The 72089-nt window shown below is 38.0% G+C and overlaps 2 protein-coding genes across 6 annotated transcripts; one reads left to right on the top strand and one right to left on the bottom strand.

The window, feature by feature from the left end:
• The first annotated feature begins 30846 nt into the window (after positions 1-30846).
• Positions 30847-35274, top strand: LOC110725951. 5 transcript variants are annotated; one of them, XR_002512269.1, is made up of 6 exons: positions 30847-31274; positions 31442-31537; positions 32326-32425; positions 32513-32636; positions 33541-33917; positions 34306-35274. XR_002512269.1 is itself a non-coding variant. In XM_021905426.1 (4 exons), exons 1-4 carry the CDS (start codon positions 31365-31367, stop codon positions 33614-33616), a joined length of 471 nt encoding a protein of 156 aa, XP_021761118.1. In that variant the 5' UTR covers positions 31281-31364; the 3' UTR covers positions 33617-35274. The 5 variants fall into 5 exon arrangements, 1 of the variants encoding a protein (XP_021761118.1); XR_002512270.1 differs by having other exon boundaries at positions 30852-31274; positions 33541-34378; positions 35053-35274; XR_002512267.1 differs by having other exon boundaries at positions 30853-31274; positions 33541-35274.
• A 4403-nt stretch (positions 35275-39677) lies between these two features.
• On the bottom strand, positions 39678-50582 carry LOC110725998. The gene is made up of 3 exons (XM_021905473.1): positions 50102-50582; positions 41301-41821; positions 39678-39977 (listed from the first exon to the last, which is right to left on the bottom strand). Exons 1-3 carry the CDS (start codon positions 50580-50582, stop codon positions 39678-39680), a joined length of 1302 nt encoding a protein of 433 aa, XP_021761165.1.
• Between the last annotated feature and the right edge of the window lie 21507 nt (positions 50583-72089).

The following is a 72089-nucleotide window of genomic DNA, read 5'->3' as shown; positions in this document are numbered from 1 at the left end:
TTGTAATTTACATGTTATGATAAAGAAATAGCTCATTAGATTTAGAAATCAGGCAAAGTAGAATTCCAATAGGCGATTTTGGGTATAAGTCGTCCAAATACTTAGTAAAACCTTCTTCTGATGCGATTACAGACCTTAGACACCCAAGACTAGTTAATATGGGTCTGCCCTAAGGATAAATTAGGTCATTTGATACAAAATGCAAAAAATGGGAAAGTGAGCACCCGAGGCAACTACAGCACCCGAGGCAACATCCTCGGGTTATGCCAGGCAGCTGCAAGCAGCCACCAGGCAACTGCAACAGCTGTCAGGCAGCCGCAGCAGCAGCCTTGGCAGCTGCACATGCAGCCGCAACAGCCACCTGGCAGCTGCAGCAGCAGCCACCTGGCAGCTGCAGCAGCAGCCAGACTGCTGCACAGGCCACTGCAGCAGCAACCTAGGCAGCTGCACAGGTAGCTGGAGCAGCCACCAGGCAGCTGCACAGGCCGCTGCAGCAACCACCAGGCAGCTGCATAGGCAGCTGCTGCAGCAGCCCAGGCAGCACCCAAGTTAGCTGCAGCAGCCGTTCAAGAAACGGAGCCGCTCTAAAAGCCATGGGAAGCAGCCCGGGGAGTAATTTATTGGCCTTTTCATGGCACCTCATGCTATTTTGTGTAATTTTTGCGTACTTGTTAGTGTATAAGCTAAATAAGTCACTTACGCCGATTTTTGTTAAAAATCGTACTAAAACTTAGTTGGGTGCTCATTTAATGTGATATCATAAATTACATGCTTAAATAATAGGTATTATGGGCATGGTTTGTGAAAAAAAATTCTAAACGGAAAAAAATGTAAAAAATGGGCAAGTAGAAGTGGAATAGGCGATTTTGGGTAAAAGCCGTCATAAAACTGAGTAGAATGCTAATTTCCTATGATTTCAAACATTAGACACCTAAGGCTAGTTATAATTGACATATTATGATAAAGAAATAGTTCATTAGATAAGAAATGTAGAAATCGGGCAAGTTAGAAGTCAAATAGGCGATTTTTGGTAAAAGCCGTCATAAAATTTAGTAGAATGCTAACTTGCAATGATTTCAAACATTAGACACCTAAGACTAGTTTATGATAGAGAAATAGCTCATTAGATAAGAAATGTAGAAATCGGTCAAAGTAGTAGTGAAATAGGCGATTTTGGGTAAAAGTCATCCTAAAACTTAGTAGAATGCTAAATTGCTACGATTTCAAACATTAGACACCTAAGACTAGTTATAATTGACATGTTATGATAAATAAATAGCTCATTAGATAAGAAATGTAGAAATCGGGCAAAGTAGCAGTGAAATAGGCGATTTTGGGTAAAAGTCGTCCTAAAACTTAGTAGAATGCTAAATCGGGCAAGTTAGAATGATGTTTGAAATATTTAACATATATACATTAATATTTTTTAATTATTAGTTTGAATTTTATGTAATATATGAATGATGTTTAATGTTTGGTATTTTTTTCTTTCCAAAGGTTTGTAAGATTCAAAGGGAAGGCCCTTTGACAAAGGAAGAAGTTGATGAAATTCGCGACATGTGGGCTTTTTTTGTGACATTTGATGGCATCTAGGTAAAGTGTATAATATATATGTGTTAGTTAGATAATGAATGAGATTGAGTTTTTTTTTTTATGAACAATTAATATTTAGTTACTATATCTTTTTTATTTTTATTAAATCCATATGTACATTATATTACTTATTTGTAATTAGTACTATATATTATTTATGAGTGTTATATATGTTATTATTATTATGCATTTTATTGTTATTGAATTATTATTATTCCAAAATTTGTAATATTTTTAATTAATTATTATTAATTATTAATATTAATTAATAATAATATTAATAATAATAATAATTTTTCAAATTACAGATTAATGTGCATATCAAAACAGGTCACTAATAATATTATTATTATTATTAATTATTATATATGTATAAATAAAAAAAATTACAAATGGAAAGCGGTTTGGCGCTAAAACCGCTTGCCATTTGCACTGGACATAATGTTATGTCAAGTGCAAATGGAAGTGAAAATGGCAAGCGGTTTTGGCGCCAAACCGCTTGCCATTCCCCCTAAATGGAAGCGGTTCTGAACTGCTTGCCATTTACATGGCAATCGGCAAGCCCCCTAAACCCATGCGGTTTCGAACCGCTTCCCATTAGCGAGTTTGAACCGCTTCCCATAATGTTTTTCTACTAGTGATAGTATCATGCGGCTAGGCGAACCTTAATTTATGATAATTTTGGTATCATGGTTAGACAGCGAGGTTCGGGTTCACGGTACCAAGACGTTCGACGGGAGCACGAGCCCGTAACGACGCCGATCCGTCTACTTTGTACTTCTCTTCCGTCTACCACATTTCTGAGAGGGTGAGATGAGGCATCAAATTTGGGAGGACGCGCTGCCATGGTTCAGGTTGCGATACCTTGGGCGACCTGTACAAGGCGTACATCAGCAACGACGAAGAGGCGAGACTTCTCTAGGAGTCTTGCGGACTAACTGCATTCTTCGAGACCTCAGAGGCCATGATTGCCTCTAGCGAGGGTCACCATGTGGTTCTTGCTTTGGTGGAGTTCTTTTGGGACATCACCAACACTTTTCACTTCCCTTGGGGTGAGATGATGGTCACCCCGACCGACTTAAGTCTCATTATGGGACTGGAGTTTAGTTATGTTGCGCTGCCGTTTGACAACGAGATCAGCGTATTTTCTCCCGAGGTCGAGGAGCTGTTGGGTCCGATCGTTTTTCGGGCTCGGGCTTAGGTGGAGTTGACTCAGTTCAGCGCGAAGGGGATTCGCCGCTCGACTCTAGCAGCGACTTTTGATGATGATGCAACTACCCGAGAGCAGCGGGTGCGCATCTTTGTACTTATCTTGCTGTCAGGGACATTTTCCCCTGACAAGGGTAGTACGGCGCTACTTTACTACCTTCCTGCTGTCGGCGATCTTCATCTGATCGGGACTTACGACTAGGCCAGCTTAGCCTATGCTGACTTCATCTGAGCGTTACGGGACTCGTGTCGACATCAGTGCTTCACGGGAACGTTTCTCTATCTGGCTTTTGGAGGGTCGTAGAGGTATACTTTATCTCCTGTAAAGTTTAGCTCTAAACTTTAGTTAGCACTCGCTGATAATTTTTGCCTTTTGTAGATCTGGTTCTACGAGTACTTTCCCTCAGCTGCGCCGGCGAGACCGTCGCCGCGTAGGTTTCCAGTGAGTGCTTCGTGGGGGAAGCCGCTGTGTTGGGATGTCCACTGCTTATGTCCGAGATTAGATCGTCTCGGAATGGTTCTTTACATATTTGAACATTTTGTAACACCTTTGATAGATTCTTGTCTGATAGGCGTTCTTTGCAGGAGCCTGACGTGTTGTACCGGCCGTGGGTCGACTTGGCTGTCCCTAGGCTAGCTGCGCAGTATATTGCTGAGCGTCGCTATTTCTTGGGGACATATGGAGCGATCGCGTATCTTGGAGAGAGGGTTGCTATTCAGCATTCCTCGGACACTTTTGTCGTTCCTGCTCCTCCACCGCGTCACATGTTTAACGCCGCGAGGTTGGTGAGCATGTTAGAGGGAGCTGGTACCCCTTGGTGATCTTAAACGATCCCTGGGCGGTGCTATGAGGAGGATCTACTGCCGTTGTTAGCTCCAGTTCCTGTACCTGCTAAGGAGGTGGCGGTATGATTTTTAGCTTTTACCTTTCGTTAAGTAGCCCCCAAGTAATGCTTTACTAATTTTGAATTGCTTTATCAGGGTGGACCTACTGAGTTCGTGCCACCTCGTATGTCCATCCACTACCAGGGAACATACGGCCCGATTGAGGAGATGATTCCTCCGGCTCCTAAGGGCGAGTGCTTTGTGGAGTGGTCGATTCCTCGTCACCGGACTTAGGTAAGCTTATTTATTTGCAAATTTTGTCCATATATATTATGCATGTTTATTGACTTTATTTACTTGACAATTCTCGCGCGAGGTGGTCGAGGCTATGGCACGATGCATAGATGCCTTCTGGAGCCAGCTCGTCCGGATGAGGAACGTGGCTACATGTCGTCGCGACGACGCCGTCTAGGAGGTAGCTTCCCTTCTTATGTTTTTGCATTACTGCTTCTATTTTGCATGTTTCTGATTTTGGTTTCTTTTGCAGGGTCATCCCATTCCTTCTCGTACCCGTACGAGACCTGAGGTGCGGAGGGAACCGGTGAGGACTAGCTCGAGACGTTGCCGCACTGGTCCGGGTGGTCGGGGTGGTCGTTCTGAGGCTGCCCGTGCCGAGGCGGTAAAGGGCTCAGGCTCTTCATCTGATGGTGCACATGCTGCGCCGGTAGGCCAGGGAGAGGCTACCTCGGCTCTTAGAGGTGGTGGGATGTACGAGGTCGGCTCGAAATCGCAGCAGCCTCAGCCTCAGGTTGATTTTGGGTGGACGAGTCCTGTACTGAGTTTTCCACCTCCCGAGGAGACCGGAGCTGGAGCTGGAGCTGGAGCTGGTGGAGAGGTTACTCCTCGTACGGCGCAGTTTTATGAGATGATGGGTGTACGTCCCCCGGCGCCGTAGTTTGTTCCTTTGCTTTTTATTATTTTGACTTTGTATAGAACTTTGCCTTTATTTGGACTTATTATTTAGACATGCTTGTATATACATACTACTATGAGTTTATTCATCATTTATCGTTATTCATTTTTTATTTTTATGTGCATGTTTGTGTGTGCAAAGAATTGTGAAAATTAATTTTGCGCAAAAATTCCGTCATTTTTATTATTGATGGAGGGTATTCGACTTTCTCCCCCAAAAGAAAAAATGAAAAAATAAAATTAAAAAAATATTGGAGTTATAAAAACTTGGAAATGAAAATCCGAAAAAAATATAATTAATATAATAGTTATATTAATTAAGAAGAAGAAATAAATGAAAACTTTTTAAAAAAGAAGATATAAAAGAAGCATAAAAAGACCGTAAAGTCATTGGTCAGACTCGAATCAAGTCAAAAACGCGGTTTTGAAAAGCTCGAATTTTAAAATATGTTAGCGCCACCTGGCGCCACGCGTTTTGGTGTAGCGTCAGGCGCTACGCATAGCGTTTGGCGCCAGGCTATGGCGTTGGGCGCCAATGTTTGGCGTCTGGCGCTAATGAGCGCTGACTTTGAATCCTTCCCAGATTAAAACTTCGCCGATTTTGTGTATAAATAGCCCCCTTCTCGGCCGATTTTCTTCATAATTTCAGCAGATTAAATATATTTTTAGCTTTTAGAAAAAATAACAATCATGTCTCTAGTTTCTAAAAGTTTTACCAACTTTACTCATGAATGGTGTCGGTCTCTTACTGCCAAGGAGAGAAGAGTTAGATGTTTTTTACATGGGGGTATTTATGGTGTCAAAGGGGTAGATCTTGATTTAGACTTTATCCATACTACTCTAGAATATTGGGATGTGGATACTCATTGCTTTAGATTAGGGTATGATGAAATTAGCCCTTTGCCGGAAAAATTCGATGCTATTTTAGGCTTCCCCGCATTAGATCTTGTAGTAATCCCTAAAATAAACGAATATTATTATAAGGATTTTGAGCGCTTCTTTAATTTAAAAGACAAAGATCTAACAAAAATAGTAGATGGTAGCATAGTTAATTTTAAAGAATTTGCTCGCCATTATTTTGATAGACCTTATTCTGAATCTTTTCATGTTTATAGAAGAAGGGCTTTTCTTTTTTGCATGCTTCATCAATATTTTCTCACTAGTGGTAAAACTAATGAGGGCCAAGAAATTATATCCACTATTTTAGAGCAGATTGAATCTGGGAGAAATCCAATGCCATTAATATTTGGAGAGACTAGCTTAGTCTTGATGAATTAAAGAAGAATCCAAAAGCACCTTTCCAGGGCTCTCTAATTTTATTTACATGTAGAAAAATAATATTTTTAATTACAGAAATCAAAAATATATTTTTGTATAGTAATAATAATTTATTTGCATTGAAATTTTTTTACAGATGTGGCTAATGGAAAGACTGGAATTAATTAGCCCTCCAGACAATATTGAGAAGTATATTCCAAGCTGCTTCGTGAGAAGGAAGAAACGCTTCTCTAAGATGGGGCGCCACGAATGGAAGAAGGTCTTCGAGTCTTACAATTTTACCATCAAGTGGGTCATCCCTTGGTGGAAAATAGAAAAGATGGTTGGTGTCAACAAGCTGCCTTTCTGCCGTCTTCCAAGCTTGTCCCGAATGACTTTTTATTATCCCTGCAGGCCAGGGTAAAAAGACAGTACGGCCTACTTCAAACAATTCCTTCTGGAGATCTTCGTCGTCCCTATGAGTTCCCTGTCTCTCAGGAAGTAGACAAATTTGATGCTTATTGGAGAGCTAGACCTTTATGGGAAGTGATTACCCAAAAGGTTCCTCCTTATTTGCCCAATGATGTGTGTAAACATAAGGGGGTGAGGTTGCGCGCGAGCCAAGTGACGTAAGTGCACAAGAGTACTTCGCGCTACAACCATCTCTTTTTTATAGGTTCTACGGACCGATGCCTGCTGCTTCATCTGAGAGAAAAGAATCATAGATATGCCGGTCATTAGAAGGAAGAACCTCCATAAAAAGATTCCTCGTGTATCATCTGTAGCAAAACTATGAACGGGAGCTAGCAATCCGGACCGTATTGAAAAGGTTCCTAAGACACAGCTTAGAAAAGTCACAATATTAAGAAGCAAAGTCCAAGAATGAAGAAGGGGTAAAATTACTGAATGAATACGAGCTGTGGCTAATACCCGAGGCATAAAAGAAGCATTTTCTACGGGATCCCGTATAACAAGCGAGCTCTTTACCCTTAAATTCAAACATGTGGGCGCCAAATGCTATCCTGCTCTATTGTTGCGTAGCAAAAGAAGCCTACTCATAACTTCCTGCTATTAAGGAGACGAAAAGCTAAAGTAAAAGAAAACTTTTTTAAATGAAAGAGGCGAAGGAGACGAAAAGCAGCTAGGAACCTAACAAAACATTTTTTTTTCTTATGTTTTTATAATTAAGTCGCATTTTTTTAATTACATTCCACGCGAATCTAATAAAGTAAGTAGTTTCTCCCCAAAACCAAACACGGTGATGAGTACCTTTCACATCGAAACATAATCGAATGAAGTGAAACTCTGGAAAGTTTAGTGTTGCGGATAGTTTTAATTTCTTTTTTTTTCTCTCTCTTTTTGAAAACTTATTTTAAGAAAACAGCCAATCCAGTTTGGTTGGTCCATGATATGGGTCCAATAGTAGTGTAGTTGGATAGGGCTTGACAAGAGCTTTCCAATGATATATTATAAGCCCAATTCCGATGAATATTGAGGAAGTTATGGCCAATTTACAGAACTAGGCCCGATTTGAGCCTTATATACGGCCCAATGATCTAGGGGAGGGTCTAATATGATTTATCATTCCTAATGCAATTAGGAATGGTTTTAGTCTTCTAGATTCTTCTAGAAAGTTCTTTTCATTCCTAATTCAATTAGCATTGATAAATTGACTTTTGTTGACTTTTCAGAGTTTTAATTAAGATCAAAGAACATTTTTTGAGGGAAATACGATTTTATCCTCCTGTACGGCAATTTTTATCTTATTTTAAGAAAACGCGTGAATTTCCAAATCAGCGCCAAACGCCAGCTGTAGCGCCTGGCGCTAGCATTGGCGCCTGGCGCTAATGTTGGCGTCTAGCGCCAATAGCCAGCGTTGGCGCTAATTCAATTTGATGTGCGCCACAACTCTATTTTGATATTTTATCTTTTTGGCTGATTTTCTTTATAAATAACGTCGTAAAAACTCCATTTTCGAACAAGTGTTTCATCAACATTCATCCACAATCATCTACAATCACCGTTTCTTTCTATTTTCACCAACTCTCATCAAGATTTTCTTGATTACTCCATTTCTCTCTCTCTTTTTTAAACTAGCTTCTCTCAAATACAAAATTCCGCATTCATTAGATCTAGATACACCTAGCCATATTCGAAGTTTCCTTCGCCCTAGACGTGAAAGGTTTAATTTATGAGGGTTTGGTCCCAAATCTCTCTTTCAATTGTTTAATTTAATTCTTTTGTTTATTAATTTCCTTGAAGTTACTAACGTGTGTATTTTGTTATTAGAAAGAGGTACGAGGCATCAAAGTAAGTACTTTAATGGTTTTTATTGATGTTATGATATAGAGTTCATGCTTAGGTTGTTATTATGATTCCTAGTACATGTCTAGGGTAACTTTAATATTAAGTATGGTTAAAAGTATGTTGCCTTTTATGTTCTTCCTAATATTTATGATTGTTAGTATCATGTTAGGGTTAAAGCTTTGATTTTTATTGTTTAGTGACATGCTAGGGTTTGTTATTAATCTTGTTAGTATCACGCCTAGGATCTTGCTATTATTATGCTTTAACATTATTATGATGATTTATGATTATAATTGTACTTGTAATCACGCTTATGCAAGATAATTAATAATCTTGTTTAGGGTTAATAAGATTATAATTCAAGTGATCTCCAATAATAGATTTATTCGTGCATTAATATTCAACCAACATAGTTAAACAGGTTTAGGGTTAAACCTATTTATTGCATGTTAGTCAGAAAGCGCACATGAATACGATCTGAATAAAGTAGAGGCTTATTATTAGGGCAGGTTCAATCTCTTTTAGGTTGAATTTGTACCTTCATCCCCGAACCCTATTTTGGTTCAAGACCTTATGGAGTTAACGATCTCTTGGATCGTTAAGGGGTGTAACCTTCACCTCGTGAACGGTTTACAATTTCCTAAAATTTGTTGGCGACTCTTTTGCTCTATCTTCTTTCCCTTTGGGCGCCATCGTACTTTAGTGTATGATCACAGTGGGGTTCAAGCTAGGAGTTTTAACTCTTGAAATATTCCTCACAGTTTTTGGCGACTCCACTGGGGAGGATTTCTATTTTAATTCTTGAATTTGTTTCGGCAATGATTTAGAATGAGTGGATGAGACTCGAAACGTTCTAATTATTTCATGTGCGTAATTTTGATTAACATTATTGTCATATGCATAAAAAAGATCTTATTGGAAAGACCATATGTAATGAGTTAAAAACATAGGATTTTACACGTAGGAAATTTGAGGAATATCTTTCACAACTAGGACCGAAATAACATTGCGCGAAACTGGAAAATTTTATCGAGCACAGAAAGCTGCTGAGGCATGTAGGAATTAGCGTTAGCGACCAGAGCATTGGCGCCGGACATTTAACTGTAGCGCCAGATGATGACAGGCTTGTCGCCAGGCACTACAGCTAAAATCTAACACCAAGCTCTGTTTGCTGGTGCCAAATTCTTCCAATACCGAGCCAGAAATATGCGTTCTAATTTCGACCAGTTTTTTGCATTGTTTGCTCGATCCTACTTCTTGATTGAGTTTCTCTGACTTTTCTGGAACCCATATGTGTTCTACATATGGACATAACCCTCTGGGAATTCATGCTCCATCTACCCGATTGAACGCTCTGAGCAATAAAGGGTACATCCGAGAATGTTGAATTCACCAAACCATGGAAGCGAGTTTTTCTAAAACTCGCGGTGTCCCATCCACACGCGCCTGCCCTTCACGGTTAGGCTTTTGCGCGGTGCATCCGGACAATTAACCATATCCCGAAATTTAGAGAACTAGAGCCATGGTTAGGTTGCGAACTCATTGCATCATATTGTGCCTACTTGACTAATTGTGCATTATTGTTGTGCAAATGTATGTTTTCTTAACCGTTTGTTTGACTTGTGTTGAGATTAAATAAATTAAACTTTGCCTAATACGACTTTAGGCATACCCCTGTTGATTAATAACACAGAAAACAGTCTCAGATTGAAGCTCCAGCATTGGCGCCGAAATCTGAACTGTAGCGCCACTCAGTGGAGTGTGCTGTCAGGCGACAGCTCTGTCGTCTAGCGCTACACTACTCAGTGCGACGCCAGTCCTGTTGTTTTGAAGACAGTTCGGATTATTGATCAAGTCATCATTGTGTGTCTAATTAACCAGTTTGCTAATTAATTCGGTTAAATTTCGCTGTCAATAACACCTTGTCGAGTCATTAATTGAGTCTAGTCACATAGTCTAGCCACATGGTGATGACACGAGTCTTAACATATCACCTACACTCACTAGTCTTAGCACACACTTCGAGTATGTATCACCATGACCATGTCTTAGGTTCAGGCATGAGTCGGTCTTTTCCGTCATTTGAGTTGAGGGTACATTCTATTCCTAATTCTTCATATCCCTCCATCTAAATCTTCTTTCACATTCTATTCCAATTTTTCTTCACTTCCTCCATCCATTTCATGTTGAATAAAGTTTGAGTCAAATAATTAACAATAAATATCCTCAATTTCCTTTTCCACAGTACTAGGTCGAGGAGAGAAGGGCGATTAATCAAGGACAACCTCTTTATTCAGGTCTCGCTTTTTGATAAACCGATTCGTCAAAAGAGGAAGGCTAAAAAGATAATGGCAAGTTAAGAAGAGGTCAATAAACTTAGGAATCAATTGAATGACGTGACTGAGGTGTTAAAGGCTTTAACCCTCAAGATTGACGATCCTGTGAAGTAACAACAAATGACCCTCATGCAAGAAAGTTTGAGCAAGCTATCTAGTGACTATAAATTTCAGGGCTTTAGTTCACAAGGGGTCTCGCTGGACAAGGAACTTCTTCCGCATAAGTTCAACGCCGGTGACATCCCTAAATTCAAGGCAACGGATAACCCTTACTTCCATTTAAGAGCTTTCGAAACTATAATGAACATTAAGGGTATCGATAAGAAGGTTTTCCCCTCTCTGTTCTCTCTTTCTCTTGAAACCGTTTGCCAACAATGGTTCTTCTCCCTTGATAAAGAGAAAACCTCTACCTGGAATCGATAGTAAACGCTTTCATTGATAGGTACAAGTGCAATATTCAAGTTGAAACCGACTATAGACAACTTGAGATGCTAAGACAAAAAGAGAATGAAGGCTTTACTTCTTTCTTTAATAAATGGAGGGAAACTTCTGCTAAGATGATTGAGGTGCCCACTGAAAAAGAATCTGTGAGGATGTTTATCAAGAATCTCCAAGAGAAGTATTCAAAGCATTTAAAATATCCACACAATATGAATACTTTCAAGGCCGTTTATGACATCGGAATTGAAATCGAAGATGACCTCGCAAAGCAAAAAGCTACTAACAATAGTAACCACGGTGGCTGGAAAGGAAAGAAGAACGACAATCCTTCTTCTTCCGAAAACGCCCACTCTAGTAACAATGTTAGTAACTTTGATCTCAGTGAAGTTTTAGCCATGGATAACCAAGGATCTAAGAAGCATCTAAGGAAAGACTTCAACCCCATTGGGATGAGCTACGATACTGCCTTCGATTGACTCCATGCCAAAGGACTCATTACTCCCATTGGACCTATTCAAGATCCTGCACCTGAAAAGAGATTTCCTAGTTGGAATCCAGACGAACACTGCAAGTACCATCAAGGTAGGGGTCATGCTACTAAGAGCTGTTGGAAGCTAAAGGAGGCTATCCAAAATTTGATTGATAATAACAAGCTTCCCATGCCTCCAGTTAACAAGAAGAGCGAGTGATGATAAAGGAAACGACACAAGACAAGAGGCGAGCTTCAACGACAAAATTTCGTGACCTCTTTTTTCTATTTCTTTTTTTATTTACCCTTTCCCTAATAAGTCTAGCATAGGAACCTTTTTATTCTCCTTAGATTTATTTTGTAGGATAATTATATATTTTATTTTAATAAAAATGAGCATTTATTTCCTTATATATGATCATTTCATTATATTGCATTAAAAGAAAATATATAAAAAAAATCCATGTCGAACTAAGCACAAGGTATACCAATGATTTGAGGCACCCCTTGTAGCCACATTATATTACCTTTCACCCTTCAATTATACATCTTTTTTTTGTAAACCACTTTGAGCCTCGTCTAACGATGGACCTTTCTTTTTTCAACCCACATCTACCTAACCTTAGGATGGGATGGTGTGTAACTTATGCAATTCTAAAAAAAAGGCTTGAGTGAATTAAAAAAATAGCAAAAATAAGCAAAAAATAAATAATAAAAGTGTACAAAAGGGCAAGTGTTCTAATGTCTTTGATATGAAAATATCTTTGATAAGAACATGTCTCAAATTGCGTCTCTTATCGAGTGATCGGTACCGTGCCTGAGAAACATGAATGCCAAGTGAGTGATAGACCGCATGATCGGGATTGCCCACACTTGCAAAAATGAAATAAATGCTAAAGAAAAAAAAAGATCTAAAAATGAGTAGAAACTCAAGCATAAAAATACAAAGATTCAAAACCAAGGTTGCACACCTTGGTGGCTTATCAAGGGTTTTGAGCCTTTATCCTCTTCTTCTATAACCTTTAGCCTAACAACGTTACAACCCTTAAAAAGACCTTTTTGAGGTATACACATACTTGTGCGAGGTTCGGCTAGAGCAACGTTCGGCCTGATTCCTAACGGATACGTAGGCAACCTCACATCGAGGTGCGGCCGTAATAAACATGCATTCACCATGGTCATATCAAGGGATCTCCAATGCTCATCCCTATTCACTTAGAGCTAGACTTGGGGGCTTGATCCCTATATCATTAGCTTATCTAGCCTAAGAGTCACCACCATTTGACTCTTTTCAATATATTTTCCCACACACTTAGCCCTTGCGGCCTAACTTTAGTGTCACTTTCACACACCGCACAGATACATGACCAAATATACTTCCCTTAGGAATCCTTTGTTATGGAATCTTAACACAACACTGAATCATGCCTTGTCATATCAAAATAGCTCATCACTCATAATTGTCATTACATCAAAGAATGAAGTGCTTAGCCTCCGTGCCTAAGTTACCCAAATGCTTTCATCATTGAGTCAACAATTGAGATAGCCTAGGATGGATTAATCCTTGCACCTTGAGAGATAGTATCAAACGACATTTGGCTAAACTCATTCAACATGCACCTTCAAAAACTTCGATCCTTTTTTCGCGTCTTTCTTTTTCGGGAGAAAGTTGGTACCCTCCACAAAAATGACGGAAAATTTTTGCTTTTTTGCATTTTTGAGTCGCACGATCACATTACGATGCACACACAAGCCATGTACACATTGAGTCATTTCCATTTGAGTCTAACACATGTGTCAAACAGTTTGAGTCGAGTCAACCTCGAGTCAATCACAGCGAGTCAATTTTATGCCTTGAGTCGTGTCGAGTCAATAAGTCAAGCGACCTTAAACCTTAGGTCAACCCTAAGATAATTAAAGAGATTGGAAAAGTTCTATAGTCAAAAATAAATACAGGTGCAGCAAAACAGGGAAGACCCTACTCCAGCGCCAGACGAAAACATCTAGCGTCTGGTAATAGTTTTAGCGCCTGGCGCTAGATCCCAACGTCTGGCGACAGAGCCAATTCCTGGCGCCAGAGATATTCCAACAGCGATAGAATAGCAATTTCGGGTTCCTTGGTACGCCAGTTAGCCCCTATAAGCAATTTGACATGATTGAGTAGTCGATTTGATTATAATCGCAAATAAGTAATCGACCTGACGAAAGATCGTCTCACTTAGCTTAAAGCGCCTAAACATTGTCTCATCACAAAGGCACCAACATACTGGTTCAGAAGCACCGACGTAATGGTCCACAACGCCGACATACATGTTCACAATTCAAACCACCAACATACTGGTTTACAAGCAGCAGAAGCGCTGACGCACTGGCTAAAGCAAGTTTAAGCGAGCTTTAAAGATCGACAAGCGTTGGTCTTTCGGTAGTTTTCTTTGAAATATTATCACAACAACTGAGGATGACTTCAAGTAAAGTTATTTTTGACAGCGTTCGCTAAGATTGTGGAAGTTGTCACCAAAGATGTGAGAAGATAGCACGAGATGGGCGATCTTCGACGGCATTCGCTAAGATTGTGGAGGTTGTCACTAAGATTTGAGAAAATATTTGAGAAGATAGCACGAGATGGGCGATCTTCGACGGCATTCGCTAAGATTGTGGAGGTTGTCACCCAAGATTTGAGAAGATAGCACGAGATGGGCGGTCTTCGACGGCGTTCACTAGGATTTTGGAGGTTGTCACCAAGATATGAGAAGAGCGGTTCATGATTAGGCGGTCTTAGACGACTTTTTCTATGATTGGAAAGGTTGTCACTATGATTCAAGAAAAGGCTCGATATGTAGCAACATTGATCGACGGCGTTCCCTAGATTATGGAAGATCGTCAAAACAAACAGCAAGATGGCGTTCCATAGATTGTGGAAAGTTGTCAAAAAGCAACTGAAGGTGATTTCAGGCAAAGTTGTCTTCGATAGTATTCCCTTGGACGTGGAGTATTATCATAGCGGAAGAGGATTGTTCCAAGCGAAGCAATCTTCGATAGTATTCCTTTGGACGTGGAGTATTATCATAGCGAAAGAGGATTGTTCCAAGTGAAGCAATCTTCGATAGTATTCCCTTGGACGTGGAATATTATCAAAGCGGAGGAGGATCGTTTCAGGCGAAGCAATCTTCAATATTGGAAGCAGTTACAAGCGTAGCGGTTTTCAAGCGGGATGACATTCTCTTGGCAGGAGGTCATCAAAACAATCGGTTACTTTCAGAGACGTGTGCTCGACGGTGCAAGATACGCGTTTCTTAACTCTTTTATCTATTTAACTAACGCTAGTTTTGCAGGTATCAGCGTTACAAGAGTGATTTAGGATCGCAGAACGTTCCGAATCATTCTCCGTCCCTATCGATACTTTGACTTTTGTTTTTGAAACTTGCGTCTCTCCAAACTCAGTCAATGTGGGGGCTTCTGTAGACACCCATTTGTGTCTCCCCAAAACCAAACCCGGTGATGAGTACCTTTCACGTCGAATCATAATCGAATGTAGTGAAAGTGTGGAAAGTTTAGTGTTGCGGATAGTTTTAATTTCTCTTTTCTTCTCTCTATTTTTGAAAACTTATTTTAAGAAAACAGCCAATCCAGTTTGGTTGGACCATGATATGGATCCAATAGTAGTGTAGTTGGATAGGGCTTGACAAGAGCTTTCCAACGATATATTATAAGCCCAATTCCGATGAATAATGTTGGCTTTTGGCGCCAATAGCCAGCTTTGGCGCTAATTCAATTTTCTGTGCGCCAGAACTTTGTTTGATATTTTATCTTTTAAGCTGATTTTCTTTATAAATAACGTCGTAAAAACTCCGTTTTCGAACCAGTTTTTCATCAACATTCATCCACAATCATCTACAATCACCGTTTCTCTCTATTTTCACCAACTCTCATCAAGATTTTCTTGATTACTCCATTTCTCTCTCTCTTTTCTAAACTAGCTTCTCTCAAATACAAAATTCTGCATTCATTAGATTTAGATACACCTAGCCATATTCGAAGTTTCCTTCGCCCTAGACATGAAAGGTTTAATTTATGAGGGTTTAGTCCCAAATCTCTGTTTCAATTGTTTAATTTAATTCTTTTTTTTATTATTTTCCTTGAAGTTACTAACGTATATATTTTGTTATTAGAAAGAGGTACGAGGCATCAAAGTAAGTACTTTAATGGTTTTATTGATGTTATGATATAGAGTTCATGCTTAGGTTGTTATTATGATTCCTAATATCATGTCTAGGGTAACTTTAATATTAAGTATGGTTAAAAGTATGATGCCTTTTATGTTCTTCCGAATATTTATGATTGTTAGTATCATGTTAGGGTTAAAGCTTTGATTTTTATTGTTTAGTGACATGCTAGGGTTTGTTATTAATCTTGTTAGTATCATGCCTAGGATCTTGTTATTATTATGCTTTAACATTATTATGATGATTTATGATAATTGTTATTATTATTATTATTATGATTATTATAATAGTTATGATTATTATGATTTTAATTGTTATTTTTGTTATGATCATGTTGCTTGATGATATTTATTGTTATTGCTTGATCACGCTTTTATGCATGTTTAAAGGGAATTTGTACTTGTAATCACGCTTATACAAGATAATTAATAATCTTGTTTAGGGTTAATATGATTATAATTCAAGTGATCGTCAATAATAGATTTATTCGTGCATTAATATTCAACCAACATAGTTAAACAGATTTAGGGTTAAACCTATTGATTGCATGTTAGTCAGCAAGCGCGCATGAATACGGTCTGAATAAAGTAGAGGCCTATTATTAGGGCAGGTTCAATCTCTTTTAGGTTGAATTTGTACCTTCGTCCCCGAACCCTCTTTTGGTTCAAGACCTTATGGAGTTAACGATCTCTTGGATCGTTAAGGGGTGTGACCTTCACCTCGTGAACGGTTTACAAGTTCCTAAAACTTGTTGGCGACTCTTTTGCTCTATCTTCTTTCCCTTTGGGCGCCACCGTACTTTAGTGTATGATCACAGTGGGGTTCAAGCTAGGGGTTTTAACGCTTGAAATGTTCCCTACAATGTGAAAAGGTGGCTTATGAAGAAACCTTCAAAGGACATGAAGAAAAATCAGAGTATAACTAATCTGAAGAGTCGTCTAGGTGACAAAGTGATTCCTGTTTAGGAACGCTTGGGTGAAAGAGTTGAGTTCAAAACACTAACAATTCCTAAGAAGAAAATTTCTGCGAAAGATAAAGGAAAAAGGAAAGCTGACACCACAAAGAAGAAGGCTTGGGTAGAAAAGAAGCATGGGGTTCTAGCTAAGGGAGAAACTATTTACTCCAAGATTTAATGTAGGTCCTCTAAAGGATGCCTATTAGCTAAGGTTATGGATGAGGAAGAAGACGCGGATAAGAATTGGAAGTGGGCAAAGAAAGAGAAAAAAGATTAAGAGCATTGCTTAAATTTCAATTATTAGACTTAGTTTTTAAATTCAAAGTTAATTTATTTAAGCTTTATTTAAATTCCATCAATAATGTAATTTATTTTATTAATGAAATTCCAGCTTTTTAATTGAATTATTTACTTTAAATTTAATTTATTAAAGCAATGAAAATAGAAAATTTAATTTTCCAGAAATTTTTTCGAGTACGGAAGTTGAAAATTTTCCGAAAAACACCGAAATATTCCCCGATACTTTTCAGAACGTTAGCGCCGAGATTTTGCGACTGACACTAGCTGCGGTAGTCTGGCGTTAGGCGAGAAGAATTGTCGTCTGGCACTAATGTTAATCAGCTGGCGCTAGAATTTTTTTTGTGACGCCAATGTGTCGTCGATCTTTTGTTGAATTTTTTATTAAGTCTGGGATGCGAGGTTTGAAAAAAAATGAAGTCGCACCCGTAAAGGGTTGCCTACGTATTCTTTCTTAAGGAATCAGGCCAAAAGTAGCTCTCTTGAGTGTTCTACTCAAGTGATTATGGGTAGTATTTTTTAAGTTGGTCAAGATTTGTCATGTTCGAGAACTCATTGCCATCCATGTCAGTTAATTTTGCTGCACCTCCTGACAGGATTGTTTTGACAATGTAGGGTCCAGACCAATAAGGTCTGAATTTTCCCCTTGGATCTAAAACATTTTTCCTTAATGCTTTTAACACCAAATCTCCTACTTTGATGTTTCTTGTCTTTACCTTCTTATTACAATACCTGGCGATACGAGTTTTGTAACATTGAGTGTGATGTAGAGCTTCTAGTCGTTTTTCATCAAGTAGAATTAGCTCCTCATATCTTGCTCTAGTCCATTCGACTTCATCAAGTTTGCTCTCTAATGCGATGCGTAGAGATGGAATCTCTAGCTCGACAGGTTGTACGACATCCATTCCATAAACTAAGGAAAATGGCGTATTATTTATTGATGTGTGAATTGACGTGCGATAACCCAACAATGCAAAGTGGAGTTTGTCAGGCTAATCTTTGTAATTTTCCGTCATTTTCTCGATGATAGTCTTTAAATTTTTATTAGCTGCTTCGACTGCTCCATTTGCTTGAGGTCTATAAGGAGAAGAATGATGATGTTGAATACCATATTTTTGTAGCAATTCTTCACACTCGGCTTGAAAGTGAGATCCATTGTCACTTATCTTTTCATGTGGGACTCCATATCGACAAATAATATTTCTTTCGATAAAGAGTGCTACATGTTTTGTAGTGAGTTTGGCGTATGATTGTGCTTTGACCCGCTTTGTGAAGTAATCAATTGCCACTAAAATGTATTCGTAACCTCCTGTTCCTGGGGGGGTGATTTTGCCGATGAAGTCAATTCCCCATGTGAAGAATGGCCATGGCGAAGTGTAGGTGTAGAGAAAAGATGGAGGAACATGTTGTAAATTAGCGTAGATTTGGCACTTAGGGCATCTTTTTACGTATTGATGGCAATCCCTATTCATGGTAGTCCAATAGTATCCTTCTCGCATTATCTTTTGGACTAACATTTTTCCATTTATGTGAGTTCCAAAAGTTCCTTCGTGGACTATCCTCATAGCTCTTTGAGCATCCCTTTTTCCTACACACAAGAGAGCTCGACCCTTAGGTACCCTTTTGTGTAGCTCGTTGTTTATGAGTACGTATTGGGAAGCCAGGAGTCTTAATGCTCGTTTTTCTCTTTTGTCAGCTTGGGGAGGGTATTCTCTTTTGGTGACATAATTGAGTATATCCGTATACCACGGTTCTTCTTCTTCTTCATGGGTCACTTCATCATCTTTTATAGCTTGAATATAGGCCGGTTTATGCCTTTTTTCTATAGTCAGAGGCATTTGCTCGATTTCCGTAGGAATCCTAACCATTGAGGCTAGTCTTGCCAAGGCATCAGCAAATTGATTTTCTTCTCTAGGTAGATATGTGTATTCTACCTTCTCTAACTTATTAGTAAGGGTTTCCAGATAAATTTGGTAAGGGGCTAAAATTTCGCTCCTTACTTTCCATCTTTTGGAGATTTGATTGATGATCAATGAAGAGTCTCCGAATATCCGTAAATTTTTCACTCCCAATGCCAAAGCTGTTTCAAGGCCTACCACGCATGCTTCGTATTCAGCCGCGTTGTTGGTAACGTCGAAATCAAGCTTTATAGAGATTGGAACATGTTCTTCTTTGGGTGATACCAGTAATACTCCAACGCCACATCCTTTTTGGTTTGAGGCTCCGTCGAAGTATAAGGTCCAAGTATCATCTTCAGTGACCATCAGGTCTTCGTCTGGAAATTCATTATCGTGTATTGGCGTTGAGTCTTCTATTGGAAAGTCTGCTAGAAAATCCGACACCACAGATCCTTTGATAGCTTTTTGTGGCATGAATCTTACATCGAATTGGGCTAAGTTGACTACCCATCTCGATATGCGCCCATTGAGTGTATATTTCTCGAATAAATACTTGAGTGGATCTAATCGGCAAACTACAAAGACTGTATGCACGAGCATGTAATGTCTTAACTTGGTTGTGGCCCACACCAATGCGAGGCACAATTTCTCAAGTGGTGTATAGCGTGCTTCATACTCAAGCATCTTTTTGCTTAGGTAGTAGATCGCATTTTCTTTGCCTTCTACTTATTGCGCCAGCATGGCTCCCATTGTCTATTTGGTAACTGTTAAGTATAATCTGAGAGGTATTCCCGGAAGTGTTGGTGCTAATATGGGGGGATTTGCGAGATAGGCTTTGATCTTTTCAAATGCTTTTTGACACTCATCATCCCATATCACTGGTATATTCTTTTTAAGTGTTTTGAAGATTGGTTCACATATTGTTGTCAATTTTGATATGAACCTGCTTATGTATTGCAACCGGCCAATTTATCCTCGAATTTGCTTCTCGGTTTTGGGAGGTGGCATTGACATGATTGCCTTGATCTTGGTTGGGTCTATCTCTATTCCTCTAGAGCTTATGACATAACCCAAAAGCTTGCCTGAGGTGACTCCAAAAGCACACTTAGATGGATTCAACCTCATGTTGTATTTTCTTAGTCTTTCGAAGAATTTTCTTAAGGCTACTTGATGGCCTGGGCGATATTTTGATTTCACAATCATGTCGTCCACGTATACTTCAACTTCTTTATGCATCATGTCATGGAGCAAGGAAGTCGCTGCTCGTTGGTAAGTAGCACCCGCGTTTTTCAACCCAAATGGCATTACCGTGTAACAGTAAGTACCCCATGGTGTTATGAAGGTTGTTTTCTCCATATCTTCTTCCGCCATGAGAATCTGATTATAGCCCGCGTATCCATCCATGAACGAGAGAAGTGCATGATTTGCTGTGTTATTTACCAGAATATCGATGTGTGGTAAAGGGAAGTCGTCCTTTGGACTTGCCTTATTTAAGTCTCGATAGTCGACACACATTCTAACTCTTTCATCCTTTTTCGGAACTGGGACGACGTTGGCGACCCATTTGGAGTATTTGGATACCTTGATATTTGTTTTTGAACTTCTTCTTTTATTTTAAGAGCTACGTCGGGTTTCATTTGACGTAAATTTTGTTTTACAGGTTTCATTCCTACGATTAATGGTATAATGTTGAGATATTTCTCTATTAATGCCTGGCATATCTTCATATGACCAAGCGAATACATCGATGAATTCTTTAAGAAAGTTAATTAAATCGGTTCTTTCTTGTTCATTAAGTATTAGTCCGATTTTAACTTCTCTTTTATCAGTTGAATAATTTGAGATATCAACCGTCTCAGTTTCTTCAATTATCGGTGTTTTCTTTTCAAGTGTTGCCATTGCTTTAATAAGTTCTTTGTCATTTTATTGTTAGTTAAGCAATGCTCGTCATCTTGGGTTAAAGAAGAACACAAGGAGTAAGGAGAAGAAGCCATATTATTAAATTCTTAGATCATTACATCAAAGAGGGATATGTCCTCAAGGACTTGATCACTAACTATCCTAGGGGAAGAGATAGAAGGAGGAGGTGCTATAACTAAGGACTTAGGTGACTCTATAGAGACTCTGACTCTGACTCAGACGACTCTTCGAACATCGGTCCTTGCCCCGTTGTGATGGAGATCTTCCTTCCACTCGGAGTAGTCACCTTGACAGTCTTGCGCCACCCTTGTAGTGATCCTTCCGCTAGAGTGATTAGCTTCGAGGGATCAAAGCTTTTGCTTTGTAGGACTGTCTGAATGAGCGAGGAGTTATCCCCTTTGTATGTTGGATCATCCTTTTCTCGCTCAAATAGTAATCCCATGACATCAAAGTCAAAGCATGGGGGTGCTTTCTCCTTATGGACAGGAGTTGGGATTTCGTCTATGAAGTAGCAATCTAAGAAAATTTCGAATCCCAGTTGCCTTATGCCATTTATGACAAATGGTTCGGGAAATTCATAGCATGGATATTCTTCTCCTTCTTTTATAAATTGTCCATTAAGGGTAAGAGGATACTGATCCATTGGGATTGCTTTCTTTTGGATGCGAGCGTCCTTACGTGCCTTTGACTTTTCCTGGGCTCGCTTGAGATCTTTCCGAGTCAGTTCGAAACCAAGTCCGAAAGTGTCTAATTTAAGGAGGCCAGGTGATCCCATCGGTTTTGCTATTCCTTTCTTCTTTCCTAGTGTCATGAAGCCAAGGGCGTCCCAATAATAGATTGAACGAAGCTTTAATATCTACTGCTTGGAACGTAGTAGCGTGTTCTATCGCTCCCGCCATTACATTCATAGTAATTTTACCAAGAGCTTGACGACGAGTGTTGTCATAGACTCTTATTCCTTGCGTTGACGGGGTTAGGTCTTCAACCCTTATGCCTAGCATTCTTGCAATTCTAAGTGGACATACATTAATGGTTGATCCATTGTGTACAAGAGTCATAGGGACGTTCATTCTCTTGCAAACCACTGTGAGGTTTAATGCCTTATAATTCATGTCACCTTCTAGAGGTAAATCCTTGTCGGAAAAGGTGATCAAGTTGATAGGACTAGGGAGATCACTCGTTAGGAAATTAGCCAACCCCTCAGGAGTGGTGTCAGAATCTATCCCTATTTTATCCAAGGCATTCATTACGTCCAACCTATATTCTCGAGACGTTGCCAGAAGCTTCCATACGTTCATTTCAACCTTGGTTTTCTTGAACTGTTTGACAATGTCGTTATCTTCTATGATAGGTATGGGAACTTGCTGTGTGGTTGGCATGGGTTGTGTCAAAACAGGAGGTTGCATTCTCCCGGATCTTGTGAGGACATCTATGGATGAATCTTCTTCAACCTAAAAATTATCCATGGCATATGACACCGAAGGTGGAGGTCTTACCATGTCTTTCAAATAAATGTCTTCTTCGTCGCTGTCCCAAACTCCATTAATATTTACATCTTCTTCTTGTGGAACTTCGACTAGCCTCTTATCATCAATCATTTTCTGAATTAAATCCTTAAATTTAAAACAGTTTTCAATAGTGTGACCCCCTGATTGATGATACTGACAATAAAATCTATTTGTCCTTTTTAATGATTCAAATGGTCTCGTTTCGAGAGGTTTGATCTCGCCACTCTCGGAGAGCATTTTGAACATTTGTGCATATGGGATCCCAATTGGATTGTAGAGTGTATTACTCTTCTTGGGTTTATCGATGACTTGTAAAGGAAAGTGTTTCGCATCATAAGTCGTTACCATGGGTGTGAATTCTTTACTAGGTTTGTTTTTCGAGGGTGGAACCTCGTCATACTTTTTATGAAACTCCTTCACAACCTTGAGGGCTTCGCGTAGCAAGTTTGACCCTTCCAACATGGACAGTGTAAGCAATTGTATATCCTCTTTACTTGCAAATTCTGGAAGGTTATCCACGGCATCAAAAAAGATCTCCTCCTCTTCTTCGATAGCATGGATTTCTTCGACAAGTTTGATGAGAGATGAGGGATCAACCTCATTTTCCTCTTCAGAGATGGCCAAGGAGTGAGCGAGAGGCGCATTATCAATACTTGGCTTTTTACTAGCCGGGGGCAATGGTAGTTTGTTATTGTCGATTAAGTCTTGGATAGCTTCCTTAAGCTTCCAACATTTCTCAGTAAGATGGCCCCTACCTTGGTGATACTTGTAATGTGCATAGGGATTCCAATTAGTCGTCCTCTTCTCCACTGGTGGGTCCCCAAACGGTCCAATAAGCGTTATAAGACCTTTTGCATTTAATCGGTAAAATGTCGTGTCATAACTCATGCCAATAGGAGTAAAGTTCCTCCTAAATGGTTTCTTTTGTCCTTGATTATTCATATCAAGGACTTCACTTAAGTTAAAAGTTCTAACTTTGTTTGAGTGGGTGGTTTTGGAACAAGAATGATTGTCGTTCTTCTTGCCTTTCCAGCCACTGTTGGAGTTATTTTTGGCAGCTTTCAACTTAGCCAGGTCGTCTTCAATATTAATTCCAATGTCGTAGACGACCTTGAAGGTATGGGATTATTCTGATATTTGAGATGCTTGGAGTACTTTTCTTGAAGGTTTTTGATAAATAACCTTATGGACTCTTTTTAGCTTGGCACCTCAATCATCTTAGTTGAGGTTTCTCTCCATTTGTTAAAGAAAGAGGTGAAACCTTCATTCTCCTTCTGCTTGAAGATTTCAAGTTCCCTATAGTCAGTCTCAACTTGACTATTGCATTTGTATCTATCAATGAAAGCGTTTACTATGGACTCCCAAGTAGAGGTTTTTTCTTTCTCAAGAGAAAAGAACCATTGTTGGCAAACGGTTTCGAGAGATAATGAGAACAGAGAGGGAAACACTTTCTTGTCGATACCCTTAATACTCATTATTGTTTCGAAGGCTCTTAAATGAAAGTAAGGGTTATCAGTTGCTTTGAACTTTGGGATGTCGTTGGCATTGAACTTCTGTGGAAGAAGATCCTTGTCCACATAAACCCCTTGTGATCTAATCCATTGAAACTTGTAGTCGCTAGATAACTTGCTCAGACTCTCTTGCATGAGGTCCATCTGTTGTTGTTTCACAGGATCATCAATCTTGAGGGTTAGAACCTTTAACGCCTCAGTCACGGTAATCAGTTGGTTCCTGAGCTCATTGACTTCTTCTTGAGTTTCCATTATTGTCCTAGCTTTCCTCTTACGAGCGATGAGTTTGTCAAAAAGTTGGACTTGGATAAAAAGGTTGTCTTTGATTCAACGCCCTTCTTTTCTTGACCACGCGCTGTAAATCAAACCATTTTTTGTTTTAAATATTTGACTCAAATTGACCTTGACTTTACGGGTTTTAAAAGAGAAAAAAGCAAAAATAGGGTGCATATTTTTAGCAAAAATAAGGTGTATATTTTTGGGAATAAAGTATGGGATTTAATCAAGTGGTTTAAATTGGAGGATTAATATCCGACTTACCCCCTAAAATTATGACGGAAAATACGCGCATACAAGACTCTTAGACATGGTCAAAGTGTGCATTAGTGTGTGCTTTATATCGTGAGTGCAAGTGACATGCTTTGACTTTTGTGTAAGACCATGGGACTTAGTGCCTAGACTCGATTAATGACTTGACACGTTATTATTAGCAATAAAAATTAACCGAATTGATTAGCAAACTGTTTAATTAGACACAAAGTGATGACTCGAGCAATAAACCGAACTGTCGTCAAAACGATAGGACTGACTCCTCTCTTTGCAGTGTAGCGCCAGACGACAGGATTGTCGCCAGGCGCTACAGTTCAAATTTTAGCGCCATTGCTGGATCGTCGATCTGAAACTGTTTACAGTATTATTACTCTATAGGGGTATGCCTAAAGTCGTACTAAGTCAACTCTGATTAAATATTAGACTTTATTTACTCAAATTAATTAATTAATTAGGCAAATTTCTTTTAGGTATGAATTAATTTATTTGATCTTAGCACAAGTCAAACAAACGGTTAGGAAAAACACATAGAGTATGCACAACCAATAATGCACAATCAGTCAAGTAGGCACAATATGATGCAATGAGTTTGCAACCTAACCATGGTTCTAGTTCTCTAAAGTTCGGGATATAGGTTAGTCAATAGAGGGTCCATGGTTAATTGTCCGGATGCACCGCACGTAAGCCTAACCGTGAAGGGTTGGCGTAAGTGGATGGGACACCGCGAATTTAGAAAAACTCGCTTCCATGGTTTGGTGAATTCAACATTCTCGGATGTACCCTTTGTTGCTCAGAGCGTTCAATCAGGTAGATGGAGCATGAATTCCCAGAGGGTTATGTCCATATGTTGAACACATATGGGTTTCAGAAAAATGAGAAAAACTCAATCAGGAAGTAGGATCGAGCAAACAGTGCTAGAAACTGGTCGAAATTAGAACGCATATTTCTGGCTCGATATTGGAATAACTTGGCGCCAGCAAACAAAGGTCAGCGCCACTTTTTGGCTTTAGTGCTTGGCGACAGAAGTTGTCGCCTGGCACTAACGTCAAAACGTTGGCTCTAATCTTTATTCGCTGACGCTAGTTCCTACATGCCTCAGCAGCTTTCTGTGCTCGATAAAATTTTCCAGTTTCGCGCAGCATTATTTCGATCCTAGTTGTGAAAGATATTTCTCAAATTTCCTACGTGTAAAATCCTATGTTTTAACTCATTACGGATGGTCTTTCAAATGAGATCTTTTTTATGCATATGACAATAATGTTAATCAAAATTATGCACATGAAATACTTAGAACTTTTCGAGTCTCGTCCACTCATTCTAAATCATTGCCGAAATAAAATTCAGGAATTAAAATAGAAATCGTCCCTAGTGGAGTCGCAAAAAACTGTAGGGAATATTTCAAGCATTATCCCTAGCTCGAACCCCACTGTGATCATACACTAAAGTACGGTGGCGTCCAAAGGGAAAGAAGATAGAGAAAAAGAGTCGCCAACAAGTTTTAGGAACTTGTAAACCGTTCACGAGGTGAAGGTTACACCCCTTAATGATCCAGGAGATCGTTAACTCCAATAGGTATGGAACCATGACTGGTAGTTCAGGGATGAAGGTACAAATCCAACTTAAAAGAGATTGAACCTGCCAATAATAAGCCTCTACTTTATTCTGATCGTATTCATGTGCGCTTTCTTACTAACATGCAATCAATAGGTTTACCCTAAACCTGTTTATCTATGTTGGTTGAATATTAACGCTCAAATAAATCTATTATTGGCAATCACTCGAATTATAATTAAATTAACCCTAAACAAGATTATTAATTATCTTATTAAGCGTGATTGCAAGTACAAATTCCCTTTAAACATGCATAAAAGACGTGATCAAGCAATAACAATAAAATATATCAAACAACATAATAATAATAAATAATAATAATTATAACAATTATAATCATAAATCATAATAATTATAATAAAAAATCATCATCATCATGTTAAAGCATAAAAATAGCAAGATCCTAGGCATGATACTAACAAGATTAATAACAAACCCTATCATGTCACTAAACCATAAAAATCAAAGCTTTGACCCTAACATGATACTAACATGCTATTAGAAAAGACAATAAAAGGCATCATAGAAATTATAATTGATATAAGCGAATCACCCTAAATATCATACTAAAGAAAGCATCCTAACATGATACTAGGAACATCCTAAACATGATACTAGGAATCAATAAAACATCCTAACATGATACTAGGAATCAAAATAACAATCTAAGCATGATTTCTATATCATAAAATTAATAAATCAATTAAATCACTTACTTAGATGTCTCGTATCTCTTTCTAATAACAAAATACACATGTTAGTAACTTCAAGGAAAATAATAAACAAACAATTAAATTAAATAATAATTGAAATAAAGATTTGGGACCAAACCCTCAGAAATTAAAACCTTTCACGTCAAGGGCGAAGGCAACTTCGAATTTGGCTAGGTGTTTCTAGGTCTTGTGAATGCGGAATTTTGTATGAAGGGTGATTTAGAAAGGAGATAGAGATAGAAAAAGCTTCTAGCTTTGAGAGAAAAAAGAATTAGAGAACTAAGGAATTGATGATTGTAGATGATTGAAAACGGAGTTTTTAGGAGGCTATTTATAGAGAACATCAGCCAAAAAGATAGAAAATCGAACCAGAGTTCTAACATGAAAAAACGAAGTTAGCGCCAGACGCTGACATTAGCGCCAGACGCTAACGCTACCGCCAGGCGCTAATGCTGGCGTTAGGCGCTAATCAGGTTTTGACGCGTTTTCTAAAACCATATAGAATTTAACCGTACATGAGGATAAAATCGTATTTTCCTCAAAAAGACTTTTTTATTCTAATTAAAATTCCAAAAAGTCAACAAAAGTCAATTTATCAATGCTAATTGAATTAAGAATTAAAAGAACCTTCTAGATGAATCTAGAAGACTAATACCATTCCTAATTGCATTAGGAATGATAAATCCATATTAGGCCCTCCCCTAGATCATTGGGCCGCATATAAGGCTCAAACCGGGCTCAGTTTAGTAATTTGGCCATAACTTCCTCAATATTCATCGGAATTGGGCTTATAATATATCGTTGGAAAGCTCTTTTCAAGCCCTATCCAACTACACTATTAATGGACCCATATCATGGACCAACCAAAATGGATTGGCTGTTTTCTTAAAGTAGGTTTTTAAAAAACAAAGAGAAGAGAAAAGAAATTAAAACTACTCGCAACACTAGACCTTCCACACTTTTACTTCATTCGATTACGATTCGACGTGAAAGGTACTCATCACCGGGTTTGGTTTTGGGGAGACACAAATGGGTGTCTACAGTCACACCCAAGCAATTAACAAACCGACTCGACGAATTAATTCGGAAGAAATTAATGAGTCGCCCGAGTATTAAATATTTAGACGTCGGAAATTCGAGCTTAGAGCGTCGAAACCAAGCGTCGGAAGTCGAGTCAAAAATAGTAAAAGACGAGACGACAAAATTAATAATAAATCAACAATGACCAAAATACCCCTAGCGTTAGAACCCTGAGTGCTAGGGGATTAGGCAAGCTAGCAGCCCACACCATGTGCAAGGCTTGCTAGCAAGCTACGGCCAGCAGCCCGCACATAATGCGTGGCTTGCTGGCGCGCTGCAGCTAGCAGCCCGCACATGTGCGAGGCGTGCTAGTAGTAGCCTTCGGCAACAGCAGCCCGCACATGTGTGTGTGGGCGTGCTAGCCCAATTGGCTGGCAGCAAGCAGCCCGCATGTACGGGGCTTGGCTGGGCCGGGTAGCTAGGGCCGTGGTTATTGGGGAAGCATGTGAGGGAGGCTTCAAGTGTTAAGGACAAGTGGCACTGGGAGAGGAAGGAGTGGGGAGCAAGTATGGTCCCCTCCTCTCCAAGTGGTCCTCACTTCCCTTTGCATGTATTAATGACACTTGTAGATTTATTATTAGTTTGCTTATTTATTTTATTTTAACACTAAAATAAATTGGGGAATTTCATGCTCCCACATTGATGGGATAGAAATTCCCACTCTCACTCTTCTTTATAAATACCCACCTTGGATTTTTGGGAATAGCGCTTGAGTAGGAGTTCAATAGAGCATTACATTTGCAAAAACTCTTAAACTCATATAATACTTGGGTTTTGGTCAAACCTCGCTAACCTCGAGGTAACGGACCTAAAAGTCGGTAGTTGTTTTTGCGGGTGGATCTCCGTCGGAGGCTCTTGTGTTTTCGGGGCTAAGCTTTCAAGTAAGAGCCCAATTTGTGGGGCAAAGCAAGCGACAAAGGTATATTTCCTATTTTGCCCTTTTGTGTTTATTTTATGAATTAGTGATATTATTTATTGTGAACGTGATCCTTGGCTCGGGTTTTTTCCGCGGTGAGTGGGACTCACCAAACCCCAACACTCAGTTCGGGAAGGACGAGCCATGTGAGGCTAGAATAGCTCACTACCATGTCTAAGGATTGAGAGGTTATTAGGGATAACATGAAGTTCTTAGGCCATGGTGCTAGTAAACACTTGGTTAAGTAAGCCTTGGGCCTAGGGCTACCACGCTCGCGCACGCACCAAAAGGACCTCAAAGTGTTTGGATGAGAAAAACTGCATAACAATATTTCATGTTGATTGAGGGGACTTATTAGGACCCTAGCTCATACATGGCCATAGGGCCAACATTGGATTCAAGGATCGGGCTTGAGAGCCCATTATTGTGCTAGTGTAAGTTGGGTGTTCGCTAGTATTTTCAAGCAAAAACAAAATTAAGCTCTATAGGGGGCGAGCGTTCGCTTAAGAGGTTAGTGGCTGACCAAAGGGTGGCCCTATGGTTAGGAGCCTTGGGCATGGTCTTGAACATAGGATGGTTTATGGAGACTATAACACACTTGGATGACGATGGTGGACACTCTATTGGACAAACTGACTCGGTAGTCCTAACTAGGGTGGATGCGGGATGACCAACAAGGGCATATGGCTTAGTACGGTTCATGTTAGCTCGTTGGTGCATGGTTTGACAAGGGGTTGCTCTTGGTATCATGTTAAGGTGTCTCTATGGTCTACTACTATGGTGGAGACCGTAGTGGCTCCGGTCAGGAGGAACACGTGCAGCCCGGGTCAACGACGATTATGATGCCTTTAATGGAACCATGGACTTGTGTTGCCATGCGGTGGATGCTAAGGAAAGGCCTTGGCTTATTAATTTTTCTAACCAAATCTTCCCTTGGTTGACTATTTATAGTAGGGACTCCTTAACGGTTACTCTTAGACATCCTTTCTATATGTGGTTGCCTTGATTTTAAGGATTGGTTAAGTAGTGGGACTAATTGGCGGTTTGGGTAACCACCTAGGTTGCACCACTCTCCCTAAAATGTCAAGACAGTTATGTAGAGGTGGCACGTTGCTAAGTATGGTTCCTAAAATATAGGACCATGATGTCAGTGGGTTGACTAACGGGTTTCTTAACCAGACCTTTGACTGAAGTTTACCAAAAATGCGGTTAAGCCACTACGGAGGTGGTTTCCATAAAATAGGAGCACCAAAGTATTGGGGTGTGGCAAAAAACGTGGGTAGTTATTAAGAGAGGATAATGCCACATCATACGGAAGTTACACCACTCACTTAGTGGCCCTTGAAAAGAGGAACAATAAGGGAGTGGGCGGTTACATCGGTCAGGCGGTTGTGTGCAACGTAAGCCTTGGTGCATGTCTCCTTAAATCTAGGAGCATGACTTGGTGGCGATTACCAAGCAGTTATGCTGAATGTGGATAACTCCCCTACCACGTGGATAAGGACAGATACATCCAAGTAAACATGTAGGTAGTGGGCGATTATTGGTTCATGGGTGCAGTGGGCAATTATTCTACCTTTGCCTATAAATAGACCAAGGCATTCATTTGCTGGACATCAAATTTGGGAGCTCTAGAAAAAGATTTTAGAGAGAAAAACTCCTTGTGATTTGTAAGCCATGAAAATAATAAAGTGTTTATGTTGTTGGTGCTTTGTCTCTTACTTGTGTGTATATGTTCTTAGTGCTTGAGTGTTATTAAGCTGGTCTAGACTTTGTCTAGGCGCCATCACGGGAACCTCCCGTGACACCAGGCATATTGGCGCCGTCTGTGGGGAAACAAGAAACAAAAAAATCAAATAAAAGAAATTATATTGTCAATGTCCACATAATGCTTGATAAAAAAAAGAAAAAGAAAAAAAAACAAATTATTTGTGTCATACAAGTACTCAAGCATATGATTTCGTTAATTAATAAGCTAACAATTAAAGAACTTCATTATATTAGTTAGTTGCTTCACTCCACTTTCTGTCTGCTACCACAACTTTCGTAAGAAGAGATAGAAAGTCCCTGAAAGTCATGAAAGTCAATATATAAGATATGTATTATTTACTACTAGCAAAAAGTAATCCTCGAAAATTATTGAAGTATATCAAAATTATGTACTTTGTTCATATCTATATATAGACCTTACAAAATATGCAAAAGAAAATACTGTTCTTATGAACAGTTCTTTGTGGTGCTTACAAAGACACCCCTACATTTAATGAATTGCCGAAATTGCCCTTGCTTAGCTTTGTGCATTTGCTTGCCATCTGTATTGGAGAATACAGCTGTTTCTTCAGGCCTTAGCTTCCTTTGACTTCCAGCTAAGGTGGGTTGAAGCTTGGCTGCTCTTTCTCATTTCCTCAACTCATTCACCGACTTCATTCGCTCTCTGCCAGAAACCTAGAGAGAGAAACCTTCGACTCCTTCAGCAATCACCGATCATCCATTCGATGATGATTATGGGGCTTCGGTTCTTCTTTGGGGTAAGATCTTTATCCTTTTTATAAGCATCTAATATCAATTTGACAATCTAGGGTATAACTATAATTTTATACAAGTCCACTAATCCTTTTTTGTGCTATGTTTTTTTTGGTAATTCTTCTTGATTAATAATCTGAATTTCGATTGAGAAACCGAAGGTAATTCTTCTTAATTAATTTTCTAAATTTCGATTAAAAAATCGAACTGTTTCTTGATGAAGAAGTGCTGATGGAATTTCTCGAACTTTGATGGAATTTCTGGTTGTTCTTCTTGGAAGTATAAAGATACTATTTCATATACTTCCTCTGTTTTCTTTTATGTGCAGGATGAACAGCCTTGCCCCCAACATTAATGTTTGGTACGAACTGGAAATTATGAGGTTTTTTTACATAGTCAAAAAAAACCTGACCTTCTTCTCAAGGTTCGCAAACTCTAATCCTTAACTCTACGATTTTATTGCTTTCTTGCTGTGATTGAGTTCGTCTTTGATCTTATGTTAGCATTTATTTGCTTTGATTTAAGATTAAATGTGTCAAATTATCAAGTTAATTTCCTCTAATTCTCTACTATTGCATGTTTGAAATGGGTTTTTTTTTTTTCTTTTTATTTTGCGGGTTGCTAATTCTTCTTTGCGTAATTTGTGTGTTAATTTTTCCCCTTCGTTCTGAGAATTATACATGGAGATTAGTTTTTTTTTTCCTTTTTTCTTTTAGTGAAAAGGATGATATTTGGTGGCTTGGATATTAACTTGAGTCATGAGAATGAATAAGGTTTAGTGGATTAGTTATGTGGACATTGTCATGGAGTATGAAATTTTAGGCTGCTTACATGAGAAGTTTGGGGTAGGTGACCACCTTTTTGGTCTGTGTTAAGTGTATTTCTTTGTTGGTTGTAAGGAGGATGGGGTGGGGTGGTTTGGGGGTGGGGGTGGATGGTGACCGTAAGGAGAAGGGGGGTTCTACACCAGGTCAATTGGCTCACTTATTAGGTTGCAAATGGTAGCTACCTGAATCGGTGGAAATTGACAGTCGAATCGCCTCTTTGTATAGCACTAATGTGCATAAAGTGTTGTCTCTGAGGAAATGATTAGTGTGACAGGTGGTTATGATGTAGCAGCAGCAACAATTAACATAGCATTAATCTCTTTTCTATAGCATTCCAATTATTCTTTCTAATTTTGTTTAATTTGGGTTGTAAATTCAATTTTAGGATTCGGATAATCTCAGAGAAGCTCTCAAGTACTCTGCTCAAATGCTTACGGAGCTCCAAAACTCTAAACTTTCTTCTCCTCATAAGTATATCGAACCGTGTGAGTAATTTCTTGCTTTTATGATTTTTTACAGATGTTTATAATAATAAAAAAAAAATTCTGATTTTTTAATATGTGTTTTGGAAGCTATGAGAGCTTTCAACGAATTAAGGAAGCTGGAATGGTTCTTTAAGGATGAGAGCAGGCATGGCTTTTCAGATTTTGATCTTTACGAACTTGTTCAACATGGTAGCAACGTGCTACGGAGGCTGTAAGTTTTAATCTGCAATCTCAATTTCATAGTTAATCTGAGTTGGTGAGCTTTGTTTTGACGAATGGTTTGGGGAGTTCTCTGATTGGTGAACCTTGGCAACTTCTGGTAATCGTTTGATCCAATTGTGGATGCTATTTCCTTTCCTTAGTATACGTTACACATACTATTAGGCTATATGCTCACTGATCAGGGGTTTTTTGTGGCTGGATAATAAGCCTTAACCTGATGTTTATTTGGTTTTACACTCGTGGTTGGAATTTGGAATTAAGATTTTAGGTGTTCTTGGTTCTTGTGCGTCTTGTTTCTGAATTAGCACCTAAACCGTTGCATTCAACTTATTGATTTGCTTACAAAGCAAAGTTTTTTTTTCAATTATGATAGATTCTTTGTTTTCCTTCCCTTTTTCTATCAAAGGCATGAAGGATATTCACATATTTTGTCAAGCTTCACTCTGAATTTTGGACTTTGACACCTTACTGCATATTGTTCTGAGTAAATTTCTTGCTCAATAACCCAAAATGAATCTCTAATCGGCGCTTTTCTTGTTTTGTTGAGAGCTAAAGGTGAGACCTTTGCAGAAGTAAGCTCCACCCTTTTCATTCTATCATTATTGTAATTAATTAATGGGTGTTAATTTTGAGATTATGTAATCTAAGGTTAATTACGATTTATTCTGAAAGGATGGGATTAGTTCACAAAGACCTAGGTTTTGATTTTATGGAATTAGCAATTTTAGGATTTTTTAAAAACAGGCAGTAAAATGACAACTTAAAATTATGGGTTTTGGGAATTTGGTTGAAATTCCATATTTTCAATTGGCCTTTGACTTTAAAAATAAATGTTGATGTTGCTGATTTTAAATTGATGAATGTATGTATATTCACCTCGTTTTGATCTACAGGTTTCCCAAAATGAGAAAGTACGAGGCATTGCTCGTCTCAAAGAGGAGCCTCCCCCGGCGCTGTGTTTTGCTGTAAGTACTGTGCAGGGAGGGGGCGTGGTGGTTCAGATAGACAGCAGGTTCCGGTATGTGAGAAGTGCAAGAAGGTGGGACACGAGACCACCAAGTGTTGGTCCGATAAAATCTGCAATTTCTGTAAAAAAAAAAGGGGGCATGAAGAGAACCGTTGCTATGATAAATATGGCTGGCCGGAAGGGACTGCTGGCAGTCGGGGGGGGGGGGGGGGCAGCCTTCGGCAGGTCGTGGCGGTCCCGTGAAGGCTAATGCGGTTGCAAGTGGTGGCTCGAACTCAGAGGACACAAGTTCTTTTGCTTCGGGTCCGTTTTTGGGTTTATTTGTTCGATTGTTTTTTGATTTTTAATGGGTTTATTTGTTCTAATTAATTTCGTTTTTTGGGTTGAATTTTAGTGCCTTCTTCGATTGTGTGGTGGTTTTTTTTGGGTTGAATTTGAGTGATTTATGTTTTTTGGGTCGATTTTTTATATTGTTAGTAGCATTATTGTCTGATTTGTAACAGAATTGTTGATCTCCAGGTACAATTCTATCTCCCCTTTCTCTTTCTTGTTCTAATTGATTCTATTTTCATCTAACCTTTAATATGAATGTATGTGTTTTTTTGGTTTTGTTTTGTTTATTTCTCCTCTATTTTCCTTCTTCTTTTTTTTTCTCATCCTGCAGTTTCTCTGTTTTTTTCTTCTAAAATAGGCGGAAGGAGTAAGACGGAGCAAGGTTTGGTGGATTCGAGTTTGAGCTGAAGAAACTCAGATATTATTGCATGGTCAATTTGTTTTTAATTTATTTATTTAATTTCTAGAATGTAATGATTTATTTATGATCTGTGCTGTGATTTGTGTGTTATTGTTGATGGTTGTTTGTGTTTTGTGGAATTGATGGAATTTTAATTTGATTGAGAAAGAAGCTCGGTTAATGTTAGGCGTTTTTTTTTTTTTTTTTTTTTTTTTTTGTCAAATCTGAAGTGTTTTTAGTAAATTGGTAAATAAATTGGTGAGAGTTTTGAGTGGTAATTTTACACATTGATGAAGTGTTTTGTTGTTCAAGAATTTTAGGTAATGCTTAAATTAGGTTTTATTTGTACCATTATTGTTAAATTCGGTTTGAAATTTTGTGTTCTTTTGTAAGAGTGATGTATGATGTGGTGGAGACTCGATCTCCTTAGATTAACTCCCAATCAAATGTGGATCATGTCACCACGTGGCTTAGCTTGTTATTATTTAGGGACAGAGGAAGTAGTTTTATATTACTTGTTATAGTGGTATATGAATTTGTCGGGCAGCAGAATAGAGGTAATACTAAAATACAGCTTATTGGTAGATGGTGTCCTGATTAGCCGATTATTGAGTAATGACTGAAATGTATGGCATGTTTGTTTTATTTTTTTGATTACCGGAATGCAATTTTTGATGAAGTGTATGGTATGCTACATTTTTACAGGTCAGGAAACATTGCTGCAGAGATGTCGAGAGCTGGAAAACATCCAAGATACAAGCAATAGATAGTGCTAATCTAGATCAGATTTGTAAGATGTGTTCTATTTAAGCTCCCTTGCCAGATTATCAAGAATATTGAGTCATTAAAGAACTCATAATTATACATCAAAAAATTTTGTTGATCTTAAATTAGTGTCACAGTTTCTAAATTTAAATGTTTTGCTAACTACTTGGGGGTGTTAAATGTTGAGTAATCTAACCATGGAATACATCTCTATTTTAAATAAATAAGGATAATTTGCAAATTACCACCCAAAAATAGTATCAATTTCTAAATAACCACCCAATTAAAATTTTATTTTAAATTACCACCCATTAAATTAAAAAAAACGCTCAGATTACCACCCATTTTGTTTTTCCGGTGGAATTTCCGTCAGTGGGCCCCACTTTTTTTATTTTTTTCCTTTTTTTTCTTCTATTTTCTGGCTCTCTCACTCTCTCTCCCCGATTTCACTCTTCTTCTTCCTACCTTCTTCCTTTCTTCTTCCCAACCACCACCCCCACCATTGAATATCAACCCTTCCCTTCCCCCATTGATTCCGGCAGCCTGAATCCCTGTTCGGCAACCCCTCCCCCTGACATCCCTTTTCCAGCCAACCTCTCCCTCTTCCCCTTTCTTTCAGCCGTTCCAGCAGCCCTCCCCCCAGCCATGCCTCACCCTATAAAAACCCGAATTCTATATCAAAACCCATCGAGTACAAATCGAAACCCAGAATTCCAAATCAAGTCTTATAGTATGATCGCTTGAATTTTTGATGAAATCATTGAGTTCTTCAGGAAGTTCCCTTCTTGATCTTGCAAAACCCTAATCAAATTGGGGGTAAATTCTAGGGTATTGAAGATCGAAGATTTCCTGCAAATGGAGGGAAATTGAAACAGAGAGAGAAAGAGGGAAGAGGGTCGGGTTTTCGATGGTTTTGGGCAAAATTCGTCCCGACGCCCACAAGATTCGCTACGAAAACCACTCCAAACACCCCGAAACCCAAAAATCGGCGGTGGGGTAAGGGTTTTCGATGGTTTTGAGCAAGGTTTTCTGGTTTTGCGTGATGGTGGGTATGGGTTTCTGGGTTTCTGAGCAAAGTGGGGGAGATTGGGGTGAGGGAGCAATGGTGGGGGTGGTGGTTGGGAAGAAGAAAGGAAGAAGGTAGGAAGAAGAAGAGTGAAATCGGGGAGAGAGAGTGAGAAAGCCAGAAAAAAAAGGAAAAAAATAAAAAAAGTGGGGCCCACTGACGGAAATTCCACCGGAATTGCTAAATGGGTGGTCATCTTAGTGTTTTTTTAAATTAGTGGGTGGTATTTTAAATTTTTTTTTTTGGGTGGTTATGTCGAAATAGGCATATTTTGTGGGTGGTAATTTGCAAATTTTCCAATAAATAATGACCATGAGGGTTTTTAAAATTATTGCTTTTTTCTTTAAAATAAATGGATGATTTTTTTTTCAACTTATGAGAAATAATTAGGGGTTTTTAAAGTTTTGGATGATCTATTGTAATGGTGTGCTCTATATATTTCTCGATTATTAATTCTCTCTCAATTTATGTGTCCGAAAATCATTTTGGTTAAATGTCGAATAAGTTATTCGGTAAAGATTTTGGGAATCATATTCGCCGTCAAGAGTTTACGTTTTAGTCAAAATTGACATAAAATTAACAAAAAAAAACTTTATTTTGCGTGTGAAAAATTGGCTCATACCATAAATTGTTCTATACATTAAGAGTTAGAGGGAAGGTAAGGGTGATAAATTCATAAATATAAGTTTAAAATTGGCTTTAAGAAAGTAGGAAATTTTTCTAAAATTGAGAAAAATATTAATTAGAGAAATCATAAAACTGAATAGAAGTAGGAATCCTAATTAGAGAAATCATAAAGCTGAAAGGAAGCAGATACAGAGTAAGCAAGAATCTAGAAGAAGATTTCAATAATTAGATCTCAACAAACTCCTTTCATAAAAAAAATGTTGTGATTAACCCTACATGGATTCGTGACAATTATGAGGAACTCAATTAATCAAAAACACCTTTTATAATGAAAATTTCAACGTTGTGTTTTTAATTATGTTTATACAACCATAGTAATAGATACCTTTAGAAAAAGAGATGGTGGAATTGAAGCAAAGGAGAGAGGGAGAGAGAGAGAAAGCAAAGGAGATGAGAATAAAAACAATGCGTTGAGGGAGGGAGGGAGGGAGAAGTTGAGAGAGAAAGAGGGGAAATGTGTGAAAGGAAGATGCTTTGAGAGTTGGAAGGTCAAGAGAGAGGAAAGAGAGAGCATTAGAGAAAAAAGGTCAGGGAGAGAGGAGCCGAGAGAAGAGAAAGAGATAGAGAACGAAGAGCTAGAAAGAACTTAAGAGATAGAGGATGAGAGTGAGAGAAGGAGGGTCAGGAAAGAGAAATAGACGGGGATTAGAAGAGAGACAAATATATCGATAAAAATAGTAAGAGATAAAGTGAAACTGATAAAGAGAGAGGGGGGCTAAAAGAATGAGCGGGATAAAGAGAAGTCGGGTGAGATAGAAGGGCTAGGGGGAGAGTAAGGCTAGGGGGGAGGGAGCAAATACAGCCTATTAATTTTCACAACTTTTAGAGGATGGAACAAGGACAAGAAAGATTAGGAAACAAGAGTGAGAGAAAGAGTTTAGGTCAATAAAATAAGGAATGAGTGAGAGAGGAGCAAGTCGACCAATAACTTTCAAATCCATAGAAAAAGAATAATTAAGACAAGGCAAGGGGAAAAGAAAAGGAAAAAGAGAGAATGACAATATAGGGCAACAAAGAAATGAAAAGGTTGGACTTGTTCCTCTATCACTTGCTTCTTACCACCCTTTTCAAATTATCCTCTTTTTCCACTCATTTCCAATTGACTCTACTGTTCGAAACTAATAAGACACTTTGTAGAAAACGAGTGAGTAGTTATACTCTACTTAATACTTTAGAGATACATATTTAATTAACTACCAAATTCTAGATAACTTTACTTATTAAATTTGTTTTTCCATAGATATTTCTCCATAGCAACTTTATCACTACTCCTTGTTACTACTTGCTATTACAAAACCCGAATATAGCCATGAATATCACAAAAACCAAACACAACTTAACCACGAATTTTATTTATCTTGCCGTCGGGGAGGGGGCACAGAAGAGAGAGAGAGAGAGAGAGAGAGAGAGAGAGAGAGAGAGAGAGAGAGACGGTCACTCAATAAGTGCAAATTTGTGCTAAAAGAGGAGAGCGCATCCTAGGAGAGGAGAGGCCTTGCTAGGAGTGGAGAGAACGGCTGGAAGAGAGAGAGGGAAGAGAGAGAGAGAGAGAGAGAGGGTAGGCTAAGAGAGGAGATATGGAAAAGAGAGAGAGAGAGAAAGAGAGAGAGAGAGAGAGTAATTCAATAAGTGCAATTAAGTGCTAAGAGAGGAGAGAGCATCCTAGGAGAGGAGAGACCTTGGTAGGAGTGGAGAGAACGGCTGGAAGAGAGAGAGAGAGAGAGGGCAGACTAAGAGAGAAGAGTTAGAGCATGCTAGGAGAGGAAAGGTTTTGGGAAAGAGAATAAAAGGAGAGGAAAAAGGGTCGGGAGAAGAGAGAGAGAACAAGGGGTAGGAAGAGAAAGAAAGAGAGAAAGGCAAGGGTCGAAAGAGAAACAAGGGTCAGAAGAGAAAGAGAGAGAAATAGATAGAGTGATAGAGAGAGAGAGAGAGAGAGAGAGAGAGAGCGGGGGGGGGGGGGGAGAGAGAGAGAGAAGCCAAGAAAGATAAAAGGGTCAGGGGGATCGATTATAAACTTTAGTACTAGCTAAAGTTTTCAATAGAAAAACAACATTATACACATAGTCACTCGAAATTTTTTTTATCTTAAAGAGTCTCACTAACAACAATACAATTCTTTCATATCTTTTACGTTTAATCCATTTTACATAACCTTAACCTTTAATATTGCATTTTTTTATTACTACTCATTATTATCACAATCATTTTAATACAAAGCTATTCTAAAATTTTTTAAGTAATAAGAAATTGTATTGCGTTTTAAAATATATAATGCCGTTCTAGATTACCAAACTTTTAATAATTGTTTATTCATAGATATATGTCCATAGAAACTTTTTCACTACTTAGCTTATTACTACTTACAAATTCATGTATCCTTTCTATTAAAAAACCCGAACACAACCGCGAATATCACAAAAAAAGAACACAATCACGAATTGTACTTATCTTGCCGTCGGGGGGGCACGCGCAACGCGCGTGCTCCAACGACTAGTAAACTCAAAAAGTTAGACAATTAGTTATAAGCATAAACAAAAAAAATATTAATTTTGACAAAGAGCTTACAGATTCAAGAAGAGACATTGGGTCTCTTTGATTTTGCTTCTTCTTTGCTGGAGAGATCAATAGGACCTTGTACAAGAGAGTTTTGTTTGCCGAAATTCCAATGAGAGAGCACATAATGATGATGAGTATGGCTGCCCAAAGAACTTTTGGGGATATAACAGTATAGACCCCAGTCATAAATGCCAATATAGTGGAATAAAATGCTACCATGAGTAACACCATGCTTCGATCAATCAATATCAAAGATTTACTCGAATCTTGATGAACCATGGACCATACAAGGCAAATCAACACCAGAATGGAAGTACACATGGCCAATGTATTCGATATCAAAAACACCAAAAAAAACAACCTTCTTAGCTAGAAGTGCTTCCCCAGTTTCTTGTTTTAATCCGCCCGGGAGAGTAAAACCTGCAGTGAATGTAATGGTGGCTAATAGGGCCGCAACCACAAACAGTGAATTTCGTACTTCTAACAAATTGGTCTTACGTTGGAAGTACGATGTTTTTATCCAAGGATCAAAACCGATTCTTTGGCACATTTTTTCCTGCAACAATGGTTTGTAATAAAATAAGTGAATACTACATAAATTGTACGTGATTTATTTTTTGTGACAAGATTATTCATGTTGTTAACGCATGTTTGAAAGGTAATTACGACATATCTTTTAAGTTTACAACAATTTTACTTGTATCTGTATGTTATATTATATCTTGACTAAGCTTAATTTATAAATGGATTTTTTGAAAATAACCACCTAATATTGTTGTTATTTTAGTAATTACCACCTATAGGTTTTATTTTTTATTTTTTTGCTATTTTACAACCTACTATTTTTAAAAACATGAAATTTCTCACCAGATTTCCCAAGCCCTCATACATGACATCATCATGCCTTCTTCTTCCTTGATTTTCATGTTCAATGATTTTTTGTTCAGTATAAGTAAAAATCAGATTACGGAAAAGCATTTAGTGGTCTATTTAACATAATCCAAGCTCAAACGAACATAATTAAGTCACTAATTTGTGTCAATTGTATTTTGTTGTTCTTCATTTAGGGTTTATCCCAAATTTAGGGAAATTTTCAAACTGAGATAATTTTTCAAATTAAACATACATTGATTTACTCTATATAAAACTAATATATATGCTCAATTTAGGATTATAAACCATAATTTAGAAAAAAAAAATTAGATTTTAAAATATCTCTAAAATACATATGAACCCTAATTTTCCATATCAACAATTAGTAATAATTTTCATTACAATAATATCATTTCGATACTAATTGAAGACATGATACGTTAAATTGATGCATACTAGTCCCAATTTCATAAAGTAATCACTAAGTAATAAACTATTAATTTCATTTCAAAAACCTAAATGATGAACACATCTTATAGTTAGCCCCAATTCTATAAATTAGGTACGTAAGTTAGTGGTTTGTTTGCATAAAAATCGAAGAACAAGGTTAGAAAAAGGAATGAAATTGAAAAAATCCATCGATGGATCCCACAATGACGTCATGTAGGCAATCAGGTGGGGAATTTTCATTTAAAAAAAAAATTGTGGGTGATAATTACTACAACACCAACAATTGTAGGTGGTAATTGTCAAAAAATTATTTATAATCTTTTCTTTAGGAAATGGATGCCCAAGAACGTGAATATATTTGGTCACTACATCTAGTAAAAAATGTATATCTAAATGATTTTAGCAAAGAGGAACTGTTTATATAGAAAACAATTACTAAACTTCATCCTAAGATGACAAACAATTTAGTCACCTAGTCATCACTTATGACAATATATTTATGGTAAAAAAAACAATTATATTATAAACCTTGAAATTTTTTGGAAAGAAAGCATACCCATGTGTTGTCATCGTTGCATACTTTTGCCAGCAAATCCGTCGCACTTTTTTGGTCTTTGTCTTTGATGTTACAATCTATCTTCTCTATATTGAGTAATGTTTCCGCTAAAAGTTTTTTGTGATTTTGTAGTGCTTTGTGTAAAGGAGTTGCCCCTTTTGAATCTTGAAGATTGATTAGATCTTTCATGTATGGAATCCTGAGAAATTCTTCATACTCTGTTAAGCTTGTGAGTTGTATATGATGCAAAGGAGAATCCTTATATTCAATACAAAGATCTCGAAATGCTCCTGGGTTATGGTTGATGAAAGCACAAAGAGTTGCAACATCACCTTTCTCACAAGCTTTGATCCAAGTCATGGGCGCTCTATTAAACACAGAAGGATCTTTTTTCAGCACAACATTTATAAACCATGAAGAACCAACTTCATATGCTGTATCCCAAGGTGATTGTTCATTGTTATCCTGTTCGGTGATGAGTTCCGATGCTTCATCAACTAGCCATGCACCGAACTCCTCATCTGCAATCATATATATTTTAAAGAACTAATAAGAATCATATGGCGTATCTGCACTTAATAAATTATCATTTCCTTTGAATTCTTTTGATAAACGAAAGCTACTAATTATACCTTTAAATTAGATATACAAAATATAAATATTGTGAAATATATGTGTAAACACAAATTTTAAATATGCAAAATATAGACTCGAAATAAATAAAACAAAATGTTAGTTTTATTAAATTGGTATTTTGGGTACAATCGTAATTTGTTTGGGTTTTTGAGAGGCTTTCTCCTCTCCTTCCTTCAAATTAAATGAAATAGAGAACCTCTATTTATTGAGTGAGACACCCCTAGGATTAGGATTTTATGTGTATTGGATGTTGGGCTTGACAATAAAACCAAATTAAAATGAGCTGATTAATATATTCACCAAAATTAATTCACTTCAATTAAATGTCAAATAACCAATGAGTCAATAATTTGACCTTTGGCTCACATATTGTCCAATATGACACTTAATTAAAATTTTCATGCATAAATATATATATATATATATATATATATATATATATATATATATATATATATATATATATATATATATATATATATATATTTGCTAAATCATGCCTACAATATGAAACTAACTAAATAAGATTGTCTTGTTATTTAGTTCTAATAACATGTTTGTTATTCAACAATTAATAAATACGTAATGGAAATTGTATAATATAAAGACAAAATAAAAATACAAGTCTATAACATCTGAAATTTGTGGCAGAAAAACATTTAGTTAAACAGCACGGTATATATCATATGCATTTATTTGGTAAAATACTAAAATTATATGTCACATTATTACTGGCTAAAAATTATTTTATGGAGAAAGGAAAAAGTAATGTGGATCTATAAACATTTAAGTGAGTGCATAAAAGAGGAACAAATTTTACCTGTTAATCTTGTAGCAAGATGTAATATATTCCGGCCCGTTGAAGAGCAATTTTTTGTGTAGCAAGAAACAAAGTAGAGTGCTCTGGCTTGTAATAATCTAGTAATGTATCAATATTGTTTGGGTCCAATTTAGTCCAATTGGGCCTAGGCATTAAATGATCCAATTAAAAGCCCAAGGTCAAGGTTCAACTCTCCAATTGTGCTAAAGTCAAAGGTCAGCCCTCAAAGCAAGCCAATTGGGCTAAGGCCCAACCTCTCCATGTATGAAGAGGTATAAAAGCCATCAATATTCATACATTCAGGTATTGATTCATAGATTCCCATACATTCTCATATATTCAAGCAAAGCCTCAAGCAACTAATTCTCTTGCATAGTGTTCTCTTTCTACACATTGTACTGACTTTAGCATCGGAGGGGCCTTCCTCGGCAACACCCCCGAGGCTAGTTTACGTGTGTTTACTGTGCAGGAAACCTTCGGCCCAACATAACTTGGACCGAATCCAGTCTTCTCCGTTTCAGCGGACCTTCGGCAAGGTCCCATTGTTTTCACCCGAAACAATTTGGCGCTGTCTGTGGGGAGGACTTTCAAAAATCTTTAAGCCAAATTTCTAACCAAGATCATCTTGCAATTATCTTAGTAGCAATGGCTAAGAACCGCAAGAGCAAAAGCCTCCGTCAAGGAGCGGGCGAAAAGCCTAAAACCCCCACACCATCACCCTCGCCGGACCGGAACTCTCCCAAGGGTGCCAGCTCGGGGGGAGGATCATACAAGGAGGAACCTTTCAGCTCATTCAGCTCCTGCTGAACTTGGGAAGCCTTTGTCTGAGCCTGGGCCACTTCTACTTTTTTGGCCATCAGTTGATCCTCAGCCTCATGGAGATTAGCTCTCTGAGCTTCAGCAGCAGCAGCAGCCTCTGAGAGTTGGACATCCCTGGCCTGGAGCAGCTCTTCAGCAGCCATTCGGCTGGCTTCAAGAGCTTCTAGTCGTTGCTGCACTTCAGCTTGTGCAGCAGCTCCTTCCTGAATACGGCTCTCAACGACAGCCTTGAATTTGGAGACGTCCACTCCCATGTGCTCCTGGAGGAATTTTTCCCCTTCCATCAGTGGGGGAAAAACTTCTTTCTCCATAGCGTCGCAGAAGGTTTTGAGGGCTTCAGCAGCTTTTTTCTCGTACTCCTCACCCTTCTGCTGCTTCTCTTCAGCTGCTGCTTGCTTCAGCTTAGCAAGCTTTAATTCCTCCTCAGCTACCTTCTTGTCGTGCTCGGCAGCATCTACCCTATCTTGTAGGGTATCTATCAGCTCTACAGTGAGAGTCTGATTGTGCACGAACTGAAAACAGGAGCACAAGTGTTAAAAAATAAAAGTAAATAAAAATAGAGCTGAATTTTAGAGGAAATAAAGGCAAGGAAAATCACCTGCATCATCAGCAGTTGGTTAGACCTGGCTGGGTCAGGAACTGATCTGCTGGATTCGCCCATCCCAACAGTGGCCTTCAGCGACCAGATTCTTGCCCTATCTACTTCGGACATGCCAGCGAAATTGCCGAAGTAGGCTGCAGCACCTTCACGGTTCTGACCCCATATGAGGTCCCAGATGTGATCTGGGATTGGAATTCGGGGGGCCGAGAAACCCATTTCTCCAGATTGCAGAGTCTGGAAGGAGGGAAAGGATGACGATGGAGCTTGTTTAGCTTTGGATGGCTCAGCATCATCCTTCTCAGAAGAGTCAATTACTATGACCTCTTCTTCTTCAGGGGTGAGGACGAAAGCCTCAACCTCTCTTGCAATGTCTGCCGTGAAACCCTCAGCACTGGGCATCACGGCATCCTTATTTTTGTGCTCAGCAGCACTCTCCTGAATTTCTTCTTGGACCCCTCCCTTAGATTCGGGAGTTCTCTGATCCACCTCCATCTCAGGAGGTGGCGGAGGGGTCTTTTGAGGTGATTGGGGTGGTGGCCGGGGAACCCTCGGCGATCCATTGCCTTCCTCGGGTTCCCTTATTTCAACGCCGATGGTCATCGGCCTCCGCTGAAAGTCGTGAGGGCCGATGATGGCCATTCTTCGGCGCCTTTTCTGAAGAGGCTGCTCGTCCATGTCTGAGTCTGAAGACTCTTCTTGTATTTGGTCTTCGGGACGAACAGGGGCTTTCCCTTCTCTGTGTCTGTTACTCTCTTCAGACTGTAATAGACAGGGGGGAGGAAGAATGTGAGTAAAAAAAAAAAAAGAAAAAAGAAGAAAGACAAAGTTAAGTCTGAAAGCTCACCGAGGTCTTCAGCAAAGCCTCGTCTTCTTCAGCTGCCCTAGCTGCAGCTTCTTCTTCAGCAGCTCTGGAGGACCCTTCTCCTCCTTCGCAAGCTTCGAGAACCCGTGCAACCTCTTCGGCTGTACGGGCAGCTTCAGCTTCTTCGTCCAGCAGCTGAAACCAGGGGTCTCTCTTCTTCCACCAAGGCTTCTGCCTCTGATACAGAGCAACAACCTCAATTTGGAAGTGGGAAGAGTCTAGATGAACTTCCCTATGCCTCGGTTCAGTGATAGACGGGGCCCGATCAGTTACAACTCGTTCTCGGTTGACACCAAGACGAGCATAGTTAATGCCAACGTTGGTCTCGTCCCGCTCTGAAAAAGAGAAGGGGAAAGGTCAGTTCAGATAGGTTGGCACAGCATAAAAAAGCGAAGCGAGAGAAGAAAAAGAGATAATTAAAAAGCCTCGGCCCCAGCCGAAGAAGCTTACCATCCTTAAACTTTCGGCTGAGGCCAACAACTGCTAGCATGTTCTCTTGGAAAACATAATGCGTATCGGGGAGCCAAGTCTCCGGGATATGCTGCATTCGACCGCTGCCCCCCCGGTTCGGCAGCTTGCCGAAGATATGTTGTTGATCAAGGTTCGGATCCGGTCCGTTATCTGCGGGGGGACCTAGACTTCCCATGTCGGGATCAGGCTCAGCAAGGTACCGGGGAGCGCTGAAGACGCAAGGGTGGCCCGGATCTGTGGGTGCCCTAACCCAAATCCATTGACCTCTCCAGTCCTTGTCTGAAGAGTCGTTCGGCCACATGGTTAGGTACTGGGGCCGGGACTCAATCCGGTACCACCCAGAACCATGGCTTCCGTGCCCACTTTGAATATTTGGCACTAGCCGATGAAGCTTTTTGAAGCAGTGCAAGTTCGGCACATACTTGAAGAACTTGCAGACCCATAAGTATGTCATCACCCTTCGGATGCTGGTGGGAGTTAACTGACATAGGGAGATATTGTAATGGATCAGCAAGTCTCAGACGAATACGTCCAAAGGGAACCTCAGCCCGTACTGAAGCTGTCTTGTGTACACCCCCACATACCCCGGGGGTGGACGATGGATTCTATCGGATGCCGCGGGCATTCGGCACCAATACCCATCAGCTTCAAAAATGCCGTAATGCAACTCAATTTGCTCGGCAAACCGATATTGTTCGGCATTCTCCACCCACCATGAGTAGGGGCGGTTCTTTATCATGGCCGAAGCTACTTCGGCATTCTCCCACTCTGAAAACCCGGGGAGGATATCCCAAAGGACAGCGGGAACTTCATCGTCCCGTCCAGAAGCGCTCGGCCCCTCCGTTCTCTGAGGAGGAGCCGAGGAAATTGGAGTCGCCCTAATCCCTTCAGCAGGGTCAGACTCTGGCCTTTGTCCATTCCAGGTCCCAATCCTGTTCCTAGGATCGGGAATTGGCCTTGCTCTTCTTGGAGCACGGGCTCTACCTCTAACTCCTCTTGCCATTGATTATTTCGAAGAAAAAAGTCGAAAAAAAAAGGGAAGGAGTTCGAATTCGAAGAAAAATAAACTGAAATCAAAGGAATTTACCTTAATCTGAAGCGAAAGTTGCCGATTTACGAGTTCGTAGTGGCAAGTCTCAGTTTCTAAGCTTAATGCTCGGGGAATTTGCGAAGTTTTGATGCGGGTTCTTGGTTTCTCTCGAGAATTCTGGGTTTGTGTTGGTGAATAAGTGAGGAGAGATGACGCGCCTTTGTTTATATCTCCAGGAATGGGATACGGGGAGTCCCCGTTTCAATTTCTCTTAAATACCCCACTAAGTAACCGTTAAACACACGATCTTGCGATTAAACTGCCCATTATCCGTCCAACTTCCACCATCATCCGCCTTAACCGTTGTTATCTCATTAATTACGGTTTAAATTCAAATTTTTGGATTAATTAAATCATTTACTTCCCTCCTTTTCTGAATTAAATCAAACCCGACCCGTCATCCTTCCAAATCGGGTCTGGGGGGCAAGTTGTTTGGGTCCAATTTAGTCCAATTGGGCCTAGGCATTAAATGATCCAATTAAAAGCCCAAGGTCAAGGTTCAACTCTCCAATTGTGCTAAAGTCAAAGGTCAGCCCTCAAAGCAAGCCAATTAGGCTAAGGCCCAACCTCTCCATGTATGAAGAGGTATAAAAGCCATCAATATTCATACATTCAGGTATTGATTCATAGATTCCCATACATTCTCATATATTCAAGCAAAGCCTCAAGCAACTAATTCTCTTGCATAGTGTTCTCTTTCTACACATTGTACTGACTTTAGCATCGGAGGGGCCTTCCTCGGCAACACCCCCGAGGGTAGTTTACGTGTGTTTACTGTGCAGGAAACCTTCGGCCCAACATAACTTGGACCGAATCCAGTCTTCTTCGTTTCAGCGGGCCTTCGGCAAGGTCCCATTGTTTTCACCCGAAACAAATATTACTATCTCTAAGTAGTGACAATATGTACAATGCAAGATCTTCACGATTTTTGTGTAACGACAAGTGCAGAGGTCCTTTATTTTCTTTATTTTTTTCAAACCATGGAAATTGTTGAATCTCAAATAATTCCCAATTAAGAAAATTTTCTTTGTAGGCTTCAACAAGTAGTCGTACAATGTACTTTGTTGCTTTATGAGTTGTAGCAACAAGAAAAGGATTATTTAGCTCATTATAATCCTTAGCATCAATAAGTTTGATGAACAAAACTTTCCACTTAGTCTCTAGTATGAATTTAAATAACCACTCTTGGTCGCTTTTTATCCAACTGTGAATTACGGTGGATCCTTCTCTATTAACTCCTTTGATTAACTCGGGATGCCCATCAATTAATTGTGCGCAAAAGCTTTCTGTGTAAAAGAAAATATTGTAATTACAAAAAATAGTCGTTTATAAATAAACAATTTATGTAACAGAAGCCAATAAGAAAGCATATAAAAACTATTCTGTCCGTTACATTATTACCTTTTAGCAATATTAATCAATAAATACTGTACGTTCTCACATAAATTACTATGTGTCAATGAATATAAAAGTCATTAAAGTAAAGTATTTCATTTGTATTAGAATTTATCACATCAAAATTTCCAATTCAATAAACAAAAGGAAATAAAAAGATGAGTCATACAAATTTGTCCAAAAAAATATTTAATTTGGTTGTGCTTTTAAGTAAATAATTAAAATATAGTCGTGTGGGATCACCCTCTCTCTATCTTCATAGTGTACAATTTTTATTTTTACCCCATTCTATACACAGAGTACAAGTTTTGACCAAATATTTTTAATAATATATACATGCATGTGAATTTGATTATGTAAAATATTGTTGACTTGGTTACAAATATGCATACTTTTACAATATCAACTTTAGTATTTTTTTTCAAATGGACTATATAATATATTGATTGTTAAAGTTGTGCGATTACAAGTGTTCCAATAAAGTGATGCATTTTAAAATGGAGGGAATATAATTTCCTTACAGAATAGATGTATTAGGTTAACAAAATCATTAAATACAAAAATAAATTAATGCATCATGAATAGACATATAAATAATTAAGTATGACTGGTTGAAAGAGAATAGACTTATAATGGGTGATTAAATTAAAAGTTGATTGGATATTACTACTAGTCAATCTACGCCACTTGCTTAATATACAAATTAATACTGGTGATCATCAAGGATGCACGGACACGCCAAAAATCTGAAGAGTCCGAGTCGACACGCGTGTCGGACACGGACACGGATGAGACACGGGGCGACACGTGTCCGACACGCAGAAAACCGTGTCCGATTTTTTTTAACCGTTTTTGATTTTTGGACACGGGCCGTGTCTTGGGCTGACACGGGCCGTTTTGGTATGGACACGCGAAATACCTAAATTCCTATGCTTTGCCTCTCTACCTCTTTCCAAGTTTCCAGTTCTCAAACTCTCAATCCTCTCATCCTCTCAAGTCTCAACTGAACCCCTTGCTGCTCACTTGCTCAGTCGCCGACTTGTAGGTCTCACCGTACCGCCGACTTGCTGTCTCCGTCACCGCCACTCGCCTCCTTGCCGGTTGTCAGGGTTGCTGGCCTGGCCCTTGCTGCTCGTGGCCTTCATCTCTCATTGTTGCGGGGGTTGCTGGAGTTGCTGGCCTGGCCCTTGTTGTTCGCCTGCTCGTCCTCAGCCACCACCTATCACTCCACCGCCCACCTTGTCGCCCGTCGTCCGTGTCAGCCACCAGGTATGGTTCTTCTCTACTTTTTTTTTTTAAAATTCAATTAAAGTTCTGAATATGAATCCTTGGATGTCGAGAAGTGAGAGAATGTCGGTGAGAATGGAGTCTGGGAGAGAACTTAATCGGTCTTCATTTTCTGAGTCTCCGCCATTGTTGTCTTTAATGGAGCTCAATTTCAGCCTTTTCGTGCTTATTTCTTGGTGTTCTGCCATTCAACAATTGAGCTCCATTGTTATCTTTAATGGAGCTCAATTTCTGCCATTCAACAATTGCTGTGATTCTGAAGTGAATTCGAGTAATGCTAATTTGGGGAATTTTTTAGGGTTTTAATCAGTGTAAGTGTGTAAGAACTTCTGATTTTCTGAAATTCAATTGCTTCAATAATTCAATTTGTTGTTCGTCGTCAGCCAGACAACCACCGCCCACCACCGTGTTTTGACAGTTTTGTTGATTACTTGATGAGATGTTTGATTTTGTGTTATGTTTCTAGTTTTGTTTGATTACTTGAAGAGTACTATTAAGACATGTCTGGTTTGATGGTTTCTTGATATGTATCCGACTATGTCCGTACACTTTGTTCATTTACTTGTTTAATTAAAATTGTGTGTTTTGAGGCTAATTATTTAGTGTTTTATTGAATTAGTTGTCAAATTCTCGTTTTTTTAATATATTATATGCCTTGTTATACGCCGTACCCGTGTCCCCTATTTTAGGATTGCCGTTTTCCCGTGTCCGTATCGTGTCCGTGTCCGTGTCCGTATCCGTTTCCGTGCATCCTAGGTGATCATACACATATGCTACAGTAGAGTATAACAAAAAAAATGACAAAGATAAGTAGAGTCACCTGTGCATAATGGCGCAAGTTGCAAAACATTCAGCTTCTGATCATTACTAAGAAGTTGAGTCCAACCTTTTTTATCCACTATCTTCAATATCTCTTTGGCAACTTCATGGCATTCATTCTCGATAGCCAAGAACAAAACATTCTTCTCACATGTAATAACTATATTTTCATCCACTGATAAGATATAATTTGCCATCGCTTCATTCTTATGGATTATAGCCAACGAAAAAGGTGTATCTTGATGGCAGTTTTGCACTAACAAAGGATGTATATTGTTTGAAACGATCAATGAATTGTTTGTGTAAACATCTATGAGCAACTCAATTATTTTCTTTGCATCTTGTTCACAAGGGGTATATTCAGCCAAAGTGTGTAATGGATTATCACCATATATGTTTGTAGAAGATAACAAGTCTCTGAAAACAACATTTACATCTGGGATGATATCCTTACTTTCCAGAAGAATTTTAAATGGCCACATTTTACAATTATACGACCACGAATGGAATGCGGAATTTCCGGATATAGTTTTACGTTTAAGTAACTTTGGCTCTCTCTGAAGTAAATGTCGAAAAGATTTCTTCTGATCCCTCTATAATCACAAAAGGTATTCAAAGATTATCCTTATGTAATATGTACACATGTTACAATTTTTTTTAATAATCCTAACTTTCAATTATTATTATTCTAGAATAATCCGAAATTCGAATGTGTTTTCTTCTAAACGGCTTAAAATAATTAACAAAAGTCAACAATGTTATACAAGGTTCCCTAGCTAACACGTCTCAAGCCGTGATAGGTCCCAAAAATAATGAGTATAAAAAAAACATAAAATGCCCTCCGCTCCCCCATCGAACCACCCTAGCTCGGTCTTCCTTCCCCCTTAACGACCCACCGCCCCCTCCCCTACAGTCGCCCCTCCTCCTTCCCCCGAACTCCCACCACCCTTCCCCGTAACCCCTCCCTCCCTTAAAAGCCCCCACCCCTGAAATTCCCCACCGCCCCTAGTATATGTGGTATGTACATTCAAAAGTTCCTACATTGATCTTTTTCTTTAATGCCTTTATGCGATTTCAATTTCCTTAGTATTTCTAATTACTTTCTAATCTCTTTGTTTTAAATGTTAATCATGTTTAGCTTTTATATTCTGTTTTGTTAGCCTAGTGTTTACTATGTTTAATGAGTAGATCCATCCTTGACCAAGGGGATGGTGATGGTTCAGCTTGGATCTTGAGCATGTTAGGGGTTGAGAATAGGGTTTTTTTTTATTTTTTTTTATTTTTTTATTTTTTTTTATTATTGAGTGGCCAATCAATTTTTGTAATTAGGTGAGTTGAGCTTAATCATGGCAATAATGTAATTTAGTGAGAGTGTGAGACTCATTGGATGATTTATTCTTTTTCATTTGTCTTGTTTCATAGTTGATTTTATGACGGTAGTGTAATCTTTTGTGTATGAGAATGCAATTGTCCCTAGTATGTGGTTGGATTGTGCTTGTAATCATTGATCATGAATTGTTTAGTTCACATTTCTTTCCCATTCCTAAACCCTTGACATTGCTTGAGTGAATAGCTTTAATTGATACATTTCCTTCGTGCTTGTTAGACTTGATTCCCTCTTCGTCATTCATAGTCTTGCCTATTGTTCAGTTTTCCCTCTAGATTTTCTGAGCTAGATAATTGTTGATAGTGATTTGTGGTGCTTAGTAGAGCTGTTCATGGACGGGTCAACCCTCTAAGACCGCCCAACCCTGCCCGCAAATTAAGCGGGCTTGGACAACTATTTTGGAAAAAAATTGAAGATTTGGGAGGGCTAGGCCATGCCCGTTAACATAAATAGGCGGACATGGATAAGACCACTGGCGGACCTACGTTGGAGTAAGGGGTAGCACGTCTACCCCTAAAAAAAAAAATTTAAAACTGCTACATCATTGTTTATGTATAAATTTTTATCATGTATATATTTACAATATACTCCGCGCTGCTCTACGGTTGGGAAACAATTGAAGTGTGATATATCCTTTTTGATGCCTGGCAGGTAGGGGTTCGATACCTTTAGCAACAACTTTAATTTAATGAATTTATTTATTTATTTATTTATTTTTTACTTTTTTATTAGAAAGCATTTTACATAGTCTTCATTTTTTTACTTTTAAAAAAAGAAAACTAGCATTCTAAACTAGAATACTTCGTTCCTCTATTCATAGAAATTCTTCCCATTTCATGCATAGCTTGTTTTTCAATGCTCGTATTTGACAACTAATTTATTTAAAATTATTTTAGTAACAATATTTATGAAAATTTACGTTGAAATGTAAATTAAAAAAATAGCATGTGATAATTTTTTTTCCTTATATCCAATGCTTACCATATAAAACTTTGACCGATAGATAATACAGAGTATTATAATTCATGGAACATAGGGAGTACTTTTTAATTTGATTGTAGTACATTGAAAACTAGATATAAATTATTGGTAAAAATTAAAAAATATAAATGTGAATAAATGTTAAAATTGTTAATTATTACTCCCACCGTCTTGAAAAATTCAGTATAATTAGCACATATGCCGATAAAAATGTTTAAAAATTAGGCATGCACTTAATAATAAATAAAGGGATATATAGATTATGTAAATAACCTTTTGTTGTTATCTTAATTAGTATATATTTAGTGTATATCTTCCCAAGTTTAGCTTAAGCTTAACTTAGAAGTCTTTGTATTGGGTATATAAACTAATCTTTATTTGATGAATGAGAAGTTGCGGCAAACATTTCCCACATTCTTCTATATATATGGTATCAAGACAACGCATTATTTAAAAGTTAACCGGTTTAACCCAATTTATCCGGGTCAATCTCAATAATTTATTAATTATGCTATCTAATTCGTACTTAGATTGCGTCGTTCTATCCCTAGAAAGAAATCCTGGATCCGCCACTGGATAAGACAATATGTACCGGGAGCTAGCCCGCCCGACCCGTCTATTTAAAAAATTAATAGTTTAATAATTTTTTAGTTAGTTGATTACGTAGCATATATTAGAAAATAAATACAAAGAGACTATATTGGACTCCATGCTTTTATTAGCTACAACTAATTATTTCAATTTTGTATTTTATTATTATAATAAATAAGTTCATTCTTTTGTATTTTTCACTAACATATGTCACAAGTTAAATATGTTTTTTCCTAGTATCATTAGTGCTCAAGAAATTTTTAAGATTACTTAATCAAAATAATATTAACATAAGTAAATGATAAAAAAAATTAATTAGTTTTAGATATATGTAAAACAAATCTTTAGGACTGTGAGCCCGCGGGCAAGCCCGACCCATTAGTAGAGCGGGATTGATCAATTTATTAAGCCCACATAAAATGGCTCGGGTTAGGTCAATAAGCCCATTGGACAAAAAATGAAGTATAGGCCCGACCCGTTTCCCGTCCAAGCTCGCAAACGATCACCTCTAGTGCTTAGGTCCTTCTTGTGGTTTGACCCTATCTTATTATTTGACTTGTTTAGTGATTGTTTAGTTTTAGTTTACAAAATAGATTTAGAGTGAATAGTGACAACCTATATATTCCTTTATCAACGACCCGGGTCAAATCTAGATATAGTATAAACTAGGCTAGCTAAGCTTCGGTGAACTAGGTGTAGCTTAGTCAGATAAAATATCATATATTATTGATAGGAATGGTGTCCTTCGAACAAGTGTACTATTCTAGTAGAGGGTTCGAAATTATTAAAAAGCTAATTATTCACCAAGGTCAAGTTATCAAAATGCCTAGCTAGAGGCCGCTTCTGATCAATATAATTAATATTACAGCTTAATCTTGACTGAACCCTATGGGCTGCAACCAATCAAGTGACGATCCGTGAGGACGAATTAATCCGAAAGGAATTAATTAGTCATTAGAGTATTATGAGCATAGATGTTGGATATCGAGCTAGGAACGTCGAGACCGAGCATCACAAGTCAAGTCAGATTAATAAGACGAAGAGACAGTTATAAAAATCAAGCAATCAACAAGTACTAAATACCCCTAGCATCGGAATGCCCCCATCAAATCGAGTGCTACGGGCATGGCTGTTAGCATGGGCGTCGCACCAAGCCGAGGTTGCAAGCAACGCTGGCTGGTGCGGTGCGGAGCATCCAATGCTAGCATGCGCATGCTACCCCGCCAGCAACGCTACCAAGCCAGCAACATGTTAGTCCTTGCTAGCTGCTTCTAACGAGACGTGCATCACCTCGAGCCCAACAGCCCTTAAGTGTGCAAGGCTTGATGGGCTGAGGCAGCAACCCCGCGCCAAGGCCTGTAGGCCAAGCCAAGGGAGCCAGGCGCCAGTGTGGCAGCCTAAGGCTGGTTCCGGCCAGATGGCACACGGGGATATGGGGGTCGTGCATGTGGCGGTTAGTGAGGGAAGCTTAGGGAGAAAGGGATTTTGTCCCCTCCTCTTGTGGTCCTCACCTATTCCTTCTCTTGCTATGCCACTTGTTGATTCTTGATTGCATTGCCTTTTTCTTTTGATGTTTTATTTAAATTTAAATTAAGAAAGGGGTTTTTACCATCTCTCCACATTAATAGAAGATAGGAATGTTCATGGGATTTCTATATAAATACTAAGCTTCATGATTTGAGAAAACCCACTTTTTCAGTTGAGAGCTTGAAAGGATCACCAAAAGCGTGAACATTTTCGCTCGTAATAATCTAAGTTCTTTGTGGTGAAGCCCCACCTAAGATTCGGGGTAGGGGCCGTAAGGGCCGTGCTTGAGGGTGGACTTCGTAGGTGGTTCTCGCACTTGTGAAACTAGCTTTTCAAGTACGAGCTCTATAAGAAGCGAATCCTGGGGTCGGGTTAATTATGTTAATTAATATGCTTATACTTAGTTGCATTTATTTATGTTCGGGTCCTGGGGTCAGGTTTTGTTTCCGCTTGGTGTTGGACATTACGAAACCCAACAGTGGTATCGGAGCCTCGCTTATTAAATTTTTGTAACTGTTTTTTCAAGGTGATTTAAATGGCTTTAAATTTATGATTATGCTAGCTAGTAATTAGATTAGAAGCTCGTTTTATTTATTTTAAGCTCGATTTTAAATCGAATTTTGGCTCCAGAACCTAGATTTCGACCAAAGACTAGTGAATTTTTGGTGGAATCGATATTCTGGAACACTTTTAATCCTTTTAGGTTTGTCAAGAAGCCAAATTCTGCTTGGAAACACCGTTTTCGAGGATTTTTTCGTTTTATTGAAAATTTTTAAATCTTTAAGCCTTGTTTGTTAAATGACATATTAATTGCTCTTTATATGTGTGGTTACTATAATTAACCTACTACATATATAAGCCTATTTTGAGCATTATTATCAAGTTATAATTAGTGCCCAAGTAGTTGGCTATTTTTTCACAAATTGCAAATTAATTGCTTTATGTGTGAAAAAGTTTGTGTTTGAAGCTTTAAAAGTATTAAAGTTCTAATCTTTAATTATTTTAAGTGATGGGAACTTTATATATTATTAGATTCTATATTTTTTTTATTGAATTTTCTTAATTTAATCATTTATCCAAGTTAATTAAAGTCATAAAGTTTCAAACTTGTGAATGAAATGTAATTAGTCTTCATATTTGAAGATGTATTTTTTTTTTTAAAGTATGCACAAGTTGATGTTGGAATTTTTTATTGAATGTTTAAGTTCATATTTTCAACTTATTTTAATTTTGTCAAAACTCATTGTTAATTTATGCATAGTTAAATTAATTATGGGGTTAGCCCCTATCAATATTTTGGGATCAAGTTAAACCAAAATAATTTTAAAGATTGGTTCTTGAAATGAATTCTGGTTATGCACTTGAAATTGAATTAATTTGAGTTAAACTCATTTTATTTTTCATTTATGCCCACACTTAGTTCTAAAATTAATTTAGAATTAATTGTATATGTAACACAAAATCAGGATAAAAATCCCGAGGCAAGAGCATGCAAACCGAAGTACTCACCCACGCAAATCCCTCGGCTAGCTAAGCTGCTTGCGCATCCCTGATGTGGCTGCCAAGGGATGCGGGTTGTTGCCTCGGCTGTGCGTTTCTCAAGCAAAGTATGCGTGGGGCTGCATGCTTGGTGCTTCAATGTGCGCTTGGTGCATGGAGTGCCTCGACGTGTGGCAACAATTAGCACAACCTCGCGCAGCCTTGGGTCTTGTGAGGCCGAGTCTTGCAAGCACCCGAGCACGTTGATGCGGCCAGCATTATGCACTAGTGGTGATGTCAGCCACTCCCACGTGCTAAGTGCCGCAAGGGGTTGTGCAAGGGCAGCAGTCACGCAAGGCAGTCGCGCTTTGGTTCCTAGCACACCAAGCCTTGGGCTTGATGCTAGGCACTTAGGCGTCGTCCTTGTGTTTTGCGTATTTTTTCCAATTTAATTATTTTAATTGTGTTAAATTATTTTAATTAAAAATGGAGGCTAGGCCTCGAGTTATAAGCGGCATTTGCAAAATATTTTATTTGGAAAAATTATGAGATTACCGGCATAATTAAGATGGATGCGGAGTTTAGTGGGAGTTTCATTATTTATTGCGTTTAATCACATAATTGATTAACAACTTTGAGTAGTTTTAATTAGGCGCGATAATCGGATTAACCGCCTTAATTAGTTACTAGTTTATGCGAATATTGCATTGTTACTTGTTTTTCGTTGTAAAATGTATGGGTCATTCACATATAATAAATGGATGAATGAAATGTATATTCTCTAACAGGTTTTATTAAAATGGCAACTAGTGGGCCCGACTAGGATAGAAAATATGAACTGCGATCCGTTATGTATTTTTGTAAATCTACATACGGTATGCAAACCTTTGCGGATTTTTGTACCTTAATATTTAGATTATTTCTAGTCGTAGTTAACTAGTAGTTGCATAAATGATTTTGATGTCTTGAAGACTGCGATCTTTAGAAGATGAAGCCTTAAAGTTGCAATAAAAATCCTTGAAGACTCGAAAATTCAAGGGGTCATGCTAGTTGCCAAGTGCATCTTTTACTTATGTTTTCGATATATATTTATATTTAAATTATATACGAATGATATGTTAGATGCATGTTTAGGATTTCGAATGTTGCGATAATTAATTAAGTTCACTTAAATCAACCAACATATAAACCCTAGGTCTTTAAAATAGTTAGTCAAACTTGCCATTCCAAAAATGACATTTACCGAACTATTGAGAATAGTGATAGGCTATGCCAAAGCGAGGCATCACTACTTCCCTAGGAACGTAAGGTATGCTGGGTATACATGTTGATTTTTGTTTAAACTCAATGATATCAGTAAGGGGTCCTTAGATGTCGTGGAAATGGAGATAAACGTCATAAATCATTAGATGCGATGTATTATCGAAGAAAGAATAGCTTAGAGCTATTAGCAAGGAGTTGCTTACCCTAGAATAATAAGTATTAAGACAAGCCAAAGCATACTAAATCACTCATTGATTCTTTGGATCTTGGAATCGCTTTATTCTCGCCAAATGGGGACAAATTTAATGTGTGGATAAACCACTTAATAAGCTTGAAATTATGCATGAATGCCTTAAAATTAAAAATTATTGTTTCATGAATGGTTTTTCATTTCAAATTATTTCAATTGTAGAAACATGTCTATGAAGAACTCAAATAACTAATTTTTCATTACGCTTAATTCTGAACAAGGAGAAACCAAGTGGGGCTAAACTTTCATAATTGGCAAAGGAACTTTCGTATGGTTCTCATGCATGAGAAAAAGGAATACGCCCTTGATGAGGGAATGTACGAGACTCCCAATGAGGAAGTCACTCAAGTTACCCTAAACCGATGGCAAATTGCCAATCAAGATTTCAAATGTATCATGTTGGCCACAATGTCTCCCGACCTTCAAAGGACTTTCTTTGAGAAGGAGACATAGATCATTTCTGAGCTTCAGAATATGTTCCAAGAGCAGGCCCAAACTGAAAGTTTTGAAACCTACAGGCAGATCCTTGAGAGCAAGCTCAAGAAAGAAGAGCTAGTCAACCCACATGTACTCAAAATGATTGGTTATTTGAGAACATGGAAAGGCTTGATGTGTGGTATTCGACCGAGATGGTAATAGACATCATTCTCCATTTGCTGCACAAAGGCTATGATCAGTTCAAGATGAATTATAATGTGCACAGCATGGAGAAAATCCTCACCGAGCTTCCTGGTATGTTGAAGCAAGCCGAGCAAACGCTCAAGGATGAGGGAAAGCATGACATGCTTATGGTCAAGAAGGGCAAGCCGTTTAAGCGCTCGGGAAAAAATAATAAAGACTTTTAGGGGATGGGTAAGAAGACCTTTCCGCTTAAGTCAAAAGCTAGCTACCAAGGACCACAAGGATAAGAAGGTAGCCTCTTCTAAATCTGAATCTGAATGTTTCTACTGCAAGAAGAAAGGACATTAGAAGAGAGATTGCCTAAAATTTAAGGAAGATAAGAAGAACGAAACCGTTGCTTCTGGATCAGGTATTTTCGTTATAGATTTAAACTTCGCTAGCAAACATCATGGGTATTATATATCGGATGTGGCTAACACCTTTGTTTCAATTCTCGGGGACTAAGGAGAAATAGAAGGCTAGAAAAGGAAGAGGTTGAACTCCGGGTCAGCAATAGAGACAAGGCCACCAGGCCCAGCCAAGGGAGTTAGGTTCCAGCGTGGCAGCCTTGGCGTCCCAGGCTAGCTGCGGCCAATTGGCACGCGAGGATAAGGGGGCCGAGCATGTGGCAGTTTGTGAGGGAAGCTTGGGGAGCAAAGGATTTGGTCCCCACCCCTTGTGGTCCTCGCCTACTCCTTCTCTCTTGCTATGCCACTTGTTGATTCTTGATTGCATTGCCTTTTTCTTTAGATTTTTTTATTTAAATTAAAATAGAAAAAGGGGTTTTTACTAACTCTCCCACATTGATGGGAGAGAGGAATGTTCATTGAATTTCTCTATAAATACCAAGCTTTGGGATTTGATAAAGCCCATTTTTTGAGTTGAGAGCTTGAAAGGATCACCAAAAGTGTGAACACTTTCGCTCGTAATACGCTAAGTTCTTACTGGTCTAGCCCCGGCTAAGCTCCGGGTAGGGACCGTATGGGTCGTGCTTGAGGATGGACTTCGTATGAGGTTTTTGCACTTGCGAAACTAGTTTTTCAAGTATAATCTCTTTAAGAAGCACGCTACAAGGATAAATCGTCTTTCCTTTTCTCTTATTAATTATGTTAATTAATATACTTATGCTTAGTTGCATTTATTTAATTTATGACGTCACGAAACCCAACAATTATAACAAGAATTCTATTTAAATTTTCTCCTAGTGTCCATAAAGTGCTCAAACTGACTCTGTTTGCTAAAAAGTTAATCGAACTTATAATATTTTACTTGTTGATAATATGAAACTTTTTTTCTAAATTGGGTTGATGATTAATGAGATTTTTCTTAAGGTGGTAAACATCAACTAATATGTATTCGTTACACGTGACAACTATTCTTGATATTTTAAAGTGAAATTTTATGCATGGAGATTCATGAACATGATTTTATTTATATACAATAATAATTATAATCTCTGGTTCATACAGGCAGATGTATCGTGCACATAATATATTTAAAAAATGGAAAGAATATATTACAGAAATATAATGAACATATAGATACAGATAAAGTGGAAAGAACATATTGTTTAAATATAATAAACATACATCTTGAGTAAAAGGACCATGTTATTAAAGTTATTAATCAAAAAACATGATGTACCTATTTTGTAATGAGGAATTTATTAGCACTATTTTGTTTCCGTATGCCCGTTAATTATATTACATAATTATCATTAATAGATTGTTTGATGATTTATTTATTTATTTATATTTTTTGGTAGGAAGATGTATTAATCAAAAAACATGATGTACCTATTTTAATAGGAAGATATATGGCCTTTGATTGTAATTCTAAGCTACTTTTACTATCACATACTACCTTCGTTTTTATTTAGTTGACACGTTTTGACTTTAGCACTATTCACATACCTCCCTTTGACCGTATTTTGTACTTTATACGTAATGAAAAATATAGTCATGTGGGATCTTGTTAGATTCGTTACGTTATATACTTTCAACATATCAATTTTTCATAATTTTTGTTTATTGATAATTAAAGATATTAATGATTGAATAAGTGCATTGACAAACGTGACTAAAGAAACGTGTCAACTAAAAAAAAAACGGAGGAAGTATTGTTTAGAAAAAAATTCACAATAATAATCAGAATTATAAGCTTTCTTCCTGTATTAATCCAAAATATGAGTTATTATTCTTATTATAGTATAATCTAAAATATGAGTTTTATTCTTATTATAGTATAATCTAAGCTATTGGAGATATCTTCCCAAAATAATCCTAGTGATTGGTAACCTATTGAATTCGTTAATTTTTTTTTTTTATTTTTTATTTATTTCTTCTTACCCCTCTTTTCCTAATTAACTTAGCCAAGCTCCTCACGTCGTAATACTTTTTTTTTTTTTAAATAATTCTCTCTCTCCTATTTATAATTAAATATATTCCCAAACGCTATACATTATATTATAAAAGGGGGTGCCCCAATTTCTCATAGTGAGAAACAAAATTTGTTTCTTACATGACATTTTCGTAAATAAACCAACAACTTTATTCAAATGTGGAGCCCACAATAATGAAAAAGATGACTTATTCACGAAAACGCCCCCCTTGAAAAATAAACTCAATACGAGAAACAGGGAATTTCCCCATTATAAAACTCACTTTTTAGGCCCTACCAGCCTATCATATGATTTTCCTAAAACATGATGTCCGCCCTATTATTGCAATTATTACGAAACAAAAAGTATATAAGTAGATCATGGGAAAGAACATATTTCCTCTGTATTTTATTACTTGATCTATTCCTCCAAACACAAAGCTATTTCAGAGGAATAATAGCGAATATTGTTTTACAATGGAAGTGAGGTTGGTTGAAGAATTGAAAAATGTGAAAAATCAAAAGTGGGTAAATTGAGAAGAGTGAGAATGTGACAATTATAAAATACTATATGAGAGGGCCACTAGTGAGAAGATAAATAGTAAAATATTGTTACAAGATTCCAAACTAATGAAACAAGTAATAAAACACGAAAAAAAGTGGAGCATGTAATAAAACAAGAAACGATACTCTCTCTGTATTTTTTTAAGTGTTATACTTTGACCGGCACATAGTTTTAGGCAATTTAATTGATTTAAATAAAATAAGAGATAAGTGGGGTAGTTAGAGTATTAAAAAATTGTAAGAAAAATTATAGAGGGATTAATAGTTTATTGAAAAGTAATGAGAGGAAATATATAATAAAAAACTAGCAGTGGGTTTGGGTGGGGATCATGAGAGGAGAGAAATATAATATTTTAATGTAGCTTTTTGCCAAAAAAAGAAAGCGTAACACTTAAAAAAACACGGCTAAAAATAGGAAGTTTAACCCTTTAAAAAAACACGGAGGGAGTAAAAGATAAACAAAAAGAGAATATCAGATATAATAATAGAACATAAGACACATACATACAAAAAGAACATAAATACTAATGGACTAGACAAGAACCTTACCTAAGCCTTCTATTAGATGAATCAAGTGAAATGGAGTGGTGCCATCGTACTCTCTGCAATTAATAGAATGAGAAGACTTCAAGACCTCCAAAGCTAATTTGCTCATTTTTCTATGAACGGCTTCACAAACTAAGGAGTTGCTGGCAATGGTAATGACATTGCAAATCCACTCTACATCCATTTTTAGAATTTCCAGCGCACATTGTTCGTGATTATTAGAGACAGCTACGTGACAAGGAGTATAGCCATCATAAATGTTGTGCGACAGCGGAAGCAAAGGTCGTAAACAAACAAGAAAACAATAAAGAAATTCAATGCAAACAATAAGAACAACACCAAGAATTTACGTGGTTCACTATCGATGTGATAGCTACGTCCACGGGCACCGAGATCGAATGATTTCACTATAAACTGGCAAAGATTACAAAGATTACAATGAAGAACTTAATCACTCAAAGTATTCTCTCTCTTGTGTTTCTCTCTCCGTTACCCTAATAATGATAATAGGAAGTTTATATAGTAGTGATTCCTAATTAAGATATACTTAGGTTACAATATCACAATATGATAAATATTAAATTCGTAATCGCTGAAAAAACCCAGATCGCCCGGTCGGGCGAAGGCCCGCCCGATCGGGCGCGAGAACACGTCTTTTCCAACAACCGAAGTACTCCAAAAAACCCCTTCCGCCCGGCCCGATCGGGCAATGTCCGCCCGATCGGGCGAAGGCTCGCCCGGTCGGGCGAAAGCTCGCCCGGTCGGGCGCGCGAGAGCAGCTTCTTCAACGAATTTGCCAGGCACCTCTTCTTCTTCCGCCCGGTCAGACCGGGTAATGTCCGCCCGATCGGGCGGACAAAGCAACGAAGTACGAGTCACCTAATACTTATCAACAATCTCCACCTTGACGAGAACTCGTAGTCAGCAAACGACCCCATCAAGACATAGTGAAAAACATCTCAAGCCAAACCCGATGCAAGACTCATGCATAAGCCATACATCCCGATAAGTCTTCAACCAAGACCCATCACATACTCGTCTCCAAGTATAACAACTCATAATGCTCCACCTGCATCACAAGCCCCGGGCAAGCTCCACCTTAAGGCCAACACACCTACACCAGGAGCTCCCCAACTTCGCCCCTCAGGGCCTACTACATCACGTAGTAATCAATATTTAACAAGTCTAAGCAATGTTTAAACTTGCTAAACGGAACAGGCTTAGTGAAGAAATCAGCCGGGTTGTCAGCAGTCCCAATCTTCTTCACTTAATCCTCTTGTCAGTACGTAAGAAATGATACCTGACATCAATGTGCTTCGTCCGATCATGGTGTACTTGATCTTTAGCTAAGCAAATCGCACTTAGACTATCACAATACACTGTAGCAAAATCCTGTGCAATACCCAGTTCACCTACTAGGCCTTTGAGCCAAATAGACTCCTTAGCTGCAGAAGTTAAAGCCATATACTCAGCTTCAGTAGTTGACAACGTAACTGATGACTGCAATGTAGACTTCCAACTAACCACAGAACCACCCAAAGTGAACACATAACCAGTCACAGACCTCCTGGTATCCACATCAGCTGCATAATCAGAATCACTGTACCCAGTGACCAAGCATTCCTTATCATTCCCGTACACAAGACCAATATCAGCTGTCCCTCTCAGGTAGCGAAAAATCCTTTTCACCCCTTGCCAGTGTTCCCTCCCAGGTCGAGCCATAAACCTGCTTACAACACTAACGGCATGCGCAATATCCGGCCTAGTACAGACCATAGCATACATCAAACAACCAACCGCATTTGCATATGGAACTCTAGACATATAAGACAACTCCTCCTCTGATTGAGGTGACATAGACAAAGACAACTTACAACTAACAGTAGTTGGCGTACTTATAGGCTTCGATTTTTCCATCCCAAAACGAGACAAAATCTTTTCAATGTAGCTTTTCTGAGTCAAGAAAAGCTTACCTCTAGCCCGATCCCTGTAGATCTCCATACCCAAAATCTTCCTAGCTGCACCCAAGTCTTTCATGTCAAACTCCGAGTTAAGCATCTCCTTTAATCTAGCAATATCAGATTTATTCTTTGTGGCAACCAACATGTCATCAACATATAACAAAAGATAAATCATGGAACCATTATCCAGCTTACTATGATACACACAGCAATCATATGAATTCCTGTCAAAACCTTGTGAAACCATAAAAGAATCAAACCTTTTGTACCACTGTCGGGGGGATTGCTTAAGTCCATACAATGACTTTAGCAATCTGCAGGCATAGTGTTCCTTTCCAGGAACTTCGAATCCTTCGGGCTGCTTCATCAGAATCTCCTCCTCCAAATCGCCATGAAGGAAAGCCGTTTTAACATCCAACTGCTCCAGCTCAAGATCAAAATGTGCTACAATTGACAATAACACACGGATAGAAGTATGTCGAACCACAGGTGAGAATATCTCAACAAAATCAACCCCTTCTACCTGACTGAACCCCTTAGCAACTAGCCTAGCCTTAAAACGTATTTGCTCAGTTTCCGACAACCCTTCTTTCTTCTTGTAAATCCATTTACAACCCACAAGCTTCCTCCCTTCCGGTACTTTTACCAGTTCCCACACTCTGTTCTTGTAAAGAGACTGCATCTCTTCACCCATTGCGGCAAGCCATTGCGCAGACTCACTACAACTAATTGCTTGTTTATATGTGGCAGGTTCAAATGACTCTACATCATCAGCTACACTCAATGCATAACCTGTCATCGCATCAACACAGCAATTTCTTCCCTCCATCTCTTCAATCAATCTAACAGGCTTCTTGATAACTCGTTTAGGCATCTCAAGAATGGTGTCAGGTTGACTAGATGACCCCTGATTAGATTGCTCCACCTCATCCCCAGAGTTAGAATGAGTAGGAGTAATCTCAGGTTCAGGAGTACCCGGCACTGGAACATCAGCATCATCATCAATATATTGTACCCGAGGTAAATCAGCAATGGTAGACTGATGTACCTCAAGTACCCCATCTGTCTGTAATAAATTGTCTCCTTCCCTTCTCAAATCTGAAATCTCTGCATTTTTAATTGAATACATGGTGTTTTCATCGAAAGTAACATCCCTACTAAGAATGACCCGACCCTCCGAAGGTGAAAAAATTCTAAACCCCTTCACACCATCCCCGTACCCAACAAAACACCCCTTCTTGGCTCGTGGATCCAGCTTACCCTCAATAACATGATAATAAGCAACACAACCAAAAATCTTCAAATTCGAAAAATTAGGCAACTTACCACTCCAGATCTCAAACGGAATCTTGGAATCAATTCCAGAATGAGGACCCCTATTAATGACATAACAAGCTGTTAACACAGCTTCACTCCAGTACCTCCTCCCAAGCCCTGCATTAGAGAGCATGCATCGAACTCTCTCTAGCAGTGTCTGATTAACCCGTTCTGCTACACCGTTCTGCTGTGGTGTCTTCCTGACAGTATGATGCCGACCTATACCCTCATCTGCACAGAACTGATTAAACTCGTCTTTGCAAAACTCTAGCCCATTGTCCGTTCGTAGCTTCTTGATCTTCCTTCCTTGTCGATTTTCCACCAAAGCTTTCCATTGCTTGAAAACTTTGAAGGCCTCATCCTTTGACTTAAGCAACCTAAGCCATGTGTATCGGGACTTGTCATCAACAAATGACACAAAATAGTGGTAACCTCCCATACCTTCAACTCTAGATGGACCCCAGCAATCTGAATGGATGTAATCGAGCACTGCATCAGTAATGTGAACACCCTTGCTGAACTTTGACCTGTGTTTCTTACCAAACACACAATGCTCACAAAATTCAAGGTTGGCAACCTTGACCCCGGATAGAAGACCCCTCTTGGACAATAGCTGCATCCCCTTCTCCCCCATATGACCAAGCCTCATGTGCCAAATCTTAGTCATCTCCTGGTGAGATACAGATGCGCAAACCGCAGAACTAGGCAGTGTAACACCCTCAAAAACATAGAGGGTGTTCCTTTTGATACCCTTAAGTACCAACTCAGAACCTCTGAAAATACACAACTCCCCATCTGAAAACACACCATTGTACCCCAAGTCATCCAGGGTACCCAATGAAATCAGATTCTTTCCTAAAGCAGGAACATGCCGTACATTAGTCAAAGTTAACCTCCGCCCATCAACAGTCCTCAACCTCATGGAACCAATACCTGTGACCTTACATGGAGCATTGTTACCGACTATAACCATGCCCCCATTGCGAGGTTCATATGTATCAAACCAATCTCGACGTGGACACATATGGAACGAACACCCTGAATCTAGAACCCAGTTATCAGATAAATCATCAGACCTAGCAGAACTGACTAATGCTAAATCTTCCTCTGAATTATAGCTCTCATTCGGTTTCTCTTCAACTACAGCAGCCTGGGACTTGTTTTTCCTCACCGGACAATTATTCCTAAAGTGACCCGGTTCTTTACAGTAATAACATGTTTTAGTAGTAGTTTTACTAGATCCATCCTTGCCGTTTCCAGCACCCGACCCAGCATTGTTCCCCTTGTTAAACCCCTTATTCTTTTTAGACTTTCCGGACTTAACAAACAACCCACTACCATTATCCCCATTATCACTCGTAGCTTTCATTCTGAGTTCCCTAGTATGAAGTGCTGCCTTCACTTCTTCTAAGGTTATAGAATCCTTACCAACAACAAAAGACTCTACAAAATTCTCAAAGCTAGACGGTAGAGATACAAGTAAAATCAACGCAGCATCCTCATCATCAATTTTAACATCTAAATTACGTAAATCAAGCAAAATAGAGTTAAGTTTTTCTAGATGTTCCCGTAAGGAAGTACCTGACTGCATCCGGAGGCTAAACAACCGCTGTTTCAGTAATAATTTGTTGGTCAACGACTTAGTCATATACAATGACTCCAGCTTCAGCCACAATCCAGCCGCCGTTTCCTGATCAGCCACCTCCGTGATGATTTGATCATCAAGACTAAGTAATATGGTAGAGTGTGCCTTCTCTTCCATAACTTCTAACTGCGAGTCAGTCGGTCCGTCTCCTGACTCCGAAGTAGTACTCTTTGGAGCCAACGGACGCCATATCTGCTGTTGTTTTAACAGAGCCTTCATCTTAATTTGCCATAGCCCGAAACTATTTTTCCCGGTAAACTTCTCAATTCTTATTGTTGAATCTCCTGCCATTGTTATCTTCAAGAAACTCTCCAAGGATTGAACCTGGCTCTGATACCAATTGTTGTGCGACAGCGGAAGCAAAGGTCGTAAACAAACAAGAAAACAATAAAGAAATTCAATGCAAACAATAAGAACAACACCAAGAATTTACGTGGTTCACTATCGATGTGATAGCTACGTCCACGGGCACCGAGATCGAATGATTTCACTATAAACTGGCAAAGATTACAAAGATTACAATGAAGAACTTAATCACTCAAAGTATTCTCTCTCTTGTGTTTCTCTCTCCGTTACCCTAATAATGATAATAGGAAGTTTATATAGTAGTGATTCCTAATTAAGATATACTTAGGTTACAATATCACAATATGATAAATATTAAATTCGTAATCGCTGAAAAAACCCAGATCGCCCGGTCGGGCGAAGGCCCGCCCGATCGGGCGCGAGAACACGTCTTTTCCAACAACCGAAGTACTCCAAAAAACCCCTTCCGCCCGGCCCGATCGGGCAATGTCCGCCCGATCGGGCGAAGGCTCGCCCGGTCGGGCGAAAGCTCGCCCGGTCGGGCGCGCGAGAGCAGCTTCTTCAACGAATTTGCCAGGCACCTCTTCTTCTTCCGCCCGGTCAGACCGGGTAATGTCCGCCCGATCGGGCGGACAAAGCAACGAAGTACGAGTCACCTAATACTTATCAACAATAAATCTCTTGTAACCAGGGTCGTTTAGAAAGATCAGATGGTAATGTTGGTAAACATCGATACACATCGAGGAATAGCTTTACTATCTCTATATTGCCAACCTTGGCTGCCTTGTGAAGAGGGTTCCACTTGGTTACTTCGTTCCCTGGTTGAAGGAGGAGTTGCTGCTTTGCTTCAGGAGTTAATATTCTCATTGCTTCTCTAATAAACTCTTCTCTATTTTCCATCGCCGCCAAGTGGAAGATATTACCGTGATGTTGTTTTTCAGACTGATCGTCCTCTAAAGGGAAGAAAGCCAAGTAGTATTCGATGGGTTTTTCGAATACCTCGCATATTATGAGGAAATCTACATCTCCTCTCAATGTTGCATTTCTTAGATCTTCATCCATTTTATCAGATGTCATAATTAGAAATATGAAAATTTGAGTTTTATAGAATTTTTGAGTTTTAGATTGCTCTCTAGAGACAAGGAATTGTGTGTAGTATTATGTCATATTAACTTTTTATATTTAAAGCAAAAATGGTAAGCAAATTTTTTTGTGTAGCTACACTGTGTGGCCAGGGTTATTCAATTTACTCCTGACCATGTAACCCCGTGAGTAACCTCTGACAGAGTAAACCCTAGAAGAACCCCTTAAGTAACCCCTCGAGTAACCCTGCCCTAATTGAACCCCTCAAGCAACTCCTAACCGAGTAATCCCTTGAGTAACCTCTAATCGAGTAATCCCTCAAGTAACCACTAATCTAATAACCCCTGATCGAACCCCTTGAGTAAACCCTGATTGAGTAACCTTATTTAACTCCTCAAGTAACCCTGGACTGAGTAATCCCTTATTCAACCTCTTAAGTAACTCCTGACCGAGTAACTCGAGTGACTCCTGATTGAGTAACTCGAGTAACCCCTAAATGACTAATTCGAGTTACCCCGACAACACGATGTGGCCAACCACATGTAAAAATTTGTGAAAATTATCAAGGTCGTAAGACGCTACAAAAAAAAATATGTTTCTAAAACCTATATGTGGTGGATGATTTAGATGATTTTACGAATGAAAAATAATACTCCATATTGAAAATATGTACTTAGCATTTTGTTTATCTCTATACCTAATTCTCTTTAGATCATTAATACTTACAAGCTTAAGTCCGTGCCATGCACGATTTTATCAATTTTATGATAAATTATATTGCAACAATTATGTACCAAAAAAATTACGTAGTATATTTGGAAAAGAAACAAAATAGCTAAAATTTTAATTTATACCCATGCCAAAGACGTTAAAAGACTTATCAAATTAAATAATATAAAATGAAAGAAATTTATGGACTATGAGACTACCCCTTATAAAAAATGAATATTTTAGATTAATACCCATGCAATATACACATATATAGATATACCTTTTGTCCCTAGTTTTTTTAACATACTTTGTTCAACACAATGCTTTAAGCATTTTGTTTTTAATTTTACTTTGTGATAATTAACAACCATTATATATATATATATATATATATATATATATATATATATATATATATATATGTATGTATGTATGTATGTATGTATGTATGTATGTATGTATGTATGTATGTATGTATGTATGTATAAGTTTTTATTAATAAAATAAGATTTATTTAATTAATTTTTTTAATAGATTATTGCAAATATTATTGATTTTGTTGAAGCAGGAAGGAAAAATTGTATTCCCGACAAATTATATATTTTTAATTGATTAGTTAAGTTTCTACATATTATATTATTATAATTTTCTTAGTTGAAAATGTTTGCACAAATTTTGACATGCGATATTTTTAATATGAAGAGTAAATAACTAAAGAATATGCATTTATATATATGTTATTAATATTTTTCATCCTAATTGAAATAGGCTTTATTGCCAAAATTAATAAAGTTAGATAAAAAGAAAAAAGAAGGATTATACATGATCGTTAGCTAAAAGTACTATTCTAATCATATAATATATAAACTAATAATAAAACAGAACATGCTCACATTATTTTTGAAACATGTCAAACTATAATTAAAAATTTTCCCGCCAAAACAATATATGATGTCATCTTACATTGAACTATGAAATAGACAACGTTGATCACTATATCATAATTTTGATGATTTTTGTTTTTTTTTTAAATTACAAAATGTATGTAATTCTTATTAATATTCATGTACAATAGTGATTTATTTTTAAAATGCACAAATTAAAAATAGGTTTTATATAAAGTGTGCATCGCACAGGTTCTAACCTAGTATGAAAATAAAGCAAAATTAAAACATGAAAAATGTTTAAACACTGTTTTCGGGCCTTAAACGAACTCGGATCGCTTAAAAAGCATGTCGCTCACATCAAGTGTGATTTGGAATTATTGGCCCGTTTCCATTTTCGAAAATACATTTTGTTAAGCAATCTAACTCCGAGAGCCCGACTAGTAGAAATTATTACCCTTAAACATTAAAATCAAGCTTTCTGGCACTGAACTTCTTCACCGAACTGAACAGCTAATCTCCCTACGTCAATATACTTTTTCTGATCCATTCTTTTATTATTGCACCATAGATTTTGGGTGCAAGTTGTTGGTAGTGAAAAAAGGAGGAGAAAAAAGGTAAAAATACAAAATTGTCATATGATTGTCAACATAAACTAAATAATTAAGTATTAAAAATTAAGACTATATTAAATATTTGCAGTGTGTGCATAGATATCTCCTTTCCTAACTTGAATATGGTGCAATTTTGGTAAAAGTTCATTAAAAAACAAGTGGCGTAATATTAAAATTCGGAGGGATTACTACAAAAATATATATGGGGGATCATATCGCTTTATATGTACTCTCACACTGTCACACAAACAAATTAGTTAAATTAAAAAAGTTAGGGACAAGATCGAAGTTCTTGTATAATTTAAATCTTGTTGATCATGCAATCAAAGTCCAAAAATTTATCTTTTTTTCTTGACAAGCCTAAAGTAAATGTGTGTCACATGACATGGAATAATAAAATGGACTAAGCCAAGTAAAATAAAGAAACGTGAGCATCGTGAAGTAATATTCAATAATTGTTATTGCATCAAAGAACATTATTAAAAGTGCTAAAAGGATGGGAAAATGTAAAATAAATAAAAAAACTTTTAGTCATATATGGGTCTCACTGTTTTTGATTTATTTACCAAAATTCCATGATAACTTGACAAATAACAAAAATATAAATAAACCGACAACTTTTTGGTCATATATGGGTCCCACTGTTTTTGATTCATTTACCACAATGACATGATGACTAGACAAACTTGTTGATTTACTTATGAATTTGCCACTTGATAAACAAAAGGTGATAAATTGGGACTTCCTCTATCTTTCATTAGACCTTGTCCTTTTTACCTTATTTCAGTTTTCATAATTCAAATAAAATAAGTTTTGTTAAGAGGTGATAAGAATTACCCACTTTCAAATTACAATTATAATATTAAGTCTAATAAGTTCAATTCATGTAAGTTTAGATAATAAGAAATTTAAAATTTAAAATAAGGGAAATTAAGTTGAACAGAACACATTATAAATTTAGATGGCATGGTGATATAAGTTGAGTTTCTTGGTCGATAATAAACAGATAAAAATGGAAAAAAATAAGGATAAAAAAATATTTAGTGGAGGATCCCACATCACTTGGGTTTAATGCTTTAATTCGCATCAGTAGTGGTAAGCTAATACCCAATTAGTTTGTGGTGCCACAAAGGATTTCAAGCTAATCCTTCTTTGTAGCTAGTTTGTGGCGTAACAGGCTAGCTAGTAGCTTATTATTTAAATGACCTAGCTCACTTGATTTCTCAATTAGTTTTTCAAAATTACTTCATCCGTCCCCGAATGATAGTCACTTTTGCCATTTTTAGTCACTCAAAATGTTAGTCACATTGGCTTCTTTCAAGTACCATTATTATTTTTTTATCAAAATTTTCTAACATTTGCAAAAATATTTGTGTAAATTTAACTTTTCCATGTAAATTTTAATTTCGCATGTACTTTAATTATTTTATCTCTCTACATTTTTGCATACCCAATGTAAATTTACTTTTTCAATGTACTTTCTTTAATTTTCCTTAATTCTCGTGTTTTTTCTTCAAAAGTGACTATTAATCGGAGATGGAGGGGTAAATATTATTAATAAAGTTACTAACTGATTTGTAAAAGGAATTCTTACAATCTTCCTTGAAAAAGAAACATATCTTACTCGATATACCAATCAACCATTTAATTGTTTTTTTCCCCCTTAAAAAAACCAAATAAACAAACAAACAATTATAAACTGATAATTCTTTCCTTAAAAAAATAAAAAAAAAATTATAAATTGATAATTCATCAAAATCTCACTTTAGACCTGAGCCCAGCTTTATCCTTCCCCCTCGATTAGCGCCGTACGTCGTTGCCCTCCCCCTCAACCACGAGTC

Source organism: Chenopodium quinoa, unplaced genomic scaffold (assembly GCF_001683475.1).
Source record: "Chenopodium quinoa cultivar QQ74 unplaced genomic scaffold, ASM168347v1, whole genome shotgun sequence".
NCBI lineage: Eukaryota > Viridiplantae > Streptophyta > Magnoliopsida > Caryophyllales > Amaranthaceae > Chenopodium > Chenopodium quinoa.
The sequence above is the reverse complement of the archived record's forward strand: the minus strand, read 5'-3'. Positions and strand labels throughout refer to the sequence as shown.

What these genes read in the sequence shown, in the direction of transcription:
- LOC110725951 (XM_021905426.1), top strand. Translation starts at nt 31,365, where the DNA reads ATGGAATTTCTGGTTGTTCTTCTTGGAAGTATAAAGATACTATTTCAT. An exon ending in CCTCATAAGTATATCGAACC is followed by an intron (nt 32,424 to 32,512) that starts GTGTGAGTAATT and finishes GTGTTTTGGAAG; the next exon opens with CTATGAGAGCTTTCAACGAA. An exon ending in AGCAACGTGCTACGGAGGCT is followed by an intron (nt 32,637 to 33,540) that starts GTAAGTTTTAAT and finishes TTTGATCTACAG; the next exon opens with GTTTCCCAAAATGAGAAAGT.
- LOC110725998 (XM_021905473.1), bottom strand. Translation starts at nt 50,582, where the DNA reads ATGTGGCCATTTAAAATTCTTCTGGAAAGTAAGGATATCATCCCAGAT. An exon ending in ACTTGCGCCATTATGCACAG is followed by an intron (nt 41,822 to 50,101) that starts GTGACTCTACTT and finishes ATATGATTGCAG; the next exon opens with ATGAGGAGTTCGGTGCATGG. An exon ending in GCAACGATGACAACACATGG is followed by an intron (nt 39,978 to 41,300) that starts GTATGCTTTCTT and finishes CCATTGTTGCAG; the next exon opens with GAAAAAATGTGCCAAAGAAT.